The sequence below is a fragment of the Pelophylax lessonae genome (assembly GCF_965119305.1).
Source record: "Pelophylax lessonae genome assembly, contig: HAP1_SCAFFOLD_292, whole genome shotgun sequence".
Lineage (NCBI taxonomy): Eukaryota > Metazoa > Chordata > Amphibia > Anura > Ranidae > Pelophylax > Pelophylax lessonae.
In genome coordinates this window covers 128,999-201,087 of record NW_028120052.1, presented here as the reverse complement: position 1 = coordinate 201,087, position 72,089 = coordinate 128,999, and the positions used below count along the sequence as shown (strand labels likewise).

General features: G+C 45.5%; 8 protein-coding genes across 8 annotated transcripts; 4 read left to right on the top strand and 4 right to left on the bottom strand.

The window, feature by feature from the left end:
• Window positions 1-28,141: 28,141 nt before the first annotated feature.
• LOC309543681 (histone H1B-like) lies at window positions 28,142-28,786 on the top strand (the record flags this gene model as incomplete). Its single annotated transcript, XM_082276131.1, has 1 exon — window positions 28,142-28,786. The coding sequence occupies one exon, from the start codon at window positions 28,142-28,144 to the stop codon at window positions 28,784-28,786; it is 645 nt and encodes a 214-aa protein (XP_082132257.1).
• Window positions 28,787-31,437: 2,651 nt separating this feature from the next.
• LOC309543674 (histone H3.2) lies at window positions 31,438-31,856 on the bottom strand (the record flags this gene model as incomplete). Its single annotated transcript, XM_082276125.1, has 1 exon — window positions 31,438-31,856. Exon 1 carries the CDS (start codon window positions 31,846-31,848, stop codon window positions 31,438-31,440), a length of 411 nt encoding a protein of 136 aa, XP_082132251.1. The 5' UTR covers window positions 31,849-31,856.
• A 4,686-nt stretch (window positions 31,857-36,542) lies between these two features.
• LOC309543678 (histone H2A type 1-like) lies at window positions 36,543-36,935 on the bottom strand (the record flags this gene model as incomplete). The annotated part of the gene is made up of 1 exon (XM_082276129.1): window positions 36,543-36,935. The coding sequence occupies one exon, from the start codon at window positions 36,933-36,935 to the stop codon at window positions 36,543-36,545; it is 393 nt and encodes a 130-aa protein (XP_082132255.1).
• A 324-nt stretch (window positions 36,936-37,259) lies between these two features.
• On the top strand, window positions 37,260-37,640 carry LOC309543677 (histone H2B 1.1; the record flags this gene model as incomplete). Its single annotated transcript, XM_082276128.1, has 1 exon — window positions 37,260-37,640. One exon carries the CDS (start codon window positions 37,260-37,262, stop codon window positions 37,638-37,640), a length of 381 nt encoding a protein of 126 aa, XP_082132254.1.
• A 13,257-nt stretch (window positions 37,641-50,897) lies between these two features.
• LOC309543675 (histone H4) lies at window positions 50,898-51,209 on the top strand (the record flags this gene model as incomplete). Its single annotated transcript, XM_082276126.1, has 1 exon — window positions 50,898-51,209. One exon carries the CDS (start codon window positions 50,898-50,900, stop codon window positions 51,207-51,209), a length of 312 nt encoding a protein of 103 aa, XP_082132252.1.
• Window positions 51,210-52,698: 1,489 nt separating this feature from the next.
• LOC309543680 (histone H2A type 1-like) lies at window positions 52,699-53,092 on the bottom strand (the record flags this gene model as incomplete). The annotated part of the gene is made up of 1 exon (XM_082276130.1): window positions 52,699-53,092. The coding sequence occupies one exon, from the start codon at window positions 53,090-53,092 to the stop codon at window positions 52,700-52,702; it is 393 nt and encodes a 130-aa protein (XP_082132256.1). The 3' UTR covers window position 52,699.
• Window positions 53,093-56,916: 3,824 nt separating this feature from the next.
• On the top strand, window positions 56,917-57,341 carry LOC309543682 (histone H3.2; the record flags this gene model as incomplete). Its single annotated transcript, XM_082276132.1, has 1 exon — window positions 56,917-57,341. Exon 1 carries the CDS (start codon window positions 56,931-56,933, stop codon window positions 57,339-57,341), a length of 411 nt encoding a protein of 136 aa, XP_082132258.1. The 5' UTR covers window positions 56,917-56,930.
• Window positions 57,342-58,333: 992 nt separating this feature from the next.
• Window positions 58,334-58,990, bottom strand: LOC309543683 (uncharacterized protein; the record flags this gene model as incomplete). Its single annotated transcript, XM_082276133.1, has 1 exon — window positions 58,334-58,990. The coding sequence occupies one exon, from the start codon at window positions 58,988-58,990 to the stop codon at window positions 58,334-58,336; it is 657 nt and encodes a 218-aa protein (XP_082132259.1).
• Between the last annotated feature and the right edge of the window lie 13,099 nt (window positions 58,991-72,089).

The following is a 72,089-nucleotide window of genomic DNA, read 5'->3' as shown; positions in this document are numbered from 1 at the left end:
TCAATATCTTGAGATCATTATTAATGAGAGATATAGGTCTGTAATTGCCCACATCGGAGGGATCCTTCCCCGGCTTGGGGATAACTGAAATGTAAGCTTTATTAGAGGCTTCATCCAGGCGAGCTCCGCCCCTGTGGGCATTGAAGAACCTGACCAGATAAGGAGACAGGAACGACGCAAATGTCTTATAATAGGAATTGGAAAAACCGTCAGGACCTGGGGTGGAATTGGGTCGAAGAGACTTGATCACTTCCAGCACCTCCCGTTCGTCAACAGGGGATTCCAAAAGGGATATATGCGTATCCGTGAGGCGGGGGAGAGGCACGTTATCTAGGAACGAGTCAGGATCGTCCCCCTTATGGGGGGTGGGGGCCGCATAAAGTCGGGAATAGAAGGAGTGGAAGGAATCCATGATGGATGTAGGGTTGCTCGAAAGAACACCAGAGGGGGATTTTATTTTGGGCATGGAAATCGCCCGAAACTGAGGGGAGAGCTTCGATGCCAATTTCGTACCCATTTTATCTCTAAAAGCATAAGCGCGAGCCCCTTTCCAGCGCAAGGCCTTTTCGGCCCTGGAAGTTAGGGCCAGGTTAAGTGACAATTTAATCGCATCCATTTTGGCAAGAGGAAGGATTAGGGGAGCGCTTGTGGGCTCTACGGAGGCGAGTATATTCTGACTCCAAGTGGGTGACATCAACTAGTCTTTCCTTTTTAATTTTCGCCCCCAGCTGGATGAGGTAGCCTCGCAGGACAGCCTTGTGGGCCCCCCATAAGGTAGTAGGGGACGTGTCTGGGAGATCATTAAGCGTGAAGTATTCGCGAAGTGCAGTGTCTATCATGGAGCATCTAGCCGGATCGCTCAGAATAGATTCATTAATTCTCCATGGAGAGGGGCCTCAGGGAAATAGAGAGCAGGAGAGCTGAAGTGTGACCATGGAATGGTCCGACCAAGGGACGTCTCTAATTTTAGACTTCTAGGCAGAAGGGATATCAGTCGTGGGGATGAAAATGTGGTCAATCCGCGCAAACGTTTCATGAGGGGCCGAGAAATGTGTGTAATCTCGAGTAGATGGGTTCAACTCCTGCCAAATATCTATCAGACCCAATGCATGGAGCGATCTAGCCACCCGAAGGCTTTGCTTCGATGGTCGGCGAAGCTTACCACCGGAGGATTGGGATTTATCAAGGGAGCAGTCGAGGGCTAAGTTAGAATCCCCTCCAATGAGAACGCGGCCCTCGAAGTGGGGAGAGAGAAGGAGAAACATCTCAGAGAGGAATTTCGCCTGACCTTTGTTAGGGGCATAGTAAGAAATAAATGTGTATAACACTCCTTGTATGTGGCCAGAATAAATCGACCCTGAGGGTCCCTTACGGTGTGCAGGTGCGAGAAGGGAAGGGATTTAGCAAAAAATATGGCCACCCCTCTCTGTTTGGAGGGGGCATTGGCTAGGTAAAACAAGGGGTATCTATGGTGGACATATGTCGGTTGGTAGGATTCCGGGAAGTGAGTCTCCTGAAGCAGGAGGACCCCCAATCCTTGAGAATGGTAATGTTGAAATGCCTTTCTATGCTTAACAGGTGAATTTAAGCCCTGGGTGTTGTGTGATGCCACCTGTAGAGAAGAGACCGTACTCACATTAGGCTGCATGTTGCGCGGGGAGGAGGCACGCTGGTGTAGGTGATCCGGCGGGATCCCGAGAGCATCCTCGGAGGAGACTATTCACAGCGTCAGCAGGCTTGTCAGGAGCAACAGGGAACCAGAAGGACCGCAGGAACCTAAGGGGAAGAAAAAGACACCAGTAAAGGGAGAAAAAGAGAAAAAAGAAGACACCAGAGGAAGAAGAAAGTAGCAAGTCCATAGACTTGCCAAGGGATGAGAAAGCCGCATCACGTGTAAGGATGCGTCCTGAACTAGTCAGGACACATTCCCTGAGGGAGGCCAGATGAAATCATCTAACGTCTGACAGGAGGAGGCACATTAAAGCCTCTCCGGCCATAGGGCACCAGCCCGGCACCCTCATAACAAAAAACAAAAGATAGCAAAATTTGAGCACGAAAATCACCCCTAAGTGTAGAATATGGGGAGTTGCCCCAAAAGCACTAATATGAGGTTAGGTCTAGGGGGGACGGGGGGGAAAGGACAACATGGGGAGGGGAAGGAAGGCAGGGAAAAACATTTTATTGAAATCTCAGTAAAGCAAATGTACAAAACATCAGATAATCGGACAGTCGGAAAGCACACATTAAATGAAGGAACAATAACATGAGTTAGAAGAACATGGTGCTAGACGAGACGGGGTGAAACAGACCCGAACTCGGTCGCTTACAAAACCACAGAAACATACATGACGGTTATGAGTTTGCAATGGTACGACCACAATCGTACTGAAGTCATGTGGGTGACTGTAGTACTGATTGGGGCTAAGGGTTTGTCCCCTGGGCCACAGCAGCGACAACCTCCGCAGGAACATGGAGGCAGTGGGTATTAGAGCAAATGCGGGCGGCGGCGGTGCCACCTGTGTACCGACACCCCCAACGGGGAACTTGCTGTGTCAGAGCACAGGGGGCAGTCACCATTCAGGTATAGTACCCAAGCTAGTGCTGATCGGCAAGAACCGGCCGGTAGGGACCATCAGTGAGGGTAAAGCTTGGCGGCCCATAAGCGATACGGGTCTGTCAGTGAGGGGCGGGGAGAGGGAGGAGGGGGAGGAAAGGAGAGAGGGGAGATGGGAGGGGGGAACTGAGGGAGGGAGAACTGGGTGGGGGGAGGTTGAAAAGGGGTGTGAAGGAATAAAGGGTTACAGAGGAGCTGACAGTGAAATATAGAAAATTGTAGCAGCTAACCCTGAGGGGAGAATACCAAATACCGATTTAGGGAAGCAAGCAGCAGGCGGTGGTGTCGGGTTATGGGGCAGCACTAAGACTCTGAAATTCTGGTAGGGTCGTAAAATGTATCCAAGGTGCCCACGATTTGTAGTATTTGTCAGTGGTGTCTTTGGCCTGGGCAACAATGTCTTCCATCTCTGCAACCCTTTTCACTCGATTCAGCCATTGGGCGACTGTGGGAGGGGCGGTGGATAACCAGCGGCAGGGTACACACATCCTGGCTGCGTTTATGAGGTGTAAAGTAAGGGATTTTTTGTAGCTGGAGAAGGATAAAGAGGTGTGGTGAAGCAAATATTGCGCCGGGGTAAAGTCAGGTGTGTAGGTAGTAATGCGGGGAATTATGGAGTGTACCTCCGCGCAGAATGGCTGGATGAGGGGACACTCCCACCATACATGCAGAAGGGAGCCTCTATGCAAGCCACATCTCCAACAATTGGGAGAGTTGGTTGTCGAAAACCTGTGTAGTAGTTCAGGTGTTCTGTACCATTTGGTGTAAAGTTTGAACCCCGTTTCTTGGGCAAGTACGTTCAAGGATCCCTTGTGCATGTGATAATATATGTTATCCCAGTCCTCCGAGGAGAGGGTCAGCCCCAGGTCCCCCTCCCAACGAGAGCGGAGTAAATCAGTGTGGGCGTGGGCAGTCGGGAAGAGCATGGTGTAAAGTATCGACACTAAATGGCGATGCGGACCCGGAACATCACAAAGTCGTTCAAAAGCTGTGAGGGATCGGGTCCAATCCCCTACGGGCTGCGTGTTGTGAAGGAAGTGTCTTATTTGTAAGAAGCTATAGAAAGGAATATTGGCTGAAGGGTACTTAAGGCGGAGGTCCTGGTAAGAAAGGGGTCGGGAATCCGTGAAAAAGTGGCGTGCTTGAAAGGGTATCTCAGAGGAAGGACCAGTGGAGGGGACGTACGGAAGATCCGGACGGAAATCAGGGGAAGAGCATAATGATAAGAGCGGGCTAAACTTCGGTGAGAGGTCTAGTTTTTTACGAATCACTTGGAAGAGGCGTAGAGTTGCTCCGGTAACAGGATGAAGTAGGATCGGGCCTGGCGTGTTAGAGGGAGTCACCCAAGGGAGGTTACGTGCAGGTAGAGTGGCAATCGCAGACTCTAAGTTTACCCAATCTTTGGATTTCGCATGGGCGTGCCAGTCGATTATGCGAGAAAGGTGGCATGCCCAGTAATATTTGAGCAGGTGAGGTAGTCCCGCTCCTCCCTCTAATTTGGGGCGGGTAAGCGTGTCCCATCGAAGCCTCGATTTCTGGGAACCCCAGACAAAGTCAGAGCAGAGACGTTGGTAGGATTTAAAGAAGGCTGGGGGGACATGTATAGGGAGAGCTTGCAGGATGTAGAGTAGACGGGGGAGGATGTTCATTTTCACGATTGCGACCCTGCCAAACCAAGAGAAAGAGCCCGGCGACCAAGACAAGAGGTCACTTTTGACCGATTGTAGAATTGCTAGGTGGTTCTGAGCGTACAAGTCTGCAAGGTTACTGGGTAGTCTGACACCTAGGTATGTGATGGCACGGGGGTCCCATTGAAAGGGGAAGTTGGTTTGGCAGAGTCGCAAGAGCGATGGGGGCAAGGAAATATTAAGGGCACGGGATTTGGAGTAATTAATTTTTAAGTTGGAAAGAGTGCGAAATCATGTAAGGGCCAAGAGGAGATTGGGGATGGACACTAAGGGCTCAGTGATGAACAAAAGGACATCATTCACGTATGCTGCTAGTTTGTAGTTTTTCCCATGGAGAGAAACTCCCTTGATGTTTGGGTCCTCCTGGATTTGGCGTAGCAAAGGTTCCAGGGTGAGAATATAAATCAAGGGGGACAGGGGACAGCCCTGTCTTGTCCCATTCGACACGGAGAAGGCGTCCGAGAGGGTGCCATTCACTCGAACTCTGGCCGTAGGATTAGAATAAAGGATCGAGACATATTGTAAAAATCGGCCTGTCAAGCCCAGAGCCTTGAGAGTTTCCGTCATATAATCCCAGGCAACCCTGTCGAACGCTTTCTCCGCGTCGAACGAGAGGAAAAAGCCAGGGGTGTTGGTAGTGGTGAGCCAGTGATGGAGATGAAGGGCTTTGGTGGTGTTATCTCTTGCTTCTCGACCGGGGACGAACCCAACTTGGTTAAGAGAGATAACACCAGGGACAGAAGGGAGGAGGCGATTGGCTAGGACTTTAGCATACAATTTGACGTCCACGTTAAGGAGGGATATAGGTCGATAATTGGGGACTAGGGAGGCATCCCTGTCCGGTTTAGGGATAACTGCAATGTGTGCCTCCAGGAAATCCGGACCAAGGGAATCCATGTCAGGGAAAGCGTTGAACGCGTTCACCATGTGTGGCACCAGGAGATCCTGGAAGGTCTTGTAATAGCCTACTGGGAGGCCATCCGGGCTCGGGGATTTGCCCGGCTTAGATTGCTTCAGTGCCAGGAGGACCTCCTGCGATTTAATGGGAGCATCCAGAGCCACAAGCACATCGTCCGCAAGGGGAGAAGGGGAATGTTGACTTAAGAACTGCCGAATAGCGAGAAGTCTGGACTGCTGGGATCCCGGGGAGTCCGTCCCCGGCAAATTGTACAGTTTGGAGTAGTAGTCAACAAATTGGGCGGCAATATCCGGGTTTGAGACCAAAGATTTGCCGGAGGGGTCGGTGATAGAATGAATTGTATTAGCAGCCCTTTTTTTCTGAAGGGCTCTCGCCAAGAGCCTGCCCGATTTATTAGCATGCTCGTAGAAAAAAACCCGAGAAAGGGCAAATTTGCGGCGGACCGACTGCCCTAGGATCTCCAGCAGCTCAGTTCGGGCTAGGGTGAGGTCTGCGAGGGTAGATGATGCCAGGGAACGCTTGTGGGCTCGCTCGAGAGAGTTAATTCTAAGAAGGAGGGACTCAGTTTGCGCCGTTCGTTCCTTTCTACGTTTAGATGCCAATGCTATGAGTTCCCCCCGAATGACGCACTTGTGTGCAGCCTAGAGTGTGGTAACGGAAGTGTCCGAGGACCTATTTTCAGCAAAGTAATGGGTAAGGCGATCTGTAAGTGCCGAGACGCAGGCAGCATCCGAAAGAAGGGAACTATCTAAACGCCACGCCCGCGAGGTGTGTGAATGGGTGGGGAATGCCAGGGTAACACAAAGTGGATTGTGATCCGAAAGATACATCGGCTCTATGGAGGCAGAGTGGAGGGATGATAGGAGGTCCTGGGAAACGAAGAGGTAGTCAATGTGGGAGTAGCGGTTATGAGGGGACGAGTAAAAGGTAAAGTCTTTGGTGTCCGGGTGTAAAGTGCGCCAGGAGTCATGGAGAAGAAGGTTCAGAAGTAGGGATTTGATGGAGCGCAGGGCAGCGTACGGCATAGAAGAGGAACCCGCCGACGTGTCAACAAGCGGGGACAAGGCGACATTAAAGTCCCCACCCAGAATTATCTGTCCGGAACAGAAATCCGAAAGTTGCTGGAGGGTAGATCTGAAGAAGGGGACTATATTTTTATTAGGGGCATAAATATTGGCCAGTGTAAGAGGGCGTCCGTGCAGCGTTCCTTTGATGAAGAGGAAACAACCTTGGTCGTCAGCCAAGGAATCAGAGACCCTGAACTGGCAATGTTTGGAGAGGAGTATAGAGACCCCCTTTGATTTGGAGTCGGCAGAGGCAGCGTGAAAAGTTTCAAGATAGATTGAGGACGGAAGTTTTTGGATACTATCTGACCTGTAGTGTGTTTCCTGAAGGAGCACGATGTCTGCTTTCGCCTTACGCAAGGCGATGGCGAGTTTAGAGCGCTTTTCAGGAATGTTAAGGCCCCGTACATTAAGGTAGTAGAGTTTCAGTGTGGTATGCATAAGGTCGGGTGTCTGGAAGGCTGTGGGTAGGGAAGAGGGGAAGAGGGAAAGTGGACACAAAGGGAAAGAGGAAGTGTACAGCACAGGGAGGGTGAGATAGGGGGGACAGCGGGAGGGGAGGAAGGAGTCAGGAGCGGGTGGGGTGACCACTACCTAGTCCGGCCGGCCGGGACTGAACGGAGTGGAGTGGGATGTAATCACGGGGGTAGTGGCAGATTAAGAGGGGGTGGAATAGAACCAGAAAAAGGAGGTTCACTTGGGCCACTAGCGGGGGTTGGCGAGGGCCTAGCGGGAAGAGGAGGCTACGGTAGGCACTCAGATAGGGGGAGCCCAGCCACGAGCCAGAGATCAGCGGATGAGAAGCGTGGAGGACAGGGTGAAGGTGCAGCACATAAGTACGGAAAGGTGAGGGGGAAGGCACCACAGGGTATCCATAAATACCAGGCGTAAAATCAATTGTATGAGCAGCCTACGGGAGGGTAGTCGTGGGTGCAAGCGACCCCTGATCCATGGAAGGGCAGGTGGCTCTAAACGTTCTGGGTGTAGCTCCGTGACGGATGAGGGGTCTATGCTGCGGACATAGCCGGTGGGGTAGTGGAGCAAAAAGGCCAGGTTAGTAGAACCGTGATAGGAACGGGAGGTGGTGAGGGAAAAATTAACCGTCAGCTTAACCATGCAACAGAGAATAATAATAGACAATATCAAAACTTGAAAGAGAAAAAAAAAAAAAAAAACCCTGAAAAAACTGTAGAGCTAATACCAAACCCAATAAATTCCCATGCATTGTCCTGTCACACCGTGAAGATGGAGTAGCTCAATCATGTTCCCGGTGACGTCAATGTAGACCGTAGCAATTCGGCAGGAGGGTAACAATGGGAACCCCAAGGGTACAGAGAGTGAAAGGGAGGCTCGCAGAGACCCTGCCGGGGGCCCATATAAACCGGCGCAGGAGGGGTACGAGACAGCAAAAACGTGGAGGAAACGTCCAAACACAAGAAAGAAGGGTCCCGTTGAAAGAAAAGAAAAAAAAAAGAGTGTCGAGGTTACCCGGGGGCCTGAGCAGAGTCCACTTCGATTAACCAGTGTGAGAGGAGTATGCCGTGTCTCTGCGAAGGGAGAAACAAGATAAAGCATTGTTTGTGCATCACCTGGCTGTATGTACAGGCATAGTCAGGCAAGGACGGAATTGATGCCCCCGGCCCCAAGTCCGCCACCGTCCCTAAAGCAACGGAGGGGCGATCAGCGTCAGACAGCGGTCAGTCCCACCAGGTGAGCAGTAAGTTAACACGGTGCAAACCAGCATACATTGCCCACAGAGCTTGTTAATATTGTAAGGTCTCCCAAAGGGGGCAAGAGCACACACCCCACCATGGTGGAGATGATCGTGTCCGACCCCCGTGGAAGGCACCACGCATTGCAGACAAAATGGTAAAGTTTAAGGAAAACACATAGGAATACTGCAACTTTTTCCAGAAAAAAAAAAAAATCATGTAGGACAGTACAATGCATAAAGGCAGATCGGGGGGCTACATGGAGGAGAGGCCCCGATGCAAGTATTTGCGTACAATCAGGAGAAACGTGGGTCCCACAGTCAGAGGGAAGTAGAGTCCTGGGCATTGAGGATCACAGGGGGAGAGTGGTGACGGGCACAAAAAAAAAAGGAAAGGCATGGGAACAGGGAGTCGATGATACGTTACTGATCCAGAAGCCGGAAAGTGAGAGGTTGGTGGACATAGTTACATAGTTAGTGAGGCTGAAAAAAGACACAAGTCCATCCAGTTCAACCTATGTGTGTGTGTTTGCTTTTAACCGTACATTGTATACCCCTGTATGTTGTGGTCTTTAAGGTGTCCATCCAATAGTTTTTTGAAACTATCAATGCTCCCCGCTGATACGACTGCTTGCGGAAGAGAATTCCACATCCTTACCGCTCTTACAGTGAAGAACCCCTTACGCACTTTAAGGTTAAACCGCCTTTCCTCTAGTTTTAGTGAGTGGCCACGTGTCTTATTGTATTCCCTTACTCTAAATAGTTTGTTCCTTATGCTAGGGTCGCCAGTACAGTATTTGTACATTGATATCATATCCCCCCTCAAGCGTCTCTTCTCCAGAGAGAACAAGTTCAGTGCTTGTAGTCTTTCCTCATAGCCGATGTCCTCCATTCCCCTAATTATTTTTGTTGCCCTTCTCTGGACTTTCTCCAGTTCCAGCACATCCTTCCTGAGGACCGGTGCCCAGAACTGGACAGCATACTCCAGATGTGGCCGGACCAGAGTCTTGTAGAGTGGAAGAATAATCTCTTTATTTCTGGAGTGAATCCCCTTTTTTATACAACCCAGTATTCTGTTGGCTTTGCTTGCAGCGGCTTGGCATTGCATGCCACTTCCAAGCCTGTTGTCTACCAGTACCCCCAGGTCCCTTTCCATCCTAGACTCACCCAGAGGTTCCCCCCCTAGTGAGTAGCTTGCTTTCTGGTTTCTGGCCCCCAAGTGCATTACTTTACATTTTTCTACATTAAATCTCATCTGCCATGTAGTTGCCCACCCCGTTATTTTGTTCAGGTCTGCTTGCAAGATTTCCACATCCTGCATAGAAGATATTGGCATGCCTAATTTAGTATCATCTGCAAATACTGAGATTGTACTAGATATCCCCTCCTCTAGATCATTTATGAATAAATTAAACAGGATTGGTCCCAGGACAGAACCCTGGGGGACCCCACTTTCCACACCCGCCCAATCCGAGTACTCCCCATTAATCACCACCCTCTGTACTCTCCCCTGGAGCCAGTTCAACGGTTGTAAGGTGTCGGCACGACACGACGGCACAGAGTCAGGCTTTTGCTGTAGTAGTCCTCCAAGCTGTGGAAAAAACGACACTTAATGGAGAAAGTTCATCAGACAGTTAGGGAAGGAGAAAAAAAAAAAAAAAGAAAAACAGCATCGGAGTTTGAGAAACACAGAAACCAGGGGAAGTAATGGGAGTGAACGAGGCCTGTCGGTATCAAGGTCTGTATGCCATAGGCGGCAAAGAGCCTGAGTTAGGCCTCCAGCCTAGCTCGGCGGTCCTTCGGAGGTTTGGTAGGGCTGTTGGTGTGAGCTGAAGATGTGGGAGCCTTAGCTGGACGGGACTCAGATGGGGAGCGATGTCGTCTGAAGCGAACATCCTGGGCGTCCATGGGTTCCATAGCAGAGGCGACCAGTGAGGAAGAGACAGGGCGGAACTCAGCGTACCAGTTAGGCAGGGGCATGTAGGGGATGCCCAGGGTAGAACAAAAGTGTGGTAAATCCTCGGGGACTCGGAGAAGTGCTGTGCGACCCTTAGCGGAGGCCGAAAGACAAAATGGAAATTTCCAGCGATATACAATGTTTTTGGCTTGCAGGGTTTCCAGCAGTGGTCTCAGCTCCCTGCGGTGCTGTAATGTGATGCCGGAGAGGTCCTGGTAAATCTGGACAGTGGCCCCTTCCAACTCAATACGCGGCCTGTTCCTGGCCTTCCTCAGGATATCCTCCTTCAGGCGATAGTCAACCAAGCAGCACACTATGTCTCTCGGGGGGTCACCCTCCCTACCTTTTGGACGTAGGGCCCTATGTATACGTTCCATATCGATGGGGGATTGGGGAGGCCTGTCCAGGAGTGAGTTGAACAGCGATGTAATGGTGGGGGTCAAGAGGTCCCCCTCTATCGATTCAGGCACCCCTCTAAGCCGGAGGTTGTGGCGTCTGCCACGATTATCCAGGTCCTCCATATGGCGTTGCATGTCCCTCATTTGGGCAGTGTGCGCGTCAGCTCTGTAATACAAGTCATTTATGGCTGAGTCCTGCAGAGCATTCACCCGCTCCGTCTCCTGCACCCTGCCAGTGAGGGAGTGAATGTCTGCCTTCAGGTCCAATATGGCGGCCCCCAGCGTGTCCTTTATGTCTGCTGCAATGGCGCGGAGGTCGTCCATGCAGAGTTGTCTGGGCGGTGGTGGTATAGCTGGGCCGGGATCAGGGTCCCCTGAGGTGACAGCGGCATAGGATCGAGCGGATGGAGCCGTGGCGGTGGCGGTAGGAGAGGTGCGGCCCGTCGGCGCCATGTTTGCTGTCTGGGAGCGGAACAGCTCCGGTATGCTGGGGCTGAGCCTGGTGCCCGAATCTCTCGGGGAGCGGGAGCGAGTGACAGAAGAGGACCGGGGTGTGGAGGACATCCTTACCGGCACGATCGGAGGTGAGCTGACCCTGCTAAGAAGCGTAGTAGGCTCGTGGCGGCGGGAGCTCTCCTAACAAGCAGCCATCAACCCGCGCGGTCAGACCATGCCCCACATACACTTTTTTTGATCATATTTTCTATTCCGCTATTTAATCAAAACCTTTGGGTATAAACAATTAAATTGCGGGATAGTCTGTGTCGGTACGTGTGAGATACACCTTTCCAATTTTTGGGATGCATCTCATACTGCCGAGGATTTGAGGGTGCTTCAGTCTGCCTCCTGCCTGTTCCGAACTCCTCCTACTCCTCATCCTGCCTTTAGGGTACAAAAAATTGTAATTGGGGCCTAGTTGGTGTTTGTACGTGTGAGATACACCGTTTTGTAAAATTTGTCCTATTCCGCTATTCAATATACACCCTGTTTGAGTGTAAAAAATGAAATTGCGGGATAGTCTGTATCGGTACATGTGAGATACACCTTTTTAAATTTTTTTGGCGCATCTCCTTCTACCACCGAGGATTGCAGGACGCTTCAGTTTGCCTCCTGTTCCCAACTCCTCCTACTCCTCTTCCTCATCCTGCCTTTAGGGTACAAAAAATTGTAATCGGGGCCTAGTCTGTGTTTGTACGTGTGAGATACACCGTATTATAACATTTTTCCTATTCCGCTATTCAATATACACCCTTTTGGAGTGTAAGAAAATTAAATTACGGCATAGTCTGTATCAGTACGTGTGAGATACACCTTTTAAATTTGTTTTTTGCATCTCCTTCCACCGCCAAGGATTGCAGGGCGCTTCAGTTTGCCTCCTGTCCCCAACTCCTCCTACTCCTCTTCCTCATCCTCCCTTTAGGGTACAAAAAATTTTAATCGGGGCCTAGTCTGTGTTTGTACGTGTGAGATACACCGTTTTTTTATCCTTTTTTCTATTCCGCTATTCAATATACACCCTTTTGGGGTAAAAAAACATTAAATTGCGGCATAGTTTGCATATTTGACATATACACCCGTGCAATACTGTTGTTGTTTTGTTCCGCTATTCAATAAACACCTTTCTAGGGCAAGATCATAAATTACAAAAATATGAGGAGACCGTCAAATAGGGGCCGTGGCCTGGGTCGTGGTGCTGCTGGTAGAGCTCCTGTTGCAAGGAGAGGATGTGGTCGATCTGTGCCAGCTACACGCACAAGTGAAACACCTTCCTCAAGTGTTAGTAGGCGACAAAACCTGCATCAGTATTTGGTAGGGCATCATACGCCTCTAGAAGTGATGAGGCCAGAACACAGAGAGGCGATAGTAGATTGGTTTGCTGCTGACAGTGCCTCCAGTTCCTTCACATTGTCTCCCACCCAGTCTACTGCAGAAAGGTCAGAGTTGGCACCTGCAGCCAATGTCCAACTGTCTTTCACCTCACCCCCTTGCAAATCAGGCAAGCAGTCTGAGCCCCAAGCCATACAGCAGTCTCTTCTTCTTTTTGAGGACTCTGTCAGCAGGGTTTCCCAGGGCCATCCACCTAGCCCTGCCCCAGAAGTGGAAGAGATTGAGTGCAGCGATGCCCAACCACTCATTTCTCAAGATGAGTACATGCAAGGACCATCGCAGCACGTCTCCGATGATGTTGAAACGCAGGTGCCAACTGCTGCGGCGTTCAGCATTGTGGAGACCGACAAGGAGGGCAGGGGTGAAGACTGGGTGGAAGATGATGTGGAGGACGATGAGGTCCTCGACCCCACATGGAATGAAATGGAATGAACATCATGCAGGTGACCTGAGTAGTTTGGAGGAAGAGGCGGTGGTCGCACAGAGCCACCAGCACAGCAGAAGAGGGAGCAGGGTGCAGAAGCGGAGCGCCCGTGCCCTAGACACTACGCCTGCTACTGCCCAACGCAGCAAGGGAACGAGCGCACCAAAGTCAGCTCAAAGGAGTTCTCTAGCGTGGAAGTTCTTTAGAAAATGTGCTGATGACAGGACATGAGTGGTTTGCACCCTGTGCAATCAGAGCCTGAAGTGAGGCATAAACCTTCTCAACCTGAGCACAACCTGCATGATCAGGCATCTAAGTGCAAAGCACGAGCTGCAGTGGAGTAGACACCTTCAAAACCAAGAAACGTCTCTGGCTCATCCTGCTCCCTCTTCTGCTGCAGTCTCGGCATTACAAACATGAGCTCACATGGGTTGAACTGACAGTAAAGAACGTAGTATATGATGGCTAGAGGTACAGTAGGCGTTCACAGTATACACAAGTTGGTGGCGGGCTGTTTAGGCCGCAAACATGAGCTCACATGGGTTGAACGGACATCTTTTTTTTTACGCTCCAACATTTGAGCCACAGAAGCCTGCCTTTTTCCAGAACAACGTGACGACAGCATCATGGAAGGTTGAGTGTTAGACAACTGTGAGGAGAAGTAGAAGGAGGAGGAGAAGGAGAAGAGGCTGGACGGTGAGAGCATGGAGTGTGGCTTTATGGGTTCTGACAGTTTTGCTCCCACTGGGCTTGGTGATGGGATTTCAGGTGCCTTCTTAAGGCGGTTGTCCCTAGGTGAGTGTTGGGCTTACCACGACTTATGCATTGACTGCAAAGGCTGCAGATGGCAACACTGGTGTCAGCAACGGACACCCCCCCCCCTCCCATACCCACCACTGTGCACAGTGCAGCCATGCATGAACCTCACCCAGCACTCTACCATCCAGCACCATTCTCCATCCATTGCCACTTGCCAGCCCACTAGCCCAGTACAGTACTGTCTGCTTTGAAGGGGGCACGCACGCTGCATTGAAAGGGGGCATGCTGGTCACTACATTGAGGGGCATGTATGCTGGTCACTACATTGAAAGGGGGCATGTACAGTGCGCATGAGCGCGGGCACGAGAACGGACATTTTCTAGTCGCGCTCCGCACATCACCACAGACAATCCAGCTAAATACAGCGGCGGGAGGCTAAGTGGTGGCTGGGCTCTCTCCCGGAAGGTTCGTGAGGTGGTCATGCGGCGGGGATCGGGTGGACTGCCCAGGAAAAGGCCCTACAAGCGCGGCAACCAGAGGGATGGACTGCGGCCTATCTCCTCCGGGAAAACTCCCTCCCCAAAGATGGCGAGGGGCAAGCAGAGCACTCCGTGCGGTCGGGACGCGGCCCTGGAACGGCCTCCCACTCCAGCATCTCCCAACTTGGCAGCCGATTCCCCCTCAGTGGAGGACATGGGTGACCCCTTCTCCTCACAGGCATCGGGGGCATCCGGGAGATCTCCGGGCGCCGGGGTGAGTTACCAGCTACCCTCCCACCGCCCCCGAAAATGTCAGGCTCCCCGGGCTCCTCGATGGACCGGAACATGGCTGAAATGGCGGATTCACTGTCCAGCCAGCCTAGCCCCACGGGAGATAATCTGGCGCCCCCCCCCCCCCCAGGCCCCTTTTCGGGTGATGCAGTGTTATTAGCAAGGTTTTCCACAATGCTCCAGCAGGAACTGTCCAAAGCATGTTCCATCATCACGACTGATATCAAACAGGATCTTCAGAGTTTTGGGGCAAGACTTGACACTATTAAAAGCAAGGTGGATGGCTCTCTGCTCCAGGTCAATCAGAATACTAAATTAGTGCCTGAGCTTCATGAACGGTTGGAGGAGGCCTATTTCAAAATTGAGGATCTGGAAAACGGATCGGGCCGTTATAATGTGCGCATAAGGGGTCTTCCTGAGACGCACCAAGACCTGGAAACGGCAGTCCAGGACCTTATGAGAGACTTGATTCCGGACATTTCTCCACATCAAATGGAAGTGGACAGGGTGCAGAGGGCCCTGACTGCACCGCGGCCGGATGGTCTTCCCCGTGACATCATTTTAAAGCCGCACTACTACAAAGTTAAGGAGAAGATGATGTCAGCGGCCAGGAACCGCCGGGACCTCACTCTGCTTGGCTCCCCAATACAGCTGTTCACGGACCTTGCCCCTTCCACAGTGCAGAAGAGCCGCACTCTTAAGCCTTTGCTTCAATGTTTGATGGACAATCATATCAAATATCGTTGGTCCTTCCCCTTTCGGCTGTCATTTACTTTCAACGGCAAGAACCACTCATTCACCATTTTCCATGCCGGAGAGGATTTGCTTCTGAAACTAGGCATCTTGTCCAGAGAACCGCGTTCTCCACAGTCACCATCGGCTGCCCAGCCTGATCGCCCGCTATCCCCGGTGTGGTCACATCGAGGCACCCCCTCCGCTGGGCAGCAAGGGGGCAGGTAGGGGCGCAAGACCTGAAATGTAGCCAGGATTACTTTTGCTTGTCCAAGCTTTTCTATTTTACCTGACTTATGTTCGTTGAAATGTTGATTCCCTTCCCTGTCAATCCCGGCGGCGCCGCCTTGACTCCCTGCCTTTATATGTTTTTCGGATTGTTGATCGGGATGTTACCGTGTGCCACTCCTGTGAACTTGCCCTCCTCTTGTGATGGGGGCAACCTCACGACACATGCCTCAGGTTTGGGAACTGGGGGAACACAATTCCCAAGTACTTTCTATTGTGTATTGCATTAGTGCCTTATCGGCATGGGGGGTAAATCCTCCTGCCCTCTCCTATTCTTTCTCTAACTTTCTTTTTCCTTCTCTTGGACCCAGGCTCTGTGTGCTAGCCCCGTGCTGCTGCTCCCAGACTCCCCGGACGGAGGGATGTTGAATTTTGCCAAGCTGGGACTTATTACGCTGCGACCAGGTAAGAGTGCACTGCCAAACCACCATGTCACCCCCGGGTTCCTCTAGATTCACACTGATATCACATAATGTGCAGGGCTTTAATTCTCCACTGAAGCGCACCAAGGCCTTCCTACAATACCAACGCCAGAAAGCGGACATTTTGCTGTTGCAGGAAACTCATTTTTCTAAAACTTATGCGCCTAAATACCTCTCGGCTCATTATCCCCAATTTTATCTATCCTCGGGTCAGGACAAGAAGCGGGGAGTAGCTATCTGTTTTTCTCGTGGGGTCCAATTTACTCCGGTCACGGTGGTTGGGGATAGAGAGGGTCGGTACCTCATGGTGGTGGGCCTTGTTCATGATCAACTGGTCTCTTGTGTCTCTTATTATACCCCTAACACAGGTCAGATAGCATTTTTTCAGGATATTCTGCTCACGTTGCTTCCCAAAGTGCAGGGCAGGGTGATCCTAAGGGGGAATAGCAACCTCCCTCTAGAGAATACACTGGACAAGTCCGTCCGGGGGGGGGGCCCAGGTATAGACATGCACCGAAGAGCGGTTCCAAATTGGCCCGACTTCTTCACGACTGGGATTTGCTGGACCTGTGGAGGGAATATAAACCGACTCAGAGAGACTACACACATTTTTCTCATGTCCATGGTACCTACTCTCGCATAGATCACGTGTTTGCCAGCTCTGCCCTTGCCTCATGCGTGTGCTCTGCACAGATTCTGGCGACTTCTTGGTCCGATCATTCACCGGTATTAGTGCCGTTTTCGGCTTTGTGGTCCACTCAGGGTCCTTCTCCGTGGCGGCTTAACGCGGCTTTACTTAATGACCCTGGGGTCCTGGGGGAAATTGAACTAGATATTAAACAGTTTTTCCAGGAAAATAGGCCGGGTGATACGTCCCCAACCATTACCTGGGCGGTCCATAAGGCTACTATTCGCGGTAAATTGATTCGGATAGCGGCTAGACTAAAACGTACCCGGGAGAGCACAATAAGAGTGCAAGAGCAAACACTGAGTGCACTACTCCTTGAGCAACGGACACACCCCCACGTAGATATTAGACACAAAATTGATGTGGCCAGGCTGGCGCTGAATTTGATTCTCACGACCCAAGCGGAGAAGTACCTTCGGTGGTCCCGTCATAGATACTATACTATGGGAGATAGGCCTACCACTCTATTGGCGCGGAAGCTGGCCCCTCGCCCCTTTACGGCTGCCCTACCCAGGTTACGGTTGCGGACAGGGGGTCCTCTCTCGCAATCCTACCCTGCTTACATCTGAATTCACAAGGTTCTATTCCAAACTTTACCGGGCTCCAACGACCTACGATCGGAGACTAGCCGACTCATTTTTTGCCGACCTGAATCTGCCCTCGCTGTTACAGTCCCACGTCGATCTCATGAATGAGCAGATCGCGGAATCGGAGGTACTACAGGCGATTAAGGGATTACATCCCACCAAGGCCCCTGGGCCTGACGGTTTTCCGGGGTGTTTGTGTTCCTGGCCAACGAGTTCAACCTGGTTTTTAATGCAGACTTTAGCGTGTTTGTCCTTTGTGTATACTCCTATGTACCACATATATGCAACCCCATTATATACTTTCTCAGAAACAAGGACATCAAACAGACATTTATGAGTTCTGCTATAAGATTTATGAGTTTTAAAGTGAAGAATGATGTCAGAGTTAACACAATAACTAAATAAACAGAATGATTCATTCATAATCAATAAATCTGGGAATTGGGAATTCTTGTAATTTAAAAATAAGTTTAACACTCAAGTGGACTGGAGCTCAAACACATGGTGATCTTGGTGACAGCTTTCTAGTTTTGCGCATGTATTCTGTTGTTATTTTACATCTTAAGACTGGCTGTTATCATTTGCAGTCCTGACATGAAACTACAAGTGAAGGGCTAACAATGGCAGTACAAGTGAAGGGCTAAAGAAAGTAAGGAAAGGGCCCAAAAGTACACAATGAGGTGTTTCTTAGTTGTGGAGCCTGGCCTCCTATACTATCTGCTGGTTCTAAAAATATTCTTTTATACCCTGCCTGTTGGTCCTGGAATGTAATCGCTTGTGCCATCTATGGGTGCTAGCAGGCTGTTTACACAGACATAGGTGCAACAACTGTACTCAGGTAAACTGTGTTTAGTACTTTCTGCTAGGTGGTAGTGGGTTGTACAATGTGGTGTAATCTAATGTAAAGTCCTTCAGACTTTAGATGGCTAGATTGTGGCCAGTAAGAGTAGAAAATCCTCTGGCAACTCTGAAAATAAACACTGCCTTAGGCTTGATGGTCAATGGGAGTAAATCAAATTACATAGAATCTGTAGTATGTAGGAGGGAGACTATTGCGCCATCACTGGTATCAGAGAGAAGAACAGTACTCCATCATTGGTGTGAGTGGGAGGTTTGGTGCCCCATCATTGGCATCAGTGGGAGGAATAGTGTCCCATCATTAGTATTGACAGTGAGAGAAATAGTGTCCTATCGTTGGTATCAGGGGCAGGAATAGTGTTCCTATCATTGGCATCAGCGAGAGGAATAGCGAACCATCCTTGTTGTTAGTGAGAGGAATAGTGCCACGTTATTGGCATCAGTGGGAGGAATAGTGCCCCATCATTGCTATCATGGGGGGAATCTTGCCCTATCACTGGTATTAGTGGGAGGAACAGTACCCCATCATTGGTATTAGTGGGAGAAATAGTGCCCCATCATTGGTATCAGTGGCAGGAATAGTGCCCCATTATTTTTATCAGTTGGAGGAATAGTGCCCCATCATTGGTGTAGGTGGGAGGAATAGTGTCCCATCATTGTTGTCAGTGGGAGGAATAGAGCCCCATCATTGGTATCAGTGGGAGGAATAGTGTCCCATCATTGGCATCAGTGGGAGGAATAGTGTCCCATCATTGGTATCAGTGGGGGAAATAGTGCCCCATCATTGGTATCAGTGGAGTGGAAGGAAATAGTGCCACATCATTGGTATCAATGAGAGCAATAGTGCCCCATCATTGGTATCAGTGGGAGGAATAGTGTCCTATCATTGGTATCAATGAAAGGAATAGTGCCCCGTCATTGGCATCAGTGGGAGGAATAGTACTCTATTCTTGGTCTCAGCAGGAGGAATAGTGTCCCATCATTGCTATCGGTGGGAGGAATAGTGCCCCATCATTGACATCAGTGGGAGGAATAGTACTCTATTCTTGGTCTCAGCAGGAGGAATAGTGCCCCATCATTGGTATCAGTGTGAGGAATAGTGCCCCATCATTGACATCAATGGGAGGAATAATGCCCCATCATTGGTATCAATGAGAGGAATAGTGTCCGATCATTGGTATCAGTAGGAGGAATAGTGTCCCATCATTGGTATCAATGAAAGGAATAGTGCCTCCATCAGAGCTGGGACAAGGCCATCCAGCGCCCAGGGCGAAGACACCAAACTGCGCCCCCCCAAGATGTAGGAACATAATGTTTTAGCAATATAAAAAAGAGAATTGAGCACTAATTGGCACACTTAGCCCTAAGAAGATATTCCCTTTCCAAGCCAAATATTTCCACAAACAAATATCCTCCCTCCTCCCAGTACACATCTCTCCCTGCTGAAATCCCCCTCCCTGCACAAATCTTTCCCCCCATCCTCTCTAAGCTCAAAGCCTCTCTCTTCCCAAATGTTCCCTGCTAGCACAACTATCACTACTCAAAAAAGCTCTGTTAGCGCACATTCTCACCCCTCAAATTTCCCCTCCAAACACAAATTCTCCCCTCTCCAAATCCCCCCTCCCAGCACAAATCTTCTCCTCCCCCAAATGTCCCCTCCTAACACAAATACCCATCAATTTTCCTACTAGCACAAATCCTCTCCCCCAAATCCCCCCCCCTCCAAAAAAAATGTTTTCCCTTCTTGCACGAATCCCCCCTCCTAGCACAAATCCTCTTCCCCATCCCCCCAGCACAAACCCCCCAAATTCCTCCTCCTAGCCCATCCCACCAAATCCCCCATCCTAGCACAAATCCCCCCTCTTAGCACAAATCCTCTTCCCCCATCCCCCCAGCACAAACCCCCCAAATTCCTCCTCCTAGCACATCCCACCAAATTCCCCCTCCTAGCACAAATCCTACCCCCAAATTTCCCCTCTAGCACAAATACCCCCAATCATCCCTACTAGCATAAATCCCCCCCTTTCCCATTTCTAACAGCCCAAAAACTCCCCATCCTGGCACAAATACCCCATCACCTCTTCTAGCCAAACCCCCCAAATACCCTCTTAGCCCAAATCCCCCCCCATCCCCCCAGCACAATTCCCCCCTTCTGGCACAAATCCTCTTCCCTCCATCCCCACAGCAAAAAATACCCCCTCCTGGCACAAATCCTCTGCCCCCCCCCCCTTCCCACAGCACAAATATCCCTCCTGGCACAAATTCTCTTCCCTCCATCCACACAGCAAAAATCCCCCCTCCTGGCACAAATCCTCTCCCCCCCCCCATCCCAGCAGCACAAATCCCCCCTCCTAGCACAAACCCTCTTCCCCCATCTACCCAGCACATATCCCCCCTCCTGGCACAAATCCTCTTCCCCCAACCCCACCGCATAAGTCCCCCCCTCCTGGCACAAATCCTCCCCCCCCCATCTCCCTAAATCACCCTCCTAGTACCCCCCAAATGTTCCCCTTCTAGAACAAGTCTTAATTTCCCCCTAGCACAAATCCCCCCATCATTCCTACTGGCACAACCCCCCCCCCAAATACCCCTTTTTAACAGCCCCAAGACTTCCTGTTCTGGCACAAATCCCCCCACCCCATCCCAATAATCTCTTCAAAGACAATCCCCAAGTCCCCCCTCCTGGCACAAATCCTCACCCCCCCAGCACCCTCCCCCCAATTTCCCTGCTAGAAGAAATCTTATCTTGTCATCTCTCAAATTCCCCATCCCAGCACATTCCCCCCCCCCCAGGGGAGGACTGGCAAGGGGGGCAGGGTGGCAATTGCCCCCCGGGCCACTCTGAAAAGTGGTAAAAACTAGTAAAAAGGCCACACTCGGGGCTGGATTAATGTAGGGGCCAGACACTGTATACAGCTGTCAGTCCAAACCAGGTGGGCATGGATGGTGAGCTGATTCCATGGTTCAATAGGCCACTTGACTGGACTTGCCCCCCAGGCCTAAGGCTGCCAGCCCTCCCCTGCCCCCCCCCCCCCCATATCGATCCCACCTAGAAGTAATCATCTTCTCCCCACCCCTCCTAGTACAAATACTTTTGGGGGGATTGTCCTGGGGGGGGGGGAATAAGAGAATTTGTACTAGGAGGGGTGGGGAGGAGATGATTACTTCATGGTGGGATCGATATGGGAGAGGGGGGGGGGGATTGTGCTGAGATGGTGGAATTTGAGAGGTGACAGGATAAGATTTGTGCCCCCGGTGCAGACAGTTCACCCTTTCCTCCAGACCTCAGATACAGCGCGGCACATCAATCTGTGATCCTCCTCTTCTGACTGGCTCCTTCTCATCTTCATATGTCAGAGCGGAGGAGGAGCCTAGGAGAAGACAATTCCTCAAGCTTTGCACGGAGAGATGCGGCTGCAGAAGGGGAGAAGATTGCGGCTCAGGAATGACACTGGATGTCAGATCGGGACTATACAGAGTTTGTTATCCCCTCTCCTCCCAGCAAAAAATGTGGAAAGGGGGCGGGTAACAAACTCTGTATAGTCCCGATCTGACATCCAGTGTCATTCCTGAGCCGCAATCTTCTTCCCCTTCTGAAGCCGCATCTCTCCGCTAGCCCAGCTGTCCGTGCAAAGGTTTAGGAAATGTCTTCTCCTAGGCTCCTCCTCCGCTCCTCCTCCGCTCTGACATATGAAGATGAGAAGGAAAAGCCGAAGTCCCGATCTGACGACCGCTACAGTGATAGGAGTCAGTGTGAAGCCTGGCGAGAAGAGAGAGAGAGAGTACATCCCGCTCTCTCCTCTCAACTAATAGCCACAGAAACACTCTTGGCAGCGCCCCCTCCACCTCCCATGCTAACGACGCCCAGGGCAGCCGACCCTGCCGCCCACCCCTTGTACCGGCCCTGGCCTCCATCACTTGTGTTAGTGAGAGGAATAGTGCTCCATCACTTGTGTTAGTGAGAGGAATAGTGCTCCATCACTTGTGTTAGTGAAATGAATAGTGCCCCATCTTTGGGGCACATATTGATGTGTCCACTCTGTTCACTCCTCTCCTTCCTGTCTCTATCCTCTTGTAGTATTGTGAGCTTGGTTTCTCCCTGACTAAAGAGTGCCCGTTGAAAATTGGAAGGAGGCAACCGCTGACCCTAAAACATTGTGAGTACTGACCAGAATTCTGTGCCCCAGTGAATACATGCAGATTCTCTTTACTCCAGAAGGCCCTTATATTTGCTGGCTTTGTGGTGTTCTCTTACATGGATTGTTTCAGTTATAATCTTCTGCTCTAGTGTACAGAGACTGCCTAGGAGAAAGAGAAGTGTCCTCTTGTTCTTCATTCTTCCTGGGGTATTCTCTAGTCTACTCGTGTATCTTTTCCAGGTTGTGATTTCATATAAAGTAACAATGTAAGGTGGGTGATTGTGGGATTTAAAATTGTAACAATGTTTCTGAGTGCAGCATAAATGTTCACTCAGTGCTGACACCTAGTGGTCAGTCGGGGTATAACACTTTGGTGTGTTTGCAGTAGAATAGAGGAATATATACAGTCAGAATGTGGAGATGATCTCCACAATCCAGAGAGAATCAGGATGCGACTAGAAGAAAATCTGGAGGCATCCAGAGCCCTGCAGAGGAGAGGACACAGCTGAGGCGTGAAAGAGGCAGAAATCACAAACGTACCATAAAAATAAATGACTTAAATGTCATAAAAAAAAAAAAAAAAAAAAAAACTTAATTATTTTTTTTTTTTTTATTCCCCCAAACATACCTCAATTCTAATACTGAGCTCCATATTGTTCTGATCGGACAGTTACAGTATTTAGGGGAAATACTGGCACAAAAGATCAACACAACACTGCCACCGTGCGGCCATTTCATCAAACAGCAACAGGATGATTTATTTTTTTACGCTGTAATCGTAGAACAAAGACAATAAATGCGGCTCCAAAGGAAATACATAAAAATCATTGGATCAAACCATTTAAAAATTAAAAAAAATCTGATTGTTTCAACCCCCTTTAAGTGTGTGTCTACACATTTGTTCATCATTATTCTTTTTTTTTTTTTTTCCTAGCAGGAATGTCATTTTCTGATCGTGATGAGTGATTTAATATACAGTAAAACCTTGGTTTGAGAGTAACTTGGTTTAAGAGCGCTTTGCAAGACAAGCAAAATTTTCAAATAAATTTTGACTTGATATACAAGCGATGTCTTGATATACAAGTAGCCTCAAGTCACAGCTGAGTACAAAAGAGAAGAGAGGTGCCTCTAAGTGTAGCAATATGGTTAAATTTAATGAAGGTACAACATTTAGCAACTCACATGGTTAATGATTGGAACAGGCACATCTAAGTATGCGGGCATCCAGGGTAAAGCTGTCCACATAGACCATCCTCCACACCGCTAATCTACGTCATCCTTTTCATGCTGCCCCTCGCTTTCAGATCGCTTTACTGCAGGGTGGTCTTCCCGGTCAGGATTACAGACTGGCAGCCGGCGGTGCAGAAGGTAGTCTATGTGGACAGCTTTACCCCGGATGCCTGCATACTTAGATGTGCCTGTTTTATTCATCAACCATGTGAGTTGCTAAATGTTGTACCTTCATTAAATGGAACCATATTGCTACACTTAGAGATGCCTCTCTTCTCTTTGATACTCTGTAGCTCCTGCTGGATTTTGCTTCTAATCCCCTTATGGAAGCAGCAATTTGTGGATGGACATTTTATGGTTACACAACCTATCGCAATGCTATAATCTTTTTATATGGACTATAAACTGAAGGGCTTATGAAATAAATGGTTGTGGAACGAATCATCCGAGTTTCCATTATTTCTTATGGGGAAATTCGCTTTGATATAAGAGTGCTTTGGATTACAAGCATGTTTCCGGAACGAATTATGCTCGCAATCCAAGGTTTTACTGTATTTATTATTACCAAATGTGCATACAATGAAAGTTAGTGAATGTTATAGTGCATGGGGATGGGATGAGAGCTGTGATAGTAGAAATATCGGCTTAGAAGAGTCTTTAGGAGAATGTATTTCCACCCAACCATACAAAGAGCCCCACATATGTGTTTTTTTTTTTGTCTCATTCTTTTTTTTTTTTTTTTCAAATATCATTTTATTGAAAAGTTTTCCTTCTCTTTTATAAAAAAACAAAAAAAAATAAACAGTACGACCACAATACATGTTTCTCTCATTCTTTATTAATGTGATAAATTGTATTATTACTGTCAGGAAAAGGGCACTCTAAAGGCAAACACTTTGTCTTCTTATTCACACTCAGACTTGTAATACAGGTGAATAGTAATGAGGGGAAATCTCTCATCTCTTTTCATTACAATATATCAGCATTGTTGTTGGGGGATGGGATTGGATCTTCTTATTGTACAACATTACAGGGACTGATCCTCATTGCTCTCCATCCTTTACTTCTGATGGATGATTACATATTCTATACATTCCAAACAAGAATCCTTCCAACTGAAAAGGAACACAAATCTCATCACCTCCTTCACACTCATCAGAAGACAAAATCCTATCTGAAGGAATCTCCCACAACTGCGATTGGATCAACTTTCCAATTCCTTCCTATAAATGGATCCCAGGAATTCCATAGACCGTTACAGTCATCTCCGATCCACTCAGCCGACCTTACCGGGAACATTGATCAACTCAGGGGGATTCATGAACCGAGAATAAGAAATACGTTGGAAATAATAATTTCAGGATGTTTCATTTCACAATACAGAATCCGCCCTGCTATAGAGATCAATAGAAAGTCTACAGAACAAGTATTTTCTGGGCTGAGAACAGAGAGATCTCACAATACATTTCTTTGGATTCCTCATAAGAAGACATTATTACTGGCTGATGAAGGAGACGCCCACAGCTGTGATTGGCTCAGATTTCCAATAGCAGTTTTCAAATTTGCCCGCCAGAATTGTGTAGATCGTTACATAGAAATATTCAGCCCTTTTATACCGCCAAATCCGACACGGAGGAGATCATCAGATGAGACATTTATCGGCTAAATCCCATTATTACTCCAATGCCATTCGTACAGAAGGATTCTCTGTTACTAAACCATGAGAAAACACTTCAATATGTTCTCAGAATCCAGGATCTCACCACTGCTACACACACAGCATGATAGAGAAATGTATTCTATTATAGATCTCTACTTTTCTATATATGATGGGGAAATCATCACATACAGATCTGATCATCAATTTATGTCTCTTTCATACATTTATCAGTGAAAGATTGTCCTCATATCACAAGCAGAATATGTATAACAAGAAATGTCTGGTAGTAACCATGACACATAAATATGTACAATGAATGAATAAAGAAACTATTTCATGCCTTAAGAACCAGATCGGTTTCCTCTTTGTATCACACAATCCGCCAAATGTTACAAGGTTCTAAGAACGTAAAATTCTCTACAGAATACGAATATGTTGTGGCCACGCCCCTTTCGATTAGTCTCCTATCAGGTCCGCTCAGGTTTAATCAGGGAAGAGGTGTTATTCGTATATATAATTTCTTTTTTAGAGTAATATTCTATAAATATGACATCGTTTTTGACAATAATATCTGGTGATTCGGAGGATAAACGCCAACACCTACCCACTTCACCCCAACAAAGGTCCTTCTCAGGGCCACCCACCTTCTCATACAAAGGGCTGTCTATGTTGATATGTATACATTGCTACCGGAGTTATGTGAGTTTCTAGCAATTTTAGAACAAATTTGTGGAGAAAGAAGGTTCTTTTTAGCTGAACATACACTAAAAGATCCGATTGTACATTTTTCTTTAGTACAAAACTAAAAGGCACTTTATAGCTAACCGACGATTTTTAAAAAAGATTGCATAGTATGTGGCCAGTGTTTAGAATGGCAGCAGATTTCCGTTGGTTAAGATTTCCTTAACCTGCAAATAAAGGCACACTTATCTTTTCAGAAGCCATTTGCAGTGAGGATCCAGACTGGGCCCTCCATCCAGCACTGTGCAGGAGGACGAGGGAGAGGTGGCAAAGTCCCTTTCTGAGGTATGAAGGTGTCTCCTGGATACTCTTACTCTCCTTTCCTCCCATTGATTGGATGCATTTTCATCAAAATGCAGAAAGAGGAATCTGATCCAATGCTTTCCGACCCTCTCTCACTATTTCCTTCTCACCTGCAATGACAATTATATATATATAAATTAAGATCTGCATGCACAGCGTCTAAAGGGCCATACACACTATAAGATTTTCTGAAGACTTTTTTCCTTCAGACTTACCAAAACCATATAATATGAGGTCATACCTATACACTTTCAATTTGTATGCAATCTGGCAGGCCCTTGCACTACATAGAAAAGGTGAATCTGAAGGAAATCTAACCACAAAAGTTGGATAGTGTGTATCCAGCTTTACTCTGAATCCTGAACCTGGATTTGGGTCCCATATCCTAGCAATGTGTCTAATCCAAAGGATGGAGGACAATGGAAACCAGTCCCTATAAGGAGATCATCTGCTTATCTAAATTCACATCAATTCAATGTGTTATATTAGACAATAAAATCATAGAGACTCATAATTGCTGTTAGGACAGACAGGTGTCATTATAACACATTGCCCCCCCCCCACCCGGATCACAATCTTCGGTGTCTAATTATACAATCAGATCTCCCAAACATGCATGTCCGGCTCCTTCTTAGATAGAAGTGGGTGGCTCTGAGAAGATCCATTGGGTTTGGTAATAGAAAATAATTGATTGGGTTTACTTGGCGGGCTTGTGGAAGGAATCTTCGAGGATTTTACCGCTTTGGAGGAAATATTTGGAAGCTGAAAACCGACACAAGTGATGTCATTTGGAGGAAGATGAACAGATTTATGAATAGAACTTCTACAATGTCGGATTTAGCGGTATAATGCGGCTGAATCTTCCTAACGGCCAGTAGAATTATGGCGGGAGATTTAAATATAGCAACTAGGAGCCATCATAGACGTGGTCTATTAATAGCCAAGAGGGAAAATAATTTCTGGAAATATGGAGTACAATGTGTTCTGACATTGGAGCTCTATGTAGGTGTGCATGGTTTTGGTTGGATGAGTTTAGCGGGGAGTAGACGATCAGCATAGAAAGATTGGAATGAAAAGAGATGAGAGAATGATGTCCTGTGATCACATTTCCCCTCATTACTATTCACCTGCATTACAAGTCTGAGTGCGATAAGAAGACAAAGTGTTTGCCTTTAGAGTGCACTTCATCTGACAGTAATAATACAATTTATCACATTGATAAAATATATCCTTTTTGAAGAATAGGAATAAAAACTGCGTATGTCCGGCTCTTTGTACAGAGATGTGGGTGACACGTTTGTGATGCTTCGATAAATATATCGTATTTGACTATTTTCCTCCTTTCACTGTAAATTTGGAAATTTGTTGAATTATGAGATACATGGACTTTTGATGTGATTAGGATCATGGAAAGCTTTTTTCTTGGCGCTGTATATTTTCCGGATTAGCCGGAATTGATTAACACTAGAAGAGCGGTGCTTGGAATGGAGGGGGGCAGATTACATTTTAATAGAGGCGAGGTCTTCCAGAGTGACTTCTTTACCTCTATATGACATTATACCTGAGTAGCCGCCAGTATAGATTTGCAGCAATATGTGACAATAAACATACTCAGAGTATTTGTATAAAAACATGTTTATCATGGTGAGCAGATAATGATACATTGTATATTAAACATGACATTGTGTAATCAGCTGAGACATTTGTATGTATAACAATCTCTCCCATCACATCACACAAGGATCTCATGTCACCGGCTGATGTTTTTCTTCCGGGCTCCTTCTACTCAGCTATAAATGAGCAGAGTTCTGTATTAGAGGGAAATGTTTCCTGGTGGTCACTCTTTACTCATCTAATGTGAAGATCATTCTAGAGGGAGATGTGAGAAGATTGTTTTCTGTGTAGAATTTGTGTAGAAAAGAAGATAGAAGGAAGAATGGGACACACACTCAGGAGGATGGAGGTGTTTGCAGCCTCTGTGTTCAGCCTCCTCAGCAGCTCCTGGCAGCTGTAAGTGACCCCCGATAAGTGACAGTCCAGTGAGCAGATCGGGTCCCCGATGAAGATCGGACAGCGTTCTATTTCACATAAAAGTCGGTTTTCTATCTACTGGGGAAACACAACAAGAGAGAGAAGATTCTCCAACTACTCCATGATACTGAGTGGGCGTGTCTGATGTGTAACCAATAGCAGAGCAGGAGGATTGTTGTGTACCGACCAATAGCAGTGCAGGACGTTTAACTATATAATCCCAGAAGAGGTGAGTGGGGAAGTTTATCTGTCCAATAGACTTTCTAGAATCATGTCTGAGACTGAGAGCGCCCCAGCCGCCGCTCCTCCAGCGGAGCCCGCCGCCAAGAAGAAGGCGACTAAGAAGGCGGCAGCCGGAGGAGGGAAGAAAGGCAGCAAGAAGCCGTCCGGACCCAGCGTGTCCGATCTCATCGTCACAGCCGTGGCCGCTTCCAAGGAGCGCAGCGGGGTCTCCCTGGCCGCCCTCAAGAAGCTCCTGGCCGCCTCAGGATACGATGTGGAGAAGAACAACAACCGCCTCAAGGTCGCCATCAGGGCGCTGGTGACTAAGGGGAGCCTCGTCCAGGTGAAAGGACATGGAGCCTCCGGATCCTTCAAGATCAACAAGAAGCAGCAAGAGGGCGACAAGGCCAAGAAAGCCCCCAAAAAGAAGCCATCAGCTGCGGCCAAAAAGCCAGCCAAGTCCCCTAGGAAACCGGCGGCCAAGTCCCCCAAGAAGGCAGTAAAATCCCCCAAGAAGTCGGCCAAGAGCCCCAAGAAACCGGCAAAGGCTGCAGCTGCCAAGAAGGTGACAAAGAGCCCCAAGAAGCCCAAAGCTGCACCCAAGCCCAAAAAAGCCGCCAAGAGTCCGGCTAAGAAGGCGGCCAAACCCAAGGCAGCAGCCAAGCCCAAGAAGGCCGCTCCGAAGAAGAAATAAATCCAAGCAGCCGGAGGCCTCCTTCATCTACACCCCCCAAAGGCTCTTCTCAGAGCCACCCACCTCCTCCTAACAGAGCCACACATACCTACCTACACCCACCTCCTCCTAACAGAGCCACACATACCTACCTACACCCACCTCCTCCTAACAGAGCCACACATACCTACCTACACCCACCTCCTCCTAACAGAGCCACACATACCTACCTACACCCACCTCCTCCTAACTGAGCCACACATACCTACCTACACCCACCTCATCCTAACAGAGCCACACATACCTACCTACACCCACCTCCTCCTAACTGAGCCACACATACCTACCTACACCCACCTCATCCTAACAGAGCCACACATACCTACCTACACCCACCTCCTCCTAACAGAGCCACACATACCTACCTACACCCACCTCCTCCTAACAGAGCCACACATACCTACCTACACCCACCTCCTCCTAACTGAGCCACACATACCTACCTACACCCACCTCCTCCTAACAGAGCCACACATACCTACCTACACTCACCTCATCCTAACAGAGCCACACATACCTACCTACACCCACCTCCTCCTAACTGAGCCACACATACCTACCTACACCCACCTCCTCCTAACAGAGCCACACATACCTGCCTACACCCACCTCCTCCTAACAGAGCCACACATACCTACCTACACCCACCTCCTCCTAACAGAGCCACACATACCTACCTACACCCACCTCCTCCTAACAGAGCCACACATACCTACCTACACCCACCTCCTCCTAACAAAGCTACACATACCTACCTACACCCACCTCCTCCTAACTGAGCCACACATACCTACCTACACCCACCTCCTCCTAACAGAGCCATACATACCTACCTACACTCACCTCATCCTAACAGAGCCACACATACCTACCTACACCCACCTCCTCCTAACAGAGCTACACATACCTGCCTACACCCACCTCCTCCTAACAGAGCCACACATACCTACCTACACCCACCTCCTCCTAACAGAGCCACACATACCTACCTACACCCACCTCCTCCTAACAGAGCCACACATACCTACCTACACTCACCTCCTCCTAACTGAGCCACACATACCTACCTACACCCACCTCCTCCTAACTGAGCCACACATACCTACCTACACCCACCTCCTCCTAACTGAGCCACACATACCTACCTACACCCACCTCCTCCTAACAGAGCCACACATACCTACCTACACCCACCTCCTCCTAACAGAGCCACACATACCTACCTACACCCACCTCCTCCTAACAGAGCCACACATACCTACCTACACCCACCTCCTCCTAACAGAGCCACACATACCTACCTACACTCACCTCCTCCTAACAGAGCCACACATACCTACCTACACCCACCTCCTCCTAACAGAGGCACACATACCTACCTACACCCACGGCACACAGTGCTCCGCATCTCTTCTACACATCTAATAGCACACAGACATCAGAGATGGGCGCTGATCAATATTTCCTCTTCTAGATCATTCACTTGTTTTAGTATGTAAAAGTTTAAAGGAGAATCATTCTAATGATCGGGAGATCTCATCCTCCGCTCATCTTACAATGATTAGGAAGTCTCCTGTGTTGAGAATGTTAACTTTTTGAGAAGATAAATCTGTATGATTACCTAAAAGCTCCTATTGGCTGATATATATATAATTTATATTCAATTGCCTGCCAATATTTTAATGGTTTAAAATATTTGCAGTAACAGTGGAACCCCCAACATGGGCGTCGTGCGATAATAAGTAAAGAGAAACTACTGCTCGTAATCCCCCCCCCCCCGCCTATCCTCATATCCGTACACAATAGTGCTGAGTGAGGGATGGGCAGGAAAATGAATCTCCATACAGATGAATTGTTTTCCTCTCCAATCCCGGATGTATTCTTCCCTGTAATGTGTCCGTGTGTGATCTCCTGTGATGACACAGTTCTAGTATGGGGGGAGGGGAGATAGAGGAAAATCCCTCCTGATCCCCATAGTGACATCTCCATGTGGACTGTGTAAGGTTTACCCCCCTCCCCCCACAAATTAAATGGGCTGATTGGTCATCAGCTCTCTAAGCACGATTCCTAATGACTCGAAATCGATTCCATTGTTTGAAATAAGAAATTATTACGTTTCTAGAAAATGCAACTATGTGTCTCCTGAGAGAATGGGAACCAAAGAGACAAAGATTGTTTAATCTGTTCCTAGGAAAGTGTGTTTTACCGTTAAATATTGTAACATTGTATCTATTAGGGAAGATATAGAGGAAGTGTTAATTGTGTTACAGATGAGTTCCATTGTATTTATTACAATAAATCGGCAAGAGAAAGGATGTCCCTTCTAGATGAGAAATGTGAATGTTTTCTGTGTAATTATATTAGAGGTGAGCTTTACTTCCACACTGAGCTTCGGAGCGCAGAGAAGGGAGAGAAAAGAAAGATGTGGTGAAGGTGATCCCGGGGAATGTATAGGAATGTAGTAGCCGGTATTTTCCAGCATGTAGTCGGTGTGATGAGGTAGTATATATATATATATAGAGCTCTGTATATAGGAGGATGTGATGGCTCTGAAAAGAGCCTTTGTGTTGGGATGATGGGAGTAGTAGTAGGAGTGGTGGTGCCCTCCCCTTCTATGCCCTCTCTCCGCGGATGCGGCGTGCCAGCTGTATGTCTTTGGGCATGATGGTGACTCTCTTGGCGTGGATGGCGCAGAGGTTGGTGTCCTCGAAGAGTCCGACGAGATAAGCCTCTGAAGCCTCTTGCAGAGCCATGACGGCGGAGCTCTGGAAGCGCAGGTCGGTCTTGAAGTCCTGGGCGATCTCTCGGACGAGGCGCTGGAAGGGCAGCTTGCGGATGAGCAGCTCGGTGGATTTCTGGTAGCGGCGGATCTCTCGGAGAGCCACGGTGCCGGGCCTGTAGCGGTGAGGCTTCTTGACTCCGCCGGTGGCCGGGGCGCTCTTGCGGGCGGCTTTGGTGGCCAGCTGCTTGCGGGGAGCTTTCCCTCCGGTGGACTTCCGGGCGGTCTGCTTGGTTCTCGCCATCTTTACTCAACTCTCTGCTGGAACAGTGAATGTGAGGCATTGCCGCTCTGCGGAGCCATTTATACACAGCACTGCCTTCCGATTGGACAAGTAACTCACACGCCTTTCAATGATTGGTTTTCTTAAAAAAAGCGGCATTTTTAAAATGCCCGCCAAAATCTGCACGTTATCTTTGTAAGTAGAGTCACCATCTTTGTGTGGGATGGGGGAGGGGAGTTACTTTACATCATACAAGCGATCTCTATTCTCAAAAAGAGAAAACATTCATCAGACATATCTTTATAGATTTAGGAATTATAGACTGTGAGAATGGACTGGCGGTAGATCTCTACCTTTCTATATGATGGGAAATAAAGGATTCCATGTTTCATTATCAGATCTGTGTAGGATCATGGAACTGACCTCTATCAGACATGTAGCAGTTATAGATTTCCTCATATTAAAACTAGAATAAGAAAAAAGTGAAATGACTGGTAGAAATCATGGCACTGCCAGATATGTACAATGAATCAATAACACAAATATTTCATGTCTGAAGAAGCAGATCTGTCCCCTCTTAGAAACATTGTAAACATGTTGCTGGTTTCTAGTTACAAAGTAAATGAAATTCTCTTCGGAGTATTGAATGGCTGAGGATCCTTTCTATCAGTTTTCCTTCCTGCCAAATGAGAAAATATTCATCAGAAATATGATATAAAATAAAAAAAGATCGGAGATTCCTAATCGGTGTAAGAATTAGAAGATCTGAGATTGGACAGTTTTTCTCCATAATACAGTAAATGAGATGACAGAAAATCCTCCTCCGATCTCACTGATCTGATTATTCCGTTCTTAGTGAATAACAAGTAGAAAGTTGACTTGCACAGCTTATTCCATCCAGCACAATTCTGTACTAACATGGAGGGACAGATCTCTGAGCAGACAATGAATCGTCCCCCCAGCATTGCCCTCCCTGCTCCGGGCAGATCTGGGATCAGTCGGTGTCATTGTTTCCAGATGGATCAGCGCTCAGGAAGTTTTCTATCAGATCCATTTGAATGAAATTGAACTAAACTGCTCCAATGTATTCTCTATGGAGGAGAAACACTGACACCTGCTGGTAAAAAGAGGAATGACTTCCGTGCGGGGATCTGTGAAGAGATACAATGTAATTTCATGGCTTCCTTTCCGAATCCATAGGAACAGAATAAAACGGATAAGTGTGTGCAGTTTGATAACAGAATTACAATTCATAGCTGAAGATCTGAGGAAATGGCATCCAGACTGCAAAATTTATCGGATTATTTTGCATGTTTTTTTTGTGTCAGATAAAACCTTTAGAAGTCGGCAGATGAGGGATCGCTCGGTGCGATCATTATTTCTAGATGTCCCATGTGGATCAGTATTAAATCCTAACACCTATTGCTGAATTCCCCTTTCAATCAAATCCCTGTGTAATAATTATAATAGGTGTGCCGCTACTGCACCTTTCACACATAGATAGATAGATTTTCGGTCTATCTATCTATCTATCTATCTATCTATCTATCTATCTATCTATCTATCTATCTATCTATCTATCTATCTATCTATCTATCTATCTATCTATCTATCTATCTATCTATCTGTCTATCATCTTATGTGGATCTAAGATCGATCTGTAATGAATGATCAATTTGTCTATACAGTGGTACACCTCTAATTAAACAAGTAGGCTAAAAGATCTGATTGCTGAGAATGGGGCATGTTTGATCCAGGGTGTATTGCTGCAGAATAACACATTAACTGATACAGTGCAATGATGTGGTGAGATTGGTTGGTGTATGAGCACTGAGGGATGGAATTGGTTTGTACCCCTCTGGTTATGTGCAGCAGCTGTGCAGGGTCCTATCCCATTCTAATAGAAGATGATGAGAGATCCGGGATTCTGGAGACATAATACATTGTGTGACATCTCATCTGTTCCAGGACTCTGGGGGAACATGACTTGTGAGAGATCAGCAAAGGGTTCTAGATGTCACAATCTATCCGTGCAGTGTATGACCGGAAGGAACCCAGAGCCGAGCGTTCATTGTGGGGACTTTATATAGTAATCTGGATAGGAAGGTCACCAGTGGAAGGTGTTAGAACATCTGTTATAAACAGGAGGATGGATTGAGGGGAGAACTTTATATGCAAGAAGCGTTAATGGTCTATGAAGTCTTCTCTGGTCAAAATATGTAATAAAAAGTCGGCTAAACGATTGTGATAATTATTGGGAAGGAAATGGATTTCTAGAAAATATTGGAAAACTGATAATTCTTCATAAGACCATTGTCTAAATGTTGGGGTGGCTAGAAGAATTTTAGTTTCCATATTGATGGAAAAAAAAGGGGGAGGGCAGTTGTATGGACATTTGAGTGCGCTCACATCTCTGGTATTCTTCTTTCTTTTTTCCGGTTGGGGTCATTTATCTAGGAGATCTGCACTCTACTAAAAGCTGGGAGGTATTATGTCTCGTTTTGGGTGGGGTGGGGGTGTTACAAATGCTGCATTTTATGGTATTTTTGCGATTTCTATGTACTTCATAATATATTATTTTATATATTCTTTTTTTATATTAGGATACTATTATATTTTATTCACTGAATGTGAATATTCCGATGTCTGAGTATGTAGTGAGGACATTTATTTGGAGGATCCTGGGTGACGTCAGAGACATGACCTCACCAGTAATGATGATCAGGTAACATCCAATGGTCACCCAAAAGGAGTGAAATGTTGTTCTTTCTATTGAACAAAGAGCATCATCGAGCGGGAAATTCAAATCACGGAACTGCTGAGGATTGGATGATTGAGAGCACAGAGAGGCGGACTTATTGTGACGTCTGGACGCGCCCTCCTCCAACCCCTCCCCCTTATTCTCCATCAGGTCCGCATATGCTGCATATAAAGCGAGGCTGGGTGCTTTTACTTCACATTCGTCTGATACACGAAGAGCTTGGAGATGTCTGGTCGCGGTAAAGGAGGAAAGGGTCTGGGGAAAGGAGGCGCTAAGCGCCACAGGAAGGTGCTCCGGGACAACATCCAGGGCATCACCAAACCCGCCATCCGACGTTTGGCCCGCAGAGGGGGTGTCAAGCGCATCTCCGGTCTCATCTATGAGGAGACCCGCGGAGTGCTCAAAGTCTTCCTAGAGAATGTCATCCGCGATGCCGTCACCTACACCGAGCACGCCAAGAGGAAGACCGTCACCGCCATGGATGTTGTCTATGCGCTCAAACGCCAGGGCCGCACTCTCTACGGATTCGGAGGCTAAACCCCAACATCCACCGACCCACTTCACCCCAACAAAGGTCCTTCTCAGGGCCACCCACCTTCTCCTACAAAGAGCTGTAACCATTTATTTCTCTTAGATCAACTTTTATCATGTCGGAATGAAAGCTTTTTAGCTAAACACATATTAATCCGATTGTACAACTTTATTTTACTTGGAATACAACAGATCGAAGCGATCTAGTGTTTATATTCTCTCCGCTTACAATATCGTTAGATCACTTTATTATTTTTCAGCTAGCTTGTTGAGACACCGATAAACCCCTTTCTTAGGCATTATTTCCAGTCACCTCACATTTCTTTATAGAAAAATTCGGGGTGTGATAAGGGGACAATAAATATCGCTCAGTGACATTTCTAGATGATCATTACTCTATTTTCTCATCATAAAGAAAGGTAGAAGTCATGTGACTGTCGTGTTCTGTGTATAGCGGTGGATTCCGAGCACTTGCAATAAAGGACATTTTTTGGTCAGTAATAATCCGGTCACCCCTCTCTAATCTGATTGAAATTAAAGTGTTGATGTTTTTCCAATCAAAGTTCTCCTCTGCTGATCTCAGTATTCAGGGTCGGATTTGGCGGTATAAAAGAAATGGATTTTTGTGTAACGATTTACACAATTCAGGCGGGTGAAATTTGAAATATTGGCCAATCAGAGTTGTGGGAGATCCCACAGCCAGCCACTAATGTCTTTCCTATGAGTACAAAGAAAGTGTGCGCTCCCTCTCCTTTCTCAGAGTAGAGGTCACGTGTTCAGTGACTTTCTAATCATCTCTACAGCAGGGCGGACTCAAGTATCAAACAACAAAACGGACGTTTATCAATGTATGGATTATCGTTGTGAAATAAAGGGACCGTTGATGAATGTTCCACAATAGAAGCTGCTGTATTATCGTGATGGTAGATGGGAAGTGTAAAGAGAATTGTGGCGGGAAACATGAAGATTGCAGCAATCAGAACTGTGAGATTCCATGAGAGATGACATGACAATGTATATTTGTGTTGCGGTGAGAGTGAAGGAGGGGGGGGGGGGGAATTGTTATTTCTAGAATGATTTGTGATGATGAGAAGTAAAGGATGGAGGAGAATGAAGAGGAGTCCCTGTAATGAGAGGACATTGCTCTATAAAAAGGGACACTGAAAGCGTTCCAATATAAACATCTATCATCATTTCTTATTACTGCCACGTGTCATCCTAAGACATTGTTCCCCCCCATGGGGAATCACACCTTCCAGTCATAGTAAGTATTATATTTCCTACCTGGAAAATAAATGCAATCTTTCATTGTTACAATTAGATCTCCGAATAACAATGTAGATGTATGCAGCTCTATGTATGGATGGGTGGGTGGCTCTTAAAAGAGCCGTTGTGTTGGGTGACGTGGATGAACCGGTGGGGATTACTTGGTCTTGGCGGCCTTGTGGCTCTCGGTCTTCTTGGGCAGCAGCACGGCCTGGATGTTGGGTAGGACTCCTCCCTGGGCGATGGTGACGCCCCCGAGCAGCTTGTTGAGCTCCTCGTCGTTGCGGACTGCCAGCTGGAGGTGTCGGGGGATGATGCGGGTCTTCTTGTTGTCGCGGGCGGCGTTACCGGCCAGCTCGAGGATCTCAGCGGTGAGATACTCGAGGACGGCGGCCAGATAGACGGGAGCTCCGGCCCCAACCCGCTCGGCATAGTTACCCTTCCTGAGCAGACGGTGAACACGACCGACTGGGAACTGCAGACCAGCCCGGGATGATCGGGTCTTGGCCTTAGCCCGAACCTTTCCTCCTTGTTTGCCGCGGCCAGACATGTCTCTGTGATATTGGAGTTCTCAAAGAGATATGAATGGCTGCAGCCGCTCCCTTTCCTGTTATACTTTGAATGATATGACGTCTCGCTCTATGATTGGCCACGTTTGAAGCCAGCCAATGCTCTCTAGGTTTGCATCTAGACCAATCGGTAAACGAGGAAGGAAAGCATGACGTCACTCCCCATCACATGACCATGTCTTCCAATAGAAGAGTGAGGAGGAAGGAAGCTCATTTGCATAGGACAGCCTATATAAGCAGCACATGAGGGCAGCGCCAGTTCACTTTATCTTCTCAGAGCGGAGAAAACATTCTTATCCCTTATCATGCCTGAACCAGCCAAGTCCGCCCCTGCGCCCAAGAAGGGCTCCAAGAAAGCCGTGACCAAGAGCCAGAAGAAGGACGGCAAGAAGCGGAGGAAGAGCAGGAAGGAGAGTTATGCCATCTACGTCTACAAGGTGCTCAAGCAGGTCCACCCCGACACCGGCATCTCCTCCAAGGCCATGAGCATCATGAACTCCTTCGTCAATGACATCTTCGAGCGCATCGCCGGCGAAGCTTCCCGCCTGGCTCATTACAACAAGCGCTCCACCATCACCTCCCGGGAGATACAGACCGCTGTCCGCCTCCTCCTGCCCGGAGAGCTGGCCAAGCACGCCGTCTCCGAGGGCACCAAGGCTGTCACCAAGTACACCAGCGCCAAGTAATACCCCTCCCCCATCCATCACCCCAACAACACACAAAGGCTCTTCTAAGAGCCACCCACATACTAAACAACCGAGCTGTCATACAATTTTTATGTATCGTACAATTTATTACTTTTACAAGTTTTAGCTCTTCGGATAATTTAAAATGAACTCAAAATAGCATCATTAATAATCTTGAGATGAGAAGTAGGTCGGTCAGACTGGAAGGGGAATGAATAAAACCTTCTAATCTCATCCTTCTTTATTGCAGAGATCGTCTCCCCTTTCTGGCTCTATACATTTCCTATTCCTCGCCTTGTACTGCACACACCCAACTGCTCTAATCACCTCTGCTGCATTGTTACAATGAGAGATTCTCCGCAATCTCCCGCCTTACATTGTTCCTTTATCTGGGAAGATCGTGAAGCTTTTATTCCGCAACACAATGGGGGATAGAAGCAAGAAAAGTGAAACATTATATCTGCTCAGTCATCTCAGATCGGCTAATCCGACACTGACAATTATTCATAGAAAATATCACTCTTTCCCGGACAGTCCCTTCAATTCCAGGAAATATATATGTAGAAATATTATTGTTCTGTTTTAAGGTTTGATTTTGCACATCAGAATACAGAAGTTGCTCTGTTATTGGATGTTTGTTATAGAGAACTATGAGAAGTCTACGGAACAAATATTTTCTAGGCTGAAAACGGAGATAAATCTCCTAATAAAATTCTTTGGATTCCTCATAAAGACATCCCTGCCTAAATAAGACTGATAATGAAACCGCTCACAGTTCTGATTGGCTCAGATCTGAAATAGCTATTTTCAAATTTCCCGCCTGAATTGTGAAAACGTTACAGAGAAATAATCAACCCCATTATAACACCAAATCCCACACTGAGATCATCAGAGGAGATATTTATCCGATAAATATCTTTAACACTTTATTTTCAGGCAGATTCGATTAATATGGAATAAACAGAAATAGAAATGAAAGATTATTGAATAATGTAAAACATTTCCATATGTTCAAAATGCAGAATCCCTACCCCCCCCCCCCCCCCCCCACACACACACACTGCTACATACAGAACATGATAGTGAGATTACTTCTCTCATAGATCTCTACCTTTCTATGTGATTGGAAATAAAGTATTACATGTTTCATTATCAGATCTGTATATGATCGGGGAACTGGCCGATAATTAATGTTTCATTTTTCAGACATGACATGTAGCCGTTACGGATTTCCCCCCTACATCCTAAAATAAAGGAAAAGTGAAAGGGCTGGTAAAAATCTGTAGTAATCACAACACTGCCAGATAAATATATACAAATAATCAATAAACACAGTTTTTGTAACTAGATATCAGAAAAATGTTAACAATGTGTCTAAGTAAGTGAAATTCTCTGCAGAGTATTGAATGGCTGTGACCCCGCCCCTTCCATCAGTCTTCCATCAGGTCAGCTTTTTCTTATAAGCAAGAATGCAGGCCTTTTTTTTTTTTTTTTTTACAGTAATATTGTATAAATATGAAATTGTTATGATGTGTGACAGATGAATGTTTTCTGTGTAATCTCCAAGGAAGAACGAGGAAACCGCAGTAAAGGAAGAATAGCGCCAAATATGAACAGGGAATGGATGAAGAGAGGATTTCTGTACAATTCACTGTTTCCTTCATTTCTATTACTTGTGCAAGTAAAGTCTTCTATTTATTGTTGTAGTCCCACCCCCTCCCCCATATAATGTGAAAAATAGAATTAGGGTAATGCGAATTTTCCTGACCCTACAACAGCTCCAGAATAGGTGGAAGAAAAATCAATCAATGTTGTCTCTATTAGATCATCACAAATATGTTTAAAAACAGCAAAATGTATTGCAGTTAGTGCTGAGCTCCGACTATGTCACCCCGTTGTCATCTACTGATCCATCAAACGGTTCTCTGCACCTTATCATTGGATTATGGGTCCCATATCCCAACAATGTGTCTAATCTAAAGGATGGAGGGCAATGGACACCAAGGAGATCACCTGCTTATCTAAACTCACATCAATTCAATGTGTTATATTAGACTTTAAAATCATATAAAAAAAAAAAAAACTTAATTGCTGTTAGGACGGACAGGTGTCATTATAGCACATTGTCCCCCCACCCGGATCACAATTTTCGGTGTCTAATTATACAATCAGATCTCCCACACATGTATGTCCGGCTCCTTCTTAGATAGAAGTGGGTGACTCTGAGAAGATCCGTTGGGTTTGGTAATTTAAAAAAAAAAAAAAAAAAAAAAAATGATTGGGTTTACTTGGCGGGCTTGTGGCAGTAATATTCGAGGATTTTACCGCTTTGGAGAAAATATTTGAAAGCTGAAAACCGACACAAGTGACGTCATTTTGGAGGAAGATGAACAGATCTATGAATAGAACTTCTACAATGTCGGCTTTAGCGGTATAATGCGGCTGAATCTTCCTAACGGCCAGTAGAATTATGGCGGGAGATTTAAATATAGCAACTCGGAGCCATCATAGGCGTGGTCTATTAATAGCAAATTGGGGAAATAATTTCTGGAAATATGGAGTACAATGTGTTCTGACATTGGAGCTCTATGTAGGTGTGCATGGTTTTGGTTGGAGGAGTTTAGCGGTGAGTAGACGATCAGCATAGAAAAGATTGGAAGTAAAAGAGATGAGAGAATGATGTCCTGTGATCACATTTCCCCTCATTACTATTCACCTGCATTACAAGTCTGAGTGCGATAAGAAGACAAAGTGTTTGCCTTTAGAGTGCACTTCATCTGACAGTAATAATACAATTTATCACATTAATAAAATATATCCTTATTTAAGAATAGGAATAAATGCTGCGTATGTCCGGCTCTTTGTACAGAGATGTGAGTGACATGTTTGTGAGGCTTCAATAAATATATAATAGTCATAATAATTTATTTCTATATATTCTATATTTTTTTGCGGAGATCATCTCCACTTTCTAGCCATTTCCTATTCATCTTCTTGTACTGCACACACCGAGGTGTTGTACCTGGAATGACCACAAGGTGGCAGAGGTTACTAAACTTTTATGCCTCACTCAAACATTGTTACAATAACAGATTCTCAACAATCTCCCGCCATAAATTTGTTACTTTGTATTTGGGAAGATCGTGGAGCTTTTAACTCGCAACACAATGGGGAATAGAAGCAAGAAAAACGAAACATTGTATCTACTCGGTCAGCCCAGTCAAATCTTTGTCTATCTGTATCTATTTAATGAATAAGCAACAGATCATTGTACATAGCTAAATCAATGAGCTGCCTGATATGTAAATGAGAAAAATATGTACAAAGTATCAGCTACATACAAATCTGATTACAATAATATCACCTCGGATAACAGTCCTTTATATAAGTTAGAAGTAGAAAATTGTTTCACTGAAATGTTTAGCTCATTTATTGGTGAAGTTACATATAATCTCCAATCCTGGACCCCCCCATCGTTCCATAACTTCCGAACATCACATAACTTCGGAGCTGAACAACGAACGTCATTAAAGTCTCTGGGAACAAGGCTGGGAAAATAAAAAAATAAAAAGTGCTCTTTTTTAAATGTATTATAATTTATGTTTTTTTTTTTTTTTTTGTTTTTTTTTTAGTTAGGGTTTTAAGTGCTACAGAGTAAATATGGACATTTGAATTTAGTCAACTAGAGCAATAAAACCCCTGAAAAGCACAAGAAAAGAGATTAATGACCTGAAAATTATACAAAAATCACCCCCCCCCCCCCCCACACACACACACACACACACACACAAATGTGTCCAAAGATCAAGTTTGCCCCTTTCGAGAAGGTTCACCCACCAAGCAATGAAATCTTCAACAAGTGGTGTTTGCTGCTCAAATATTGTCTATAAACTAACACATTATTGGTTCAAACAGTATATTGCTGCTAACATTAACCACTTAATAGAGATGGCCTTGCGGTTCGCCCGGCGGTCGGTTCACGGCAAATTTTGCTTGGTTGCTACCCGACAAATTTGCAAACACATGGCGTAGTTTGCGACGGCCATATTAGTTTACATTGGGGAGAACTTTGACCCATGACACAGCCGTCAGGTGGAACAGGACAGCCAATTGAAACATTTCAGCACATGGACAGTCCCCCTACCCTATAAATAGACCTGACCTGGCGGCCATTTCACGTTCCTCTTTTTGCCAGTGTAGGGAGAGGTCTGCTGTGCTCATCAGTGAGAGTTTGCTAGACACATATAGCACTGTGAAGATCCACAAAAGTCCTGTTCAGGGCTGGTATTTCCGTATAGGCCTTCTACAGTCTCTTTTCAGGTTAGGGACAGGTATCCAGGGGTTGCTTTAGGGGTAGTTAGAGATTGGCTGCAGTCACACAAATTGCTATGTTAATGTCCACAATAGTCCTTTTCAGGGCTGGTATATCGGTATAGGTCCAGTCTTTCTTCAGTATAGGGACATGTTATCCAGTCTGTGCTGTAGGGGCAGTTAGAGATCGTCATCTGCAGTGACACAAATCGCTCTGTTAATGTCCACAAAAGTCATTTAAAGTGCTGCAATGTCGGTATAGGGTCTATTACAGTCTCTTTAGTATTGGGGGCAAGTATCCAGTCTGTGCTGTAGGGGCAGTTAGAGATCGTCAGCAGTGACACAAATTGCTCTGTTAATGTCCACAACAGTCATTTAAAGGGCTGCAATTTTTTTGGTATTGCTGTGCAGTGCACTAAAAAGGGGGTGGGGGAGGGGGTTAATCTACAGTATAATATACTTTGTAGAAAGCATATTATAGTGGATTAGTAGTAGTATTGTGCACTGTGCAGCATTGTGACAGGTGTGCTGACTGAGCATTGCTGCAGCAATACTACACACAGTGACAAACTCCCTAGCCAATTATTTGTAGAACTGGTGTGATAGACCAGTGGCCCCCCAATACCACATATTGAAGTGGGGTGTTATCTGAGTATACTTTTACAAGTGCATTTGTGTCCTGCAACAATATTGCCTCTTTTGCTGAGTTAAGTCTGATACACACAGCGATAAACTCCCTGGCCATTTTTTTCAACAACTGGTGTGATAGACCAGTGGCCCCACAATACCACATATTGAAGTGGGGTGTTTTTTAACAGTATACTTTTCTAAGAGTGTACTTTAGTCCTGCAAAAAATTGTCCTCTCTTGCTGTGTTGACTGTGCTACACAAAGTGACAACAGTTACTGGCCAATTATTTGTAGAACTGGTGTGATAGATACCCCAATACCACATATTGAAGTGGGGTGTTATCTACCTTTTTCCAGATATAATGCAATTCTCTAGAGACTTTTGTCACACGGTAATTAAAAAACATGACAGGCAGAGGAAGAGACAGAGACGTATGCAGGGGTGGTAGTGGTAGGGCAGGAGCAATAGGCCGGAGCCTAACTGTGAAGTTTCAAAAGGCGCGTGCAATTACGGCAAAGGACGCACCAGACTTGGTTGAGTGGGTCACTCAGCCTTCCTCTTCTGCACCCTCCTCATCCTCTCTATCTGCACCCTCTTCACGCTCTGCTGTGTGCACCCCCAAAGACACCACCACCACATACCCTCCATTTGAGTCACTGGAATTATTTTCCAATCCATCACAAGACGTTTGCGATGCACAGCCATTGTTGGCATTGGATCAGGAAGAGGAGGTAGCAACAGCCGCCACTCAGCAGTCTGACGACAGTACCCAGATCAGCCCAAGGAGGTTGGTTCCCGCTGTTGCTGCCTACTCAGAGATCTTGAATGTTAGTAGTGGGGAAGGTGACGTGGATGATGACGAGCCTATGGACATCACGTGGGAGTCCACAAGAGAGAAAGAGGAAGGGAGTTCAGAGGGGGAGACGGGCCGGCAGATAGGGAGGAGAGGCAGGCAGAATTTGCATTGCACAAGAGGTAGAAAGCAGACTGCAAATGTATCAGGAGTGAGCCATCAACCATGTACAGTCACATCTGGCATTAGCAGGACGCCGGCACATGGCTCCGCAGTGTGGGTTTTTTTTAATGTGTCCGTTGCTGACAACAGTGTTGTCATCTGCAGCCTTTGCAGTCCATGCATAAGTCGCGGTAAGCCCAACACTCAACTAGGGACCACCGCCTTAAGAAGGCACCTGAACTCCCATAACCGAGCCCAGTGGGAGCAACACCATCAGAACCCACAAAGCAACACTCCAGGCTCTCATCGTCCAGCCCCTTCTCCTTCTCATCTCTCCTCACATTTGCCCTCCACTCCCCCTTCCATGATGCCGTCATCACGTTGTTCTGGAAAAAGGCAGGCTTCTGTGGTCCAAATGTTGGAGCGGAAATAAATAATGATGCCGGATAACCCTCTTGCCCAACGTTTGACTGCTGGCTTGTCGGAACTGATAGCCCGCAAACTACTGCCATATCAACTGTGGGACTCGGAGGCCTTTTGTAAATTTGTGGCCATTGGAACAACACAATGGGAGGTCCCAAGCAGGAAATATTTCTCGCAAAAGTGCATTCCAGAGCTGTATGGCCATGTTCAGCGGCAAGTGAATATATCTCTGGCACACAGTGTTGGTGCCAAGATACATCTGACCACAGATGGTCTAACAATGGTCTGTCAGTTAAACCCATGTGAGCTAATTTTTGGAGCCTATACAGGCCAACACTTACTTCTGTATACTGTGCATGCCTACTGTACCTCTAGCCATCAAATACTAAGTTATTTGCTGTCAGTTCAAACCATGTGAGCTAATTTTTTTGGAGCCTATACAGGCCGACACTTACTTCTGTATACTGTGAATGCCTACTGTACCTCTAGCCATCAAATACTAAGTTCTTTGCTGTCAGTTAAACCCATGTGGGCTAATTTTTGGGGCCTTTTATGGCCGACACTTACTTCTTTTTTTTTTCCCAAACAGATTTTTATTGGTTTTAAACAGCAGATACAAGAAATGCATTCAAGGTGTCAAAAGACACAACAGAAAAAATAAATTTACATAAACAACAAGTAATACAAGGTATTGTTATTCGAGAGATATAGTCAGAAACAATTAACACTCATTTATCATTCCAAGTGATCCATGGTTCCCAGTGTTTGGTATGTGTCCTAAGAGAATGACACTGTAATGCTAGTGATTTCTTAAATTCAAACGTGAGTGTCACTGAGGCTACAACCTCCAATAGGTTTGGTGCTTCTTTTTTTTTTCCATCTCCTAGTAATGGTGGCCCTAGCGGCCAGCACAATGTGTGAAACAACCCATCTGACCTTACTAGGAAGCAGATCGATGGCCAGGGTATTGAGTGCCAAAGCCGGATTTAGCTTAATGGGCGATTGTGTTACAGAGGAGATGAGGCCAAAGACCTGGTTCCAGAAGCTTGTAAGGTTTTTACATGTCCACAAGATGTGGTATAAGTTGCCAACCTGGCCACACTCTCGCCAGCAGAGCGGGGAGTGTGCTGGGTAGAATTGAGACAGCCTATATGGTGTAAGGTACCAGCGGGAGAGAATTTTCTACGACAGTTCCCAGTGGTTGGTGCATTTCGACACCCCGTACGAGTGCCGGAAGGTGTGGGTCCACTGTTGTGGTGAGAAAGGTCGTTGGAGGTCGCCCTCCCACTTAATCATGGGATTTCATTTTTGAAAAGTTTTTTTTTTTGGCATGGAATATGTTATAGAAGAAGGTGATGCCTTTTATCGACCCAGGAGGGGTTGTGAGGAACTGGTATACTGGGTATGGAATAGTGATGGGTGCTGGTGGGTTTTTAGTCAGGAATGTGGAGATACGAGTGTAAGTCTATAGTTCCGAACGAGGGATTTGGTATTGTTGAGTGAGGGAAGTAAATGGTTTCAGTCGATGTCGCTAAAGAGGTCGTCAATCCAGTGGATGTCACTGTCCTTCCATTTTAGGGTAGATAGACATGGGATCAAGATGTCTAGTAGTCGGATAGGTAGTCTTTGTTTACAATGGGCATCTCCTACATTTGTGTGTTTATGTAGTTCCCTCCAGGCTGCGATGGCGATTCTCATTGTAATCAACAAGTCTGGCATGTTTTGAGGTTTCCAATTGTCTGCTAGTAGTAAATGGTGCTCACCATTTGCTTTGTAATGGGCTCACCACACGCTGGCGGCCTGGACCCCGGAGTGAGGGGGCGGGTAGTGGCAGCCCGCTTTGTCCAGTAAGCGACGCTGGGGACTACCTGTTCACAGTGTGTTCCCATTGGGGGGGACAGGTACTCCTCTTTTCATCTTCCCACTCCGTTCGGGTTCTAGGTCCGCCCTCGCCCATGGTTTATTGAGGTACTACTCTTACTGGTATGCCTATAATGCAATTATGGTTGGGGGTTCCCTATGTTAGGGGCTCTCAACATGCCTTTTTTTGCTCATTGACAATTTTTCCTGTATTTGCACATTTGAAGCTGATGTTAATGCTTCTGTTTATGTAATCACGGCCTTACCCAATACTTTGTTATTACTGTATTATCTGAAAAACTTTCAATAAAAATTTATGTTTAAAAAAAAAAGAAGGCCCTTGAGCACCAGTGCAAATGAAACGCCCACAAAATTACCCCATTTAGCAAAGTAAACACCCAAACGTATATTCTGTTAAGCATAATGAGTCTTTTGAACATGTAATTTCTTTTCAAGTTTTTGGAAAATATGAAAAGAAAATTAAAGTGCATTTTTTTTACACAAAGTTGTTCATTTATAACAGGGATCCTCAAACGATGGCCCTCCAGCTGTTGCGGAACTACATGTCCCATGAAGCATTGTAAAACTCTGATATTCACAGACATGACTAGGCATGATGGGAATTGTAGTTCCTAAACAACTGGATGGCCATAGTTTGAAGACCCCTGATTTATAAGATATTTCAAACACATAGTATGCACATAGCAAAAATGACACCCCAAAATACATTGTGCTAATCCTCCTGAGTCTCGGCTCTCCCTCTATCTGTCTATTATATATTTTTCCCCTAAATTGGGGGATAGTCTGTGTTGGTACGTGTGAGATCCACCTTTCCAAGTTTTTGGGGTTCATCTCATACTTCTGAAGATTTGAGGGTGCTGCCTGTTCCATACTCCCCCTACTCCTCATCCAGCGTTTTAGGGGTACAAACAATAGTAATTGGGGCCTAGTGTGGTTGTGTACGTGTGAGATACATACACTTTTTTGGATCATATTTTCTATTCCGCTATTTAATCAAAAACCTTTGGAGATCAGTTAAATTGGGGGATAGTCTGTTTTGGTACGTGTGAGATCCACCTTTCCAAGTTTTTGGGGTTCATCTCATACTTCTGAAGATTTGAGGGTGCTGCCTGTTCCATACTCCCCCTACTCCTCATCCAGCCTTTTAGGGGTACAAACAATAGTAATTGGGGCCTAGTGTGGTTGTGTACGTGTGACATACATACACTTTTTTGGATCATATTTTCTATTCCGCTATTTAATCAAAAACCTTTTGGGATCAGTTAAATTGGGGGATAGTCTGTGTTGGTACGTGTGAGATCCACCTTTCCAAGTTTTTGGGGTTCATCTCATACTTCTGAAGATTTGAGGGTGCTGCCTGTTCCATACTCCCCCTACTCCTCATCCAGCCTTTTAGGGGTACAAACAATAGTAATTGGGGCCTAGTGTGGTTGTGTACGTGTGAGATACATACACTTTTTTGGATTATATTTTCTATTCCGCTATTTAATCAAAAACCTTTGGGGATCAGTTAAATTGGGGGATAGTCTGTGTTGGTACGTGTGAGATCCACCTTTCCAAGTTTTTGGGGTTCATCTCATACTTCTGAAGATTTGAGGGTGCTGCCCAGGACTGGGAGGTGAGTTGAATGCCCAAATATGTCATGGAAGAACTGGGTGCCCAGGAGAAGGGGGGCATGTTTTTGCTGAAAAAAAACTTTTTTGAAAAGGAGCTTTTATTCCACAACACAATGGAGGATAGAAGCAAGAAAAGTGAAACATTGTATCTGCTCAATCATCTCAGATCGGCTAATTCGACACTGAAAATTATTCATAGAAAATATCACTCTTTCCGGGACTGTCCCTTCACTTCCAGGAAATATATATGTAGAAATATTATTGTTCTGTTTTAAGGTTTGATTTTGCACATCAGAATACAGAATTTGCTCTGTTATAGAGATAGTTTGTTATAGAGATCTATAAAAAGTCTATGGAACAAATCTTTTCTGGGCTGAAAACGGAGAAAAATCTCCGAATACAATTCTTTGGATTCCTCATAAAGACATCGCTGACCAATGAAGGCTGATAATGAAACCGCTCACAGTTCTGATTGGCTCAGATCTGAATTAGCCATTTTCAAATCTTCCCGCTTGAATTCTGAAAAACATTACAGACAAATAACCAGTCCCATTATAACACCAAATCCCACACTGAGAACTGAGATAATCAGATGAGATATGTATCCAATAAATATCTGTAACACTTTATTTTCAGGCAGATTAATTGATTAGTACGGAATAAACAGAAATAAAATTGGAAGATTATTGAATAGTGTAAAGCATTTCCATATGATCTCAGAATGCAGAACCCCCCCCCCCCCCCCCCTTCCACTGCTACATACAGAACATGATAGTGAGATGACTCCTCTCATAGATCTCTACCTTTCTATATGATGGGAAATAAAGTATTACATGTTTCATTATCAGATCTGTATGTGATCGGGGAACTGACCGATAATTAATGCTTCATCTTTCAGACATGACATGTAGCCGTTACGGATTCCCCCCTACATCCTAAAATAAACAAAAAGTGAAAGGGCTGGTAGAAATCTGTAGTAATCATGACACTGCCAGATAAATATATATACAACGAATCAATAAACACAGTTGTTTCATTTCAGTCTCTTATTTGTAAATAGAAATCGGAAACATTTTAACAATGTGTCTAAGTAAATTAAATTCTCTGCAGATCATTGAATGGCTGTGACCCCGCCCCTTCCATCAGTCTTCCATCAGGTCAGTTTTTTCTTATAAGCAAGAATGCAGGCCTTTTTTTTCTCCTCAATATATTTTATTGTGAATAAAAAGGTAATTCAAAATAACAAGAACAGAGAAAAATAAAGCAGTAGTGGGACCGCAAGACTATCTCACTGCAGGAGAAGTGACATTTTATCCAAAACAAGAAATGCATGTAGATGCAGATATGTAGATGTTAGTAAACATGTCAAATGACTTTATTGGACAATTTCCTACTTCTAACTTCTATAAAGGACTGTGTGCTGTCCGAGGTGATATTGTGATCAGATTTGTATGTAGCTGATACTTTGTACATATTTTGTGTCATTTACCTATCAGGCAGCTTATGCCTTTATCTATGGACATCGATCTGCTGTTGATGATGGAAATAGATACCAATAGACAAAGATATAATGTTTAGTTTTTCTTGCTTCTCTCCCCCATTGTGTTGTGGGATAAAAGCTCCGTGATCTTCCCAACGTGTGATTTGAGATAAAGTAACAATGTAAGGCGGGAGATTGTGGAGGATGTTTTATTGTAAGAATGTGTGAGTGCGGCATATAGATGTTTAGGAGATCTGATTGTAGGTTTCCTATTGTGATCCGGGTGAGGGAACAACGTGCTATATATTTATTTATTTATATTTGTTTATATCGTATTTATGTGTGAAGGAAGGATGTGGTCTCCTTACAGGGACTGGCTGTCATTTTCCTCCATCCTTTGATCTCCAGAAGATATTCAACAGCATTAGAGATCATTGAATATTAAATACCAAACAAACATCCCCCATCTGAAAAGGAACACAGATCTCAGATCCCCTTCACACTCCTAGGAAGGAAAAATACATTTTATTATCGGAAGAAAACGCCCAGAACTGTGATTGGTGCAATGTTCGCATTTTATAACTCATATTTCCCGCCGGAATTCTATGGAACGTTCCAATTATCTCAGATAGAATAATCCCACACAAAAATCTCATATCTCTTCCTCCGGGAACATCGATCAACCGTCCTCTGAATTGTCGGGCAGTTTATCTAACCATGAATAATAAATACGTTAGAAATATTAATGTCACATTTCTTCCAGTCTTTTTTCTTTTACTTCACAATACAGAATCCGCCCTGCTAGAAAATGTTTCCTATAGAGATCAAAGAAAAGTCTACTGAACAAGTATTTTCTGGGGAGGGGGGGACGGAGAAAGATCTCAGAATACATTTCTTTGAAATCCTTATAAGAAAGACATTACTGGCTAAAGAAGGAAACGTCCACATCTCTGATTGGCTCAGATTTTATATTGCTCTGTTTTGAATTTGCCGCCTGAATTGTGAAGAACGTTACAGAGAAATAATCAGCTCTATTATACCGCCAAATCCGACACTGAGATCATCAGATGAGACATATATCCGAGAAAATTAACATATACACTTCTGTATATGATCGTGGAACTGGTCGATAATTAGTGTTCTGTCTTTCAGAGATGAAGTAGTTACAGATTTCCTTCATATTAAAACCAGAATAAAAAAGTGAAAGTGTTGGTATAAATATGTAGTAATAATGACACTGCCAGATACATATGTACAATGAATTAATAAAACAAATGTTTCTATTTTATCGGTCCCGTTTTGTAAATAGAAAAATATTGACAATGTTTCTAAGTAAGGGAAATAAATATATATATACATATATCATCATGATATGTCAGAAAAAAATGTACAGTGGATCAATAAAGGAAACGTTGCGCTTCTGATAAATTACACTCGTTTCTATTCAGTAAAACATTTAAAAGCTTCTAAATAAATTAACTTCTCTGCAGTGTAATAAATGACTGAACCCCGCCCCCTTCTCAGCATGTCTCCCATCAGGTCCGCTCAGCCTGTGAAATGTCTGAAGATGTGTGTCTTTGTTTCCTTTTCACAATATTTATCAATTTAAATTATATGAAATTACTATGAACAATTTCATGAAACTGGTTACTTTGTTTCTGGTAATAAAGTGTTAAGTTTCCTGTTCGTGTAATCTCCAGGAATAAATCGAAAATAAATGAGAAGAAGGAATACATGAATCTTCTGGAAATGTATTGCTGTGTATGTAATGCAACATTAATGTATCTGAATATAATATAATGATTAGGAGCCTTATAAATGAATAAGATTATCTTTATTTTGTATGAATGGTGTGACTCCGCCTCTTTCGCAGGAAGGTTTCCATCTGGTCCGCTCAGGCTGTATATAAGGAGGGCGGGCAGACAGCTGATCTCAGTCTGTCTTTGTAGCAGAGAATCATCATGTCTGGGCGCGGTAAAGGAGGAAAGGGTCTGGGGAAAGGAGGCGCTAAGCGCCACAGGAAAGTGCTCCGGGACAACATCCAGGGCATCACCAAACCCGCCATCCGACGTTTGGCCCGCAGAGGGGGTGTCAAGCGCATCTCCGGACTCATCTATGAGGAGACCCGCGGAGTGCTCAAAGTCTTCCTGGAGAATGTCATCCGCGATGCCGTCACCTACACCGAGCACGCCAAGAGGAAGACCGTCACCGCCATGGATGTCGTCTATGCCCTAAAACGCCAGGGCCGCACTCTCTACGGATTCGGAGGCTAAACCCTGACACCCACCGCTTACCCCACTTCACCCCAACAAAGGTCCTTCGCAGGGCCACCCACCTTCTCACACAAAGGGCTGATGATGATTCACAACTCAGAAATGTAATTTCTATATATTTATCGTGTAACAATAAGAACTTCCGCTAATTGTTTCAGTAAGAAATTGAATGGAGCGATGTCTGGCTGCCCATACACTCTGCTAAACATAAAGCAGATTGAACAATAGATGTTAGAACAGGACAATATTATATGTGGAATCTTATTGGGCGGTCAGTAGATCTATAGGAGATTGTACAGTCAGCACTCAGGGTGGTGGAGCCGATTGCTGAGTCAGGAGAATAGATCATAGTTTATCCTGGAACTGAACCTACAAATGTATATTTCATTATGAAAAGAATGGAGATCACTAATACTGAGATGATTCTAGAAATAGAATTTTTGTGAACATTCCGATTGTAATACAGGAAGAAGAAATCTGTGCATCTGCTATATGTACAAATTGTATATCAGGCAGAGGGGAGATATAGTTCTACACAGATCTGATAATGAAACATGCAATCCTTTATTTCCCATCATATAGAAAGGTAGAGATCTATGAGAGAAGTCCTCATGTTGTGTGTGGGGGATTCTGAGGACTTTAAATAATGTTAAACATTTTCATATGTTCTCTTTTCTTTCATCTTCAGATTCCATTTGTAGTCATTCCTCACTAAGCGGTGAAAATAAAACTATGAAGTGTTGATATTTCTCGGATAAATGTCGGATTTGGCGGTATAATAGGGCTGATTATTTCTCTGTAACGTTCTCCACAATTCAGGCGGGCAAATTTAAAATCTGAGCCAATCAGAGCTGTGGGCGTTCCTTTCATCCGCCAGTAATGGCTGAGGATTCTGTAGTAAAATCAAACCCTAAAACAATGTAACATTTCAATGCTTATAAAACTGCCTGGAAGCAGAGGGTGACCGTTGATGAATTTTCCCCGGAAGGGAGATTTTATGTCAGATCAGCCAATCAGAGAGGATTGTAACTTTCCATGCTATTCCTGCGGGAAATTTGAGCCAATCAGTTCTGAACGTTTTTTCTTCCTTTACAGGAGAATCCTGACTTGGATGATATTGGAGATCCTTGGGAAGATGTTTTGTTTGGTAATTGCTGATTTGTAGAATCCATTCAGCAGGAATAAAGGATGGGGAATGACGAGGAGTTCCTGGAGGGAGATGAGAACTTTAGAAAGGAGATTCTCCAATAATGAGTGGAAGGCTCTCTTTAGATGTAGGAAATGTTCTCACTACAAGTCCCCGGTATTAGAAGGGTTAATAAGCAAGTTGTTTGCTTTTTAGAGGTATTTGTAGGAATGAAAAACTTTTCCTACTGAGTGATAGATGTGATTTGTTGTAAGACACAGAATGAGGTATGAGGCTCTTTGTATGTAGTTGTGGGTGGCTCTGAGAAGAGCCTTTGTGTTTGGTGAGAAAGAGGAGTTGGGGATTACTTGGTCTTGGCGGCCTTGTGGCTCTCGGTCTTCTTGGGCAGCAGCACGGCCTGGATGTTGGGCAGGACTCCTCCCTGGGCGATGGTGACGCCCCCGAGCAGCTTGTTGAGCTCCTCGTCGTTGCGGACGGCCAGCTGGAGGTGTCGGGGGATGATGCGGGTCTTCTTGTTGTCACGGGCGGCGTTGCCGGCCAGCTCGAGGATTTCAGCGGTGAGATACTCGAGGACGGCGGCGAGATAGACGGGAGCTCCGGCCCCGACCCGCTCGGCATAGTTACCCTTCCTGAGCAGGCGGTGAACACGACCGACTGGGAACTGCAGACCAGCCCGGGATGATCGGGTCTTGGCCTTAGCCCGAACCTTTCCTCCTTGTTTACCGCGGCCAGACATTGTGAGATGAGAGAGTCGTCAGACGAAGTTACCAAATTCCTGGTCCCTTCCTTATATTTATACAGTCACTGCTCTGACGTCACATTCTGTGATTGGTTACATTTGAAGCCACCCAATAGGTATCTGAATTGTTTCTAGACCAATCGGTAAACGAGGAAAGAAATCATTTCACCCCTCCCCATCACATGACTGAATCCTCCAATAGAAGAGTGAGGAGGAGGAGCAGTGATTTGCATAGGACGCCTATAAAAGCAGCACATGAGGGCGGATCCAGCTCACAGTCACTGCACACAGCGGAGAGAACACATTAACCCTTATCATGCCTGAACCAGCCAAGTCCGCCCCGGCGCCCAAGAAGGGCTCCAAGAAAGCCGTGACCAAGAGCCAGAAGAAGGACGGCAAGAAGCGGAGGAAGAGCAGGAAGGAGAGTTATGCCATCTACGTCTACAAGGTGCTCAAGCAGGTCCACCCCGACACCGGCATCTCCTCCAAGGCCATGAGCATCATGAACTCCTTCGTCAATGACATCTTCGAGCGCATCGCCGGCGAAGCTTCCCGCCTGGCTCATTACAACAAGCGCTCCACCATCACCTCCCGGGAGATACAGACCGCCGTCCGCCTCCTCCTGCCCGGAGAGCTGGCCAAGCACGCCGTCTCCGAGGGCACCAAGGCCGTCACCAAGTACACCAGCGCCAAGTAATCTCCCTCCCCCACCCATCACCCCAACAACACACAAAGGCTCTTCTAAGAGCCACCCACAGACATCACAGCAGAGCTCTACTCCGATCTTTATGTGTTTTGTCATTTAGGAAGTTAATTAATTTTTAGAAAATAGAAAACTTTTCTCTTTAAATTATCTTTAGATAAGTACTGTAGATCGCCTAGACTGGGAGGGGAGTGGATCGAACCTTCCTTCTATTCCCATCCTGATTCTAGATTTATTGCGGAGATCTATCTCCACTTTCTGCCTCTATACATTCCCTATTCATCGCCTCGTAATGCACACACACCCGACTGTTCTACCAGGAATCACCACAAGGCGGCAGAGCTGAATAAACATGTATATGCCGAACTCACACATTCTTACAATAAAACATCCTCCACAATCTCTCGTCTTAGATTGTTACTTTATCTCAAATCACACGTTGGGAAGATCGCGGAGCTTTTATCCCACAACACAATGGGGGAGAGAAACAAGAAAAATGAAACATTTATCTATTCAATCAGCCCAGCCAAATCTTTGTCTATTTGTATATATTTCCATCACCAACAGCAAATCGATGTCCATAGATAAAGCCATAAGCTACCTGATAGGTAAATGACACAAAATATGTACAAAGTATCAGCTACACAAAAATCTGATCACAATATCACCTCGGACAGCACACAGTCCTTTATAGAAGAAGACAATTCTCCAATGAAGTCATTGGACAGCCTGCCATTACAAGGAGGGGGAGGGGACTTCCCCACATTCTGCGCAAAATTCTAATAAATTACAGCATATAAAACAGCCAAACGTGGCGTTTTGAATGTTTCCAAGCGCAGAGGAGGGGTTTGGGGTCTTTTAGACCCCCAGATCCCTCCACAAGAGTACCTGTAAAAAAATAATAATAAAACATATATGTATATATATATATTATTTTTTTTTTTATTTTAATGTACGAAAATATCGGTTGATATTTACCGATATGCGATGACCAAACTATCGGTATCGGCAATAAAAAAAAAAAAACTATAACGGTCGATCACTAGTTTTAAGAACAAAATGTAACAACAGGTATAATTTTTAAAACATTTTGTGTAGTTTGGTGCCTAAAAAGTCCATAAGAGTTCACTGATCAATTTACTATTATATTTGGGATGTGGCACCTTTTTATGCTCGCATTCACAGCACCACCCTGTGAGGAGGTCTTTATTCCCTAGCTCCTTTATTACTAACACTTTAAGTTTTTAATCTGCTAATGATGATTCATCTATAAATGTGTAGATATTAGTAATTGTGTTAAACATGTGGAATGACGTAGGAACATTTTTCTATTTCTAACTTTTATAAAGGACTGTGTGCTGTCTGAGGTGATATTGTGATCAGATTTGTATGTAGCTGATACTTTGTACATATTTTGTGTCATTTACCTATCAGGCAGCTTATGGCTTTATCTATGGACATCGATCTGCTGTTGGTGATGGAAATAGATACAAATAGACAAAGATTTGGCTGGGCTGATTGAATAGATACAATGTTTCCTTTTTCTTGCTTCTCTCCTCCATTGTGTTGTGGGATAAAAGCTCCGCGATCTTCCATACGTGTGATTTGAGATAAAGTAACAATGTAAGGCGGGAGATTGTGGAGGATGTTTTATTGTAAGAATGTGTGAGTGCGGCATATAGATGTTTAGGAGATCTGATTGTAGATTTCCTCACCTAAGATTGTGACCCGGCTGAGGGAACAACGTGCTATATATTTATTTAGTTATTATATTTGTTTATATCGTATTTAATGTGAAGGAAGGATGTGATCTCCTTACAGGGACTGGCTGACATTTCCCTCCATCCTTTCATCTCCAGAAGATATTCAGCAGAATTAGAGACAGAGAACTGTGATTGGTGAAATTTTCACATTATATAATTCAAATTTCCCGCCGTAATTCTATGGAACGTTGCAATTATCTCAAATAGAATAATCCGACACTAAAATCTGACATCTCTTCCTTCGGGAACATCGATCAACCGTCCTCTGAATTGTCGGGCAGTTTATCTAACCAAGAATAATAAATACGTTAGAAATATAAATGTTCATTTCTTCCAGTCTTTTCTTTTACTTCACAATCCAGAATTCGCCCTGCTAGAGAAGGTTTCCTATAGAAATTAATGAAAAGTCTACTGAACAAGTATTTTTTTTTTGGGGGGGGGGAAACGATTAAAGATTTCAGAATGCATTTCTTTAAAATCCTTATAAGAAAGACATTATTGACTGAAGAAGGAAACGCCCACAGCTGTGATTGGCTCAGATTTCAAATTGCTCCTTTTTAAATTTGCCGCCTGAATTGTAAAGAACGTTACAGAGAAATAATCAGCCCTATTATACCGCCAAATCCGACACTGAAACCTGAGATCATCAGATGAGACATTTAACCGAGAAATCTCATCAATTCTTTATTATCAAGAAGATGAATAGAAATGGAATGTGAAGATGATTGAATAATGTAAAACATTTCCATATCTTCTCTTTTATTCCAAGTCCTCAGAATGCAGAATCCCCTCCCCCATTGCTACATACAGAACATGATAGTGAGATGACTTTTCTCATAGAACTCTACCTTTCTATATGATGGGATAGGAAGTATTACACGTTTCATAGAAACCTTCATTAGAGATTTTACCTGAAAATCAAATCTAAACTCTGACACCTTACTGATCACTAAGAAAAAAACGACTTTATAAAGCCAGAAATTATTTCCGATTCAATAAAACATTTCCCGATGATCCTTCCTGGGCAGTTTATAGTAAAATTGTCCTTTAGTGGATTTCACAAAGCATTTCATCTTCACAATATTTCTAATGTCTCCTATTTCAGGAATGGCGCGCACAGCTTTCCGGGCAGGTTCGGGTTAATCTGTCCCATGTGACCTCTTGCTGGGAAAGCCCCGCCCTACTGAAAGCTGAATCACACAACTCAGTCATTGGCTGATTAGAGCTCTAAGAAATAGTCCAATTAAACCTAAGAAGGCGTGGTCAGCACTAACCAATAAACGCGGAGCGCGGTCTGTATAAATAGACGCCGCACAGCCCGTGTTCTCACACTTCTGTTCCGTCTGGAGATTAGAAGAGTTTCTCCGCCATGGCAAGAACCAAGCAGACCGCTCGTAAGTCCACCGGAGGGAAAGCTCCCCGCAAGCAGCTGGCCACCAAAGCCGCCCGCAAGAGCGCCCCGGCTACCGGCGGAGTCAAGAAGCCTCACCGCTACAGGCCCGGCACCGTGGCTCTCCGAGAGATCCGCCGCTACCAGAAATCCACCGAGCTGCTCATCCGCAAGCTGCCCTTCCAGCGCCTAGTCCGAGAGATCGCCCAGGACTTCAAGACCGACCTGCGCTTCCAGAGCTCCGCCGTCATGGCTCTGCAGGAAGCCTCCGAGGCTTATCTCGTAGGACTCTTCGAGGACACCAACCTCTGCGCCATCCACGCCAAGAGGGTCACCATCATGCCCAAAGACATACAGCTGGCACGCCGCATCCGCGGAGAGAGGGCCTAAATACATTCTTATCTCCCTCCATACTATCTCTACAAAGCACAAAGGCTCTTTTCAGAGCCACCACATCCGCCTCACAAAGAGCTCCATACTACCTCATCACTCCTACTACATGCTGCCAATCCCTGCTACTACATTTCTACACTTTCCCGGCCATCAGCTTCACTGCATTTCTCTTTTCTCTCCGCTCCGATCCTCAGTGTGGAAGTAAATCTCATCTGTAACATTTCTAAACCGATCCCAGAGAAATTCACATTTCTCATCTATAAAGGAGATCCTTTTACCGATTTATTGTCCCCTAAATACAATGGAACTCATCTGTAACATTACTAACAATTACAGAGTAACAATTCACACTTCCTCAATATCTTCCCTAAGAGATACATTGGGACAATATTTAACGGTAAAACAAATCACTTCCTAGGAACAGATTGAACAATGTTTGGATTCTCTCAGGAGACACATTCTTGTATTTTCTAGAAACGTCATTTCTTATTCCAAACAGAATCGCTAGGAATAGTGCTTAGAGATCTGAGGATCGATCAGCCCATAGAGGAGGATGAGATCTCACGATCATTACAATGATTCTTCTTAGAACGTTCATAATGGCCGCATTACATACTGAAATATGTGTGGCTCTGTTAGGAGGAGATGGGTGTAGGTAGGTGTAGCTCTGATAGGAGGAGATGGGTGTAGGTAGGTGTAGCTGTTAGGAGGTGGGGTGTAGGCAGGTATGTGTAGCTCTGTTAGGAGGAGGTGGGTGGAGGTAGGTGTGGGTGTAGCTCTGTTAGGATGAGATGGGTGTAGGCAGGTATGTGTGGCTCTGTTAGGAGGAGGTGGGTGTATGTAGGTAGGTGTAGCTCTGATAGGAGGAGATGGGTGTAGCTGTTAGGAGGTGGGGTGTAGGCAGGTATGTGTAGCTCTGTTAGGAGGAGGTGGGTGGCTCTGAGAAGAGCCTTTGGGGGGTGTAGATGGAGATCTCCGGCTGCTGGGATTTATTTCTTCTTCGGAGCGGCCTTCTTGGGCTTGGCTGCTGTCTTGGCTTTGGCCGCCTTCTTAGCCGGACTCTTGGCGGCTTTTTTCGGTTTGGCTGCAGCTTTGGGCTTCTTGGGGCTCTTTGTCGCCTTCTTGGCAGCTGCAGCCTTTGCCGGTTTTTTGGGGCTCTTGGCCGCTTTGCTGGCCGCCTTCTTCTTAGGGGACTTCGCCGGCTTCTTGGGTGATTTGGCCGCCGGTTTCTTGGGGGACTTGGCCGGCTTCTTAGCAGCAGCCAATGGCTTCTTGGCGGTTTTCTTGGCCTTGTCGCCCTCTTGCTGCTTCTTGTTGATCTTGAAGGATCCGGAGGCTCCATGTCCTTTCACCTGGACGAGGTTCCCCTTGGTCACCAGCGCCCTGACGGCGATCTTCAGACGGCTGTTGTTCTTCTCCACATCGTATCCTGAGGCGGCCAGGAGCTTCTTGAGGGCGGCCAGGGAGACCCCGCTGCGCTCCTTGGAAGCGGCCACGGCTGTGACGATGAGATCGGACACGCTGGGACCGGACGGCTTCTTGCTGCCTTTCTTCCCTCCTCCGGCTGTCGCCTTCTTAGTCGCCTTCTTCTTGGCGGCGGGCTCCGCTGGAGGAGCGGCGGCTGGGGCGCTCTCAGTCTCCGTCATGATTCTCAGGGAGTTTTTAAAACGGATAATAGAAACATCATTCTGGGATGGCGCTCTGCCTTATATACAGACGTTCTGCGCCGCTATTGGTTGATATAGAATTTGTCTTCTGCGCTGCTATTGGTTACACCTTAAACACGCCCACTAATTCTTATTTCAGTGTTGGAGAATCTTCTCTCTCTTCTTGTGTTTCCCCGTCAGAGAGATAAACGATTTTAATATGAAATGGAAGGATGGCCGATCTTTATCGGGGACCCGATCTGCTCACTGGACTGTCACTTATCGATCTCTCACTTACCGCTCTCATGATCTGCTCAGGAGGCTGAACACAGAGGCTGCAAACACCTCCAACCTCCTGAATGTGTGTCTCATTCTTCCTTCTACCTGCTTTTCTACACACATTCCTATCAGAAATCAATCTTCTCACATCTCCAACTACAATCATCTCCACATGACATGAGTGAAGAGAGAAGATCAGGAAACATTTCCCTCCAACACACAAATCTGCTCGTCTATAGCTGAGTAGAAGGAGCCTGGAACAAAAACATCAGCCGGGGACATCAGATCCCTGTGTGATGTGATGGGAGAGATTGTTAGAGATTTCGAAGGTGTCAGTACATTAAACATTACATGTTCTCATCATCTTTGTATCATTTTCTGCTCATCATTACAAATATATTGTCACTGGATATTCTGAGTAACTTTATTAGCACATATTACTACACAGTTATATAGACTACTCAGGTAGAATGTTTCCTTGTATCTAGAATCAGAGGTAAAATCTACACATTCCTTCACACGGGGCAAAAAGAGGATGTAAGTAAGGCAGAGGTTGGTGTTAATCGTCTTTATTATTATTATTATTATTATTATTATTAATAATCATTTTTTATTTATTTTTCCATTTTATTTCAATATATAAAATAAGGGAGGGTTATAATAAACCCCATGAAAAATGTATTTTTACCATCTTTGGTCCCATAGCTAAACGGGGAGTGAGAAGAAATCCTTGCAAAGTGAGGGGATCCCTGATTCACACCAGAACTAGTGTCCAGTGTGAAAGAATTCCACTCTACTACTGTTCCGGTGATAACCCAACATTTGAGATTTTCTTTTACTTTCAAGCTCAGTGAAAATGGTAAACAGGACAGATAGAGAGGGTAAATACCCCCCTCAATGGGGACACAAGCAGAATTAAAAACCTGTCAGGGGGTCCTATCCCTTTCCACTCCAACTAAAATAAAGAAAAAAGTATGTGTCTTAAGTGATCTTTTTTTTTTTTTTTTTTTTTTTTTTAATTATTATTATTACTTTAATTTTGTATTTGATTTTTTTTTTTTTTTTTTTTTAAAAAGATGTAAAGGAAACAAAAAATGAAATGAGAAGATACATTCTCAAAGTATACCATGTATACAAATTGGATTGCTCAGAGAGCAAACAAATATACAATTCAAGAAGTACGGGCATGTAAGCTATTGGTCTGTATATATAAGGTCATGTGGCTATGAATATTTGGGTTGTATCATACCGCAAGTATTTTATTTGCTCTTTCTATTTCAAGAACAAAATGCAATAAAATGTATCATTTGTAAGACATTTTGTGTAGTTTGGTGCCTAAACAGGCCATAAGAGTTCACTGATCAATTTTGCTATTCAATTTGGGATGTGGCACCTTTTTATGCTCGCATTTACAGTACCACCCTACGAGGATGCCTTTATTCCTTAGCTCCTTTATTACTAACACTTTAAGTTTTTAATCTGCTAATGTTGATTCATCTATAAATGTGTATATATTAGTAAAGGTGCTCCTTCTGGACGATAGGAAGATTCAGATGCATTATCCCGCTAAACTCGACATTGTAGAAGTTCTATTCATAGATCTGCTCATCTTCTTCAAAATCACATCACTTGTGTCGCTTTTCAGGTTCCAAATATTTCTTCCAAACCGGTTAAATTCTCGATGATTACTGACACAAGTCTGGCGCCAAGTAATCCGAATCAATTATTTTCTATTTCCAAATCCAACAGATCTTCCCAGAGCCTAAGAAGGAGCCGGACATACATGTTTAGGAGATCTGATCGTATATTTATACACCTAAGATTGTGATCCGGGTGGGGGGGCAAAGTGCTATAATGACACCTGTCTGTTCAAATTAGAATATATATATATAGCATCTAATTGTTTATATCGTATAAGGAACGATGTGATCTCCTTATAGGGGTTAGTTTTCATTTTCCGTCATCCTTTAATTCTGCTGAATATCCTCTGGAGCAGTGGCGGAGCTAGACTTTTAAAACAGGGGTGGCAAAGGGGTGGCTAGGTATTATTTTGGGGGGTCAATATACAAAGTGTAATTTAGTGTCAGATTCGTCCACCGCAATGTCGCAGTCCCTCTAATGATCGCTGCCATTACTAGTAAAGACAGGATACAGGTGGTGGTGATCAGAGGATACAGGTTTGCCCCCAATGATTATTGCAGAGTGCGACAGCAATGCCCCCAATGATTATTGCAGTGAGACAACAATGCCCCCAATGATTATTGCAGTGAGACAGCAATGCCCCCAATGATTATTACAGTGAGACAGCAATGCCCCCAATGATTATTGCAGTGAGACAACAATGCCCCCAATTATTATTGCAGAGTGAGACAGCAATGCCCCCAATGATTATTGCAGAGTGCGACAGCCTTGCCCCCAATTATTATTGCAGAGTGCGACAGTAATGCCCCCAATTATTATTGCAGAGTGCGACAGCCTTGCCCCCAATGATTATTGCAGAGTGCGACAGCCTTGCCCCCAATTATTATTGCAGAGTGCGACAGCCTTGCCCCCAATTATTATTGCAGAGTGCGACAGCAATGCCCCCAATTATTATTGCAGAGTGCCACAGCCTTGCCCCCAATTATTATTGCAGAGTGCGACAGCAATGCCCCCAATTATTATTGCAGAGTGCGACAGCCTTGCCCCCAATTATTATTGCAGAGTGCGACAGCCTTGCCCCCAATTATTATTGCAGAGTGCGACAGCCTTGCCCCCAATTATTATTGCAGAGTGCGACAGCAATGCCCCCAATTATTATTGCAGAGTGCGACAGCCTTGCCCCCAATTATTATTGCAGAGTGCGACAGCCTTGCCCCCAATTATTATTGCAGAGTGCGACAGCCTTGCCCCCAATTATTATTGCAGAGTGCGACAGCAATGCCCCCAATGATTATTGCAGAGTGCGACAGCCTTGCCCCCAATGATTATTGCAGAGTGCGACAGCCTTGCCCCCAATTATTATTGCAGAGTGCGACAGCCTTGCCCCCAATTATTATTGCAGAGTGCGACAGCCTTGCCCCCAATGATTATTGCAGAGTGCGACAGCCTTGCCCCCAATTATTATTGCAGAGTGCGACAGCCACAGCATTTGCCCGCAATCATTGCAGAGTGCCAGCGTCCCCCCCGTGAGACCAGCTTACTTACCTCACGGACGGTCCGCGGCTCCCTGCATCTTCTCAGTCCTCCCGCCGGCGCCTCCTCGACCAATGGCACAGCGTTTGCCATTCGGCCAATCAGGAAGCGGGAGGACCCGCTCCCTGATTGGCCGGAGGAGGATCCATGTGACAATAGCGAATTTTCATTCGCTATTGTCACAGAATGGGCGGGCTCGGCTTCGGGAGTCGGGACGCACTGCTTTGCTGCTCCCTGACCCTGGCCGCCAGCTTAGAGGGATCAGCCGGTTCTGCGAACCGGCTGATCCCATCCCACCACTGCCTGTGATTCTCCGCTGCCAGCCAGGATCGGGGTGGCAACAGGGGTGGCAGGGACTTTTTCTGGGGTGTCAATTGACACCCCAGCTAACCCTCTGGCTCCGCCACTGCTCTGGAGATCAGAGATCTTTCAGTATTAAATACCAAACAAACATCCCTCATCTGAAAAGCAACAAAAAATTCAGATCCTCCTTTACACTGCTTGGACGAAAAATACATTTTATTATCAGAAGAAAACGCCCAGAACTGTGATTGGTGCAATTTTAACATTCTAAAATTTAGATTTCCCGCCGGAATTTTATGGAACGTTCCAATTATCTCACAAAGAATAATCAGACACTAAAATCTGATATCTCTTCCTCCGGGAACATCGATCATCCGTCCTCTGAATTGTCGGACAGTTTATCTAACCAAGAATAATAAATACGTTAGAAATATAAATGTCACATTTCTTCCAAGCTTTTCTTTTACTTTACAATACAGACTCCGCCCTGCTAGAGAATGTTTCCTATAGAGATCAAAGAAAAGTCTACTGAACAAGTATTTTCTAGGAGGGAAACGGAGAAAGATCTCAGAATAGATTTCTATGAAATCCTCATAAGAAAGACATAACTGGCTTAAGAGGGAAACGCCCACAGCTCTGATTGGCCCAGATTTCACATAGCTCCTTTTTTAAATTTGCCGCCTGAATTGTAAAGAACGTTACAGAGAAATAATCAGCCCTATTATACCGCCAAATCCGACACTGAGACCTGAGATCATCAGATGAGACATTTATCCGAGAAATCTTATCAATGCTTTATTATCAAGAAGATGAATAGAAATGGAATGTGAAGATGATTGAATAATGTAAAACATTTCCATATGTTCTCTTTTATTCCAAGTCCTCAGAATGCAGAATCCAACCCCCCCCCCCCCCACACACACACACACACTGCTACACAGAGAACATGATAGTGAGATGACTTCTCTCATAGATCTCTACCTTTCTATATGATGGGATAAGAAGTATTACACGTTTCGTCATCACATCTGTATATGATCGTGGAACTGGCCGATAATTAATGTTCCCTTTTTCAGAGATGTAACAGTTACAGATTTTCCCCATATTAAAACTAGAATAAAAAAGTGAAAGTGCTGGTAGAGATATGTAGCAATGATTACACTGCCAAATACATATGTACAATGAAACAAATGTTTCATGTCTGATCGGCTCCCTCTTTGTAACTTTAAAATCAGCAAACTGTTAACAATGTTTCCAACTAGTAAATGAAGAAAGAAAAAAACTTATATAAATATATCAAATTATGACATGTCAGAAAAAAATGTACAATGAATCAATAAAGAAAATATCTCGCTTCTGATAAATTACATCCGTTTCCATTCATGAAAATATTCTAAATAAATGCAATTATCTGCAGTGTAATAAATGACTGACAGCACCCCCTTCTCAGCATGTCTCCCATCAGGTCCGCCCAGCCTTACACCCAGGAAGGTGAGATGTCGGGAAAACGTGTCATTGTTTCCTTTTCAAAACAATATTTTATAAATATTAAATTACTTTGAACAATTAAAACTGGTGATTGTGTTTCTGTTATGAAGTGTTAAAGATTCCCTTTCTCTGTGTAATCTCCAGCTATAAATAGAAATACATGATAAGAAGGAATAAATGCATCTTCCGGAAATGTATTGCTGTTGCATTAATGTATCGGAATATAATATAATAATTAGGTGCCTTATAAATGAATTAAATTGTCTTATTTTTGTATGAACGGTGTGACTCCGCCTCTTTCCCAGGAAGGTTTCCATCTGGTCCGCTCAGGCTGTATATAAGGAGGGCGGGCAGACAGCTGAGCTCAGTCTGTCTTTGTAGCAGAGAATCATCATGTCTGGTCGCGGTAAAGGAGGGAAGGGTCTGGGGAAAGGAGGCGCTAAGCGGCACAGGAAGGTGCTCCGGGACAACATCCAGGGCATCACCAAACCCGCCATCCGACGTTTGGCCCGCAGAGGGGGTGTCAAGCGCATCTCCGGACTCATCTATGAGGAGACCCGCGGAGTGCTGAAGGTTTTCCTGGAGAATGTCATCCGCGATGCCGTCACCTACACCGAGCACGCCAAGAGGAAGACCGTCACCGCCATGGATGTCGTCTATGCTCTCAAACGCCAGGGGCGCACTCTCTACGGATTCGGAGGTTAAAAAACCCCACCGCTTACCCACTTCATCACAACAAAGGTCCTTTTCAGGGCCACCCACCTTCTCACACAAAGGGCTGATCATTCACAACTCCCAACACTCATTTCTACACATTTATTGTGTAACCATAGGAATTGCCGCTCATTCTTTTCACTAAGAAATGGAGTGCTGGGATGTCTAGCTGCCCATACACTCTGCGATCTGATTGTTCGATCTGTTTTACGTTTACCAAAGCTATGGAAGAACAGAACAATATTACAAATTACATTGGTTGGGCAGTTGATGTATTGTTATAGTTGATTTTAGAGTCCGCACTCCAGGTGTTGGAGCCGATTTTCCGAGCTGGGTGAGGAGAATATATCGTTTATGTTGGAACTGAACCTAATCTTTAATTATGGTTAGATAAACTGCCCGACAATTCAGAGGACGGATGATCGATGTTCCCGGAGGAAAAGATATCAGATTTTAGTGTCGGATTATTCTATCTGAGATAATTGGAACGTTCCATAGAATTCCGGCGGGAAATTTAAATTATAAAATGTGAAAATTGCACCAATCACAGTTCTGGGCGGTTTCTTCCCATAATAAAATGTATTTTTCTTCCAAGGAGTGTGAAGGGGGATCTGAGATCTGTGTTCCTTTTCAGATGGGGGATGTTTGTTTGGTATTTAATATTCAATGATCTCTGATCTCCAGAAAATATTCAGCAGAATTAAAGGATGGAGGGGTTTGGGAATAGAAAATAATTGATTGAATATTTGGAACCTGAAAAGCGACACAAGTGATGTGATTTGGAGGAAGATGAGCGAATCTATGAATAGAACTTCTACAATGTCGAGTTTATCGGGATAATGCGGCTGAATCTTCCTATTGGCCAGTCGAATAACGGCGGGAGATTTAAAAGAAGCAACTCTGATCCATCATAGGCGTGGTCTATTAATAGCCAAGAGAGTAAATAATGTCCTGAACTATGAATTATAATGTGATGTGACATTGGAGGTCTATGTAGGAGGGATGGATTTGAATGGAGGAGTTTAGCGGTGAGTAGACGATCAGCATAGATAGATTGGAAGTAAAAGAGATGAGAGAGAATGAAGTTATGTGATCACATTTCCTCTCATTACTACTCACCTGTATTACAAGTCTGAGTGTGATAAGAAGACAAAGTGTTTGCCTGTAGAGTGCACTTTAATTATACAATTTATCACAATAAAATATTACTTAATAAAGAAAATAAATTAAACCCAATTATGTCCGGCTCTTGGGTGGAAAACTAATAATAATGACATTTAGTAGAGAAGTACTGTGGGGAATGGATCGAACCTTCCTTCTATTCCCATCTTGATTCTAGATTTATTGCGAAGATCATCTCCACTTTCTGCCTCTATACATTCCCTATTCATCGCCTTGTACTGCACACATACCCAACTGTTCTACCAGGAATCGCCACAAGGTGGCAGAGCTGAATAAACATTTATGCCGCGCTCACACATTCTTACAAGAGAAAACAAGCAAGAAAAACGAAACATTGTATCTATTCCATCAGCCCAGCCCAGTCTATTTGTATCTATTTCCATCATCAACAGCAGATTGATGTCCATAGATAAAGCCATAAGCTGCCTGATAGGTAAATGACACAAAATATGTACAAAGTATCAGCTACATACAAATCTGATCACAATATCACCTCGGACAGCACACAGTCCTTTATAGAAGTTTGAAGTAGAAAATGTTTCCTTTATCATTGGACATGTGTAGCACCTTTACTAATATCTACACATTTTTTTTTTTTTTTCAAATTTTTTTTATATGTTTTTTTTTTTTTTTTACAGAATTCTGAGTTTATTAATACAATAGTCTCTATTAGGATGATTTTAGAACCAATGAGGAACAATGTAGTACCACCCACAGACCATCTTTCTGCAGACATACATATCTTCTGCTCTGTAAGATTTGTAAATCTATCCTAGTTACAGCATACAGTATAGGGTAGCAGGGCAGTGCTGGGTTCTGTGGTTTCTTGTACAGGTGTCAAACAGGCGGCCCTCCAGCTGTTACAGAACTACAAGTCCCATGAGGAATTGCGAGGCTGACAGTTACAAGCATGACTCCCACAGGCAGAAGCATGATAGAACTTGTAGTTCCGCAACAGCTGCAGGGCCACCAGTTTGACACCCACAGGCCACTGTATTAAAAACTCCTCATTTTGCTGTCATCCTCCTGCTCTGCCATCTGCTCCATCATAAAGAGCCATGCTGAAAACATGTGTGTCTATGGTCATAACGGATCAATCATAACAGTTACTTGTCTGGACTAATACAGCTTTGTTACAGGCACTTAGCTCTATGTATGGTCTGGACACTTTTGGTGTGATTTGAGGACTGCTGGCCTGGTGTGAATATGGCATGCTGATGTGATGTGGGCACCTCCAATCAAATATGGTCACTTCTGTTGTCATACAGGTACCTCTGCTGTGACATGGCCCATGTCACAGCAGAGGTACCTGTATGACAACAGAAGTGACCATATCTGATTGGAGGGGTGCCCACTAGAGATGGCCTTGCGGTTCGCCAGGTGGTCAGTTCGCGGCAAATTTTGCTTGTTCGCTACCCGCCAATTTTGCGAACACATGGTGTTGTTCGTGGCGGCCATATTAGTTTACATTGGGGAGAATTTTGACCCATGACACAGCCATCAGGTGGAACGGGACAGTCATTGAAACATTTCAGCACATGTACATGCCTCCTATCCTATAAATAGACCAGAGCAGGCGGCCATTTCACATTCTGCTTTTTGTCAGCGTAGGGAGAGGTCTGCTGTATGCATCAGGGAGAGATTGCAAGGGAAAAATAGCTCTGTTAAGATCCAAAAAAGTCCTTTTCAGGGCTGGTATTTCGGTATAGGTCTACTAGTATCCACTAGTCGGTGCTTTAGGGGCAGTTAGAGATCGGCAGCAGTGACACAAAACGCTCTGTTAATGTCCACAAAAGTCCTTTTCAGGGCTGGTATTTTGGTATAGGTCTACTACAGTCTCTTTTGAGTTTAAGGACAGGTATCCAGTCTGTGCTTTAGGGGAAGTTAGAGATCGGCAACAGTCACACAAATCACTCTGTTAATGTCCACAAAAGCCATTTAAAGGGCTGCAATTTTTTTGGTATTGCTGTGCAGTGCACTATATAGGGGGGGGGGGGGGGTAATCCACGGTATAATATAGTTCGTAGAAAGCATATTATAGTGGATTAGTGGTATTATTGTGCACTGTGCAGCATTGTGACAAGTGTGATGACTGAGCGTTGCTGCAGCAATACTACAAACAGGACCGGTCTTAGGGGAGGGCTCTGTGTGTAGGGTCTCTGATGTGAGGGGGCTCTGTGTGGGGGTCTCTGATGTGAGGTGGGTCGCTGATGTGAGGGGGGCTCTCTGATGTAGGGGGGCTCTAAATTAAGGGGACTTTGTGTGGGGGGTCTCTGGTGTGCGGGGGTTCTCTGATGTAAGGGGGGCTAAGTTATTAGTGATCATAAAAAAGAAAAGTCAAATAAAGTGCAAAAAAGGTGCACAGGATTAGCTCGCACAGGGCGCCTGAACACCTAAGGTTAGCCCTGACTACAAACAGTGACAAAAGCACTTTTAATGTATTATAACTGGTGTGATAGACCAATTGCCCCCCCCCCCCCAATACCACGTATTGCAGTGGGGTGTTATCTGAGTATACTTTTACGAGTGTATTTGTGTCCTGCAACAATATTGCCTCTTTTGCTGCATTCAATCTGATATACACAGTGCCAAACTCCCTGGCCAATTTTTTGAACAACTGGTGTGATAGACCAGTGGCCCCCAAAACCACATATTGAAGTGGCATGTTATTTAACAGTATACTTTTCTAAGAGTGTATTTTAGTCCTGTAAACATTTGGCCTCTGTTGCTGTATTAACTGTGCTACACACAGTGACAACAGTTACTAGCCAATTATTTGTATAACTGGTGTGATAAAACTGTGGCCCCCCAATACCACAGATTGAAGTGAGGTGTTGTATACCTTTTTCCAGATATACTGCAATTCTCTAGAGACTTTTGTCACAGGGTAATTAAAAAACATGACAGGCAGAGGGGGGGCGTGGCGACCACCAACTAGTATGGCCGCATAGAGCCGGAGCTCCTGATCTTCGTGAACGAGTGCGTGATCACTCCCCGCACACCCCAGAGATGGCAAGACGGAAGACCGAGGCCCCAACAGTCCGCAAACTCTCTGACTTCTTTCGGCCGGCGACTCCCAGTCTTAAAAAAAAATGGTGCCGGCTGCCCAGTCATTGCTGCAGCGCGCCAGCCCTCTAGCGGCGGGCGCACCTGCATCATCAGACGGCGCCACAGCGAGCCCCGGGCAGCACGGCTCACCGACCCAGATGCGATCATCCCGCACAGGGGACTCCTCTCCATCCACTCCCTCCACGCAAAGCCCTGCAAAATCCAGGCCTAGATGGGACAGCAGCCACGCGACATATGAAACACCGGACATGGAGGTGAGCACTCAATCATCCACCAGCCCTCTGCCTTGGGCCTATATACCGCCTCCAGACCCCTTTGCTGCCATTACCACCACAGGGCAGCCAGTGTCGGACACCACGCTCAAGGAGATGATGTCCATGCTTAACAACTCCATGCAGGCTAACATTGCTGCATCTATCTCCTACTGCCAGAAAGAGCTGCATGGCTTGGGGGACCGGGTACACAATCTGGAAGACAAGATGGAGGAATTCACATCCTCCTATAATGTATTAGTGGACTCTCACGCCTCCCATCAGGAAGACATCCACAAAATCCAAGCAAAAATTGCAGATCTGGAAAACAGATCCAGACGCAACAATCTTAAGATCCGTGGCGTCCCGGAGTCACTTTTACCTAACCAACTACCGTCTTTCGCGAGGGACCTTTTTCAAAAAGACCTGCTGCTCAGGATCCATTTCTTTCAAGCCAAAGAAAAAATTCTGGAAGCTTTCAGGCGCAGAGATCGCCTACCTGACCAAATTGGATCACTGCAGGTTCTTCCAGACTATTCTCAATACACTCTGCAACTTAGGCGCAATTTGAACACCGTCACCAAGGCCCTCCGCAACCACAAAGTTGTTTATAAATGGAAATATCCTGCGAGACTCTGCGTGACTCACCAAGGTACTACATCCCATATCACTTCCCTGGATCAAGGGATCCGATTGCTCCGCCAATGGGGAATTGTACCAGAACCTCAGGATCCCCAACGCAACACCACCACACTTCCGCCCCGGCATGTTCAACCCGAGTGGAACGTCGTGTCAAGATCCTCTAGATCCAGATCACGCCACAAGTGACAGCAGTTTTCCTTATCCTCTCTGGGTGCATCAGACCCCAATTTGCTGAATGAGCACATACCACCGTGCTTTTCACCCCCGATGCCTTTGCAACGCCTGTTGCACACCTGGTCGTAAAAGGCCAAGTATTTTTTACCCTACCCTACTCTTTTCTTGTTTTTTGTGTGTCGTTTTTGTTTTTGCCAATTTTTTGCAGTTACATCCTGTGATTCCTGGTTTGGAACCTTTCGTTGACACTCGCTCGAGTCACCATCTTCGCCTTCCTCCAGGGGTGGACCAGAGTTGTCTCTTTGTGCTCCTGCAATGCACTGCTACTATCCTGTCCGAAGACCCACGACGACTGGCGCCTCAGGTACTCTCTCTTATCTGCTCCTTCCCACATTCCATCTGTTACTGGAATGACATTCATCCCAGCCGCAACCCATCGCCGGAGGAGCTGCCTCCTGAACTTTTGCACAACACCTCCTGCTTCAATCATACCCTTTACCCAATGCTACCATGACCCTTCAACTTCTCTCTCTGAACGCTAAGGGGCTAAATCACCCCGTGAAGCGCTACTCTATGTGGCGGGAGGCGACTACAGCTAGGGCAGATGTACTAGCGGTACAAGAGACGCACTTTAAACAAGACCACAGTCCTCGTTGCACACACCCGGACTATCCTCACATTTTCCAGGCCTCCTCTACAGAGAAAAAGAGGGGTGTGATGCTGGCGCTTCGTTCTTCTGTATCCTTCTCCTACTCCAAGCTGGTGCAGGACGCAGAGGGCAGATACATCATTCTTGTTTGTGTCATAGATAATTGTCCGTACACCTTAGTTAACGTGTATGCCCCCAATAGACACCAACTACGGTTCTTACGTAAACTTTGTATGAAGGTATCTAAACTAAAAGTGGGTAGACTGATCATGTGCGGTGATTACAACTTGGTGATGGACCATGTCATGGACTCCTCCTCCAGGGGCGCATCAAAACTGCCTTCTCTAGCTTCTCTGGCACACGCTGAGGGGCTCCATGACGTGTGGCGTTACCAACACGCGGAAGAGCGGGACTATTCCTTTTTTTCACCTTGCCATAATACGTACACTAGGATAGACATGTTCCTAGTGGACTCTACATTGTTACCGCTTGTGCTGGACACTTCTATATCCCCTATCACGTGGTCCGACCACGCTGCGGTTCTCATGTCACTATCCACTAGCCCCACTACCCCTTCTTCCTTTGTATGGCGATGCAATAATTCTCTCCTCTCTGATCCTGAGTCACTCACACACATACAGGCCCAATTGCGAGAATTCTTCGACACTAATACCACTCCCGATTAGTGTTGAGCGAACACGGACTGTATTATTCGTGTTCGTACCGAATAATTGGATTTTTTTACCCGAACACGGACACAAACACTTTACTGTATATTCGGGTAAAAATCCGTGTTCGGTCGTTTTATTTCCGGGTTTTGCATGCTTTGGCGCGCTTTTCATGGCGGGCTTTCAACAGCCAATCAACAAGCGTTTAACTGGTGTGCCTAAGCCATCCCAGCCATGCAGCCATGCCTGCAAATGTATCAGTAGCTGTGATTGGCCGTCTGAAGCATGTGACCAAGTCTTTATAAGTTCTAGGCAGCGCCGCTGCGGCGTCATTCTGCTGTTTAGATCAGGGAGAGAGCACACATCAACGTGCTGGCTGCTGATTAGGGACAGACAGGCAGGCAAAACTAATTTGTGTCCGCATAGAATTGAGGGACAGGTCGGAGTGTGTTAGGCAGGGTGAGTTGTAGGCATTTTAGGGAGAGAGTCTGCTGATTTTAGGGACA